At 37.9% G+C, this 60,948-nt stretch overlaps 1 pseudogene; it reads left to right on the forward strand.

Moving 5' to 3' along the window:
• The first annotated feature begins 36,482 nt into the window (after nt 1-36,482).
• LOC123629846 lies at nt 36,483-37,250 on the forward strand (annotated as a pseudogene).
• Nucleotides 37,251-60,948: the final 23,698 nt, after the last annotated feature.

Below are 60,948 nucleotides of genomic sequence, written 5' to 3' on the forward strand. Positions count from 1 at the left end.
TGTGAACATTAGGTTCTCAACTCTCTTGAGCACACACCTAGGAGTGGAACTGCTGGGTCATGCGGTCACTCAGTGTTTAACCATTTGAGGAGCTGACAGGCTATTTTCCAAAATGGCCAAACCATTTTGCAACACATGAGGGTCTGATTTGTCTACACTCGGGCTGTCTCTTGGTGTTTTCCATTAAAATAAACTATTATTCTAGCCATCCTTGTGGATATGAGGAGGTGTCTCGTGGTTTTGATTTGCATTTCCCTAATGGCTAGTGAAGATGAGTGTCCTTCCCCTGTTGACTGGCCACTTGCACGTCTGTCTGGGAGAGATGTCTATTCGGATCCTTTGCCTGTTTAAATTGGGTTACTTGTCTTTTTATTATTGCGCTGTAAGAGTTCTTTATATATTCTGGATCAAAGCCCCTAAACAAATTGATACGGTTTGGATGTCTGTCCCCACCAAATCTCATGTTGAAATTTGATCCCCAGTGTTGAAGGTGGGGCCTGGTGGGAGGTGTTTGGGTCACAGGGGTGGAGCCCCAGAAGTGGCTTAGTGCCCTCCCCTCAGTGAGTGAGTTCTTGCTCTACTGGTTCACACAAGAGCTGGTTGTTTGAAGGAGCCTGGCACCCCCTCCTCCCTATGTCGCTCCCTCTCACGCCCCCTCCACTTCTGCCTGGACTGGGAGCGCCCTGTCACCCTCACCAGCAGCAGATGCTGGTGAGACGCTTCGTGTGCAGCCTGCAGAACTGTGGGCCAAATAAACCTCTTCTCTTTATAAATTATCCAGTTTCAGGCATGTTCCTTACAGCAACACAAATGGACTAAGACACAAACATATGAATTGCAACATTTTCTCCCATTCTGCTGGTAGCCTTTGAAGCACAAAAGCTTAATTTTGATGGAGTACAGTTTATCTAGTTTTTCTTTTGTTGCTTGCACTTTTGATGTCATATCTAAGAAGGCTTTGCCCAACCCAAAGTCACAAAGATTTAATCCTACGATTTTTTCTGAGAGATTTATAAATTTAGCTCATACATTTAGGGCTAAGAGCCATTCTGAGTTAATATCTGTGCATGGTGTAAGGCTGGGCAACTTCCTGGAGTCTCAGGTAACTGGAACTTCATTTATTTGCATGTGGAACTCCTGTGGTCCCAGCACTGCTTGGTGAAAAGACAGCTCTTTCCACTTTGAATGGTCTCGGCGCTCCCCATTACTGTGTTTTGTCCCTCCACTGTCCTGCTCCGTGTCCCTCTGCAACGATTCTGGTCCTTTCACTTCCTGGAGATGCCAGGCCTGGGCCTCCACTTTGTCCAGCCGTCCGTCCTCAGCGGGCTTCTCTCCCTCCCTGGGCAGCTCATCCTCCCTTCTTCAAGCAGTTCTTGCAAATCTGTCCTCTCTTCCTCCTCCTCCTCCAGCTCTCCCTTCTCTCTCCCTCTGCCCATCCTGATCATCTGCAAACACCTGGGGAACCTGCACAGCAACTTCGTCTTCTCTCACCCCAGGGACTGGACCTTGCAAGAGTCTCGCTGGCATCGCTTGACCTTGACGGCCACCGGTCTCGCAGGCAGCCCTGTGCATCCCTGGTGTGGCCCCTCCTGCTCCGCAGTGGCCTCCTAGAATCTTCTCCCGACTGCTTGCTTGCTCGGCTGGGGACCCGGCCTCATGCTTTACTTATTTCTGGAGCCTTTGGCGCCTCTCGGCCAGCCCTGCGCGTCTCCCCGCTCCCTCCCGGTGCCTCCCCAGGGGCTCCTGCCAAAGGGACCCTGTTACTGCTCCAGCCTGCTCTGCAGGCCCCTCGGGCCCAACCCCGCTGGGCGCTGTGGGCGGGCCCTGCCGGCTGCGTGGTCGCCCTGGCACAGAGGTGGCCCCGGTCTCCCCTGCCCTGCACGGGTGAGGCTCCCGGCCCCTCTCACCGCGTCTCCCTCCGAGGTGCCCCTCCTGCCGCCTGTCCTGAGCTCTTTATTGTGAGGCCCAATAATTACAGTTACAGAAAAGTTGTGAAAGTGCCAAAGAATGCCACCTTCCTCGCAGGGCCCAAATGTGCACCTTCTATCACATCTGCTGTGTCCTTCTCTGTCTCCCTCTGTCTCCGTCTCTCTCCCCTCCTTCTCCCTGCGTCTCCCTGTGTCTCTTGTCTCTCTTCCCGCTTGCCTCTCTGTCTGTCTCTCTCTCTGTCTCTTTGTGTCCCTGTCTCTCTCTCTCTCTCTCTCTCTGTCTCTTTGTGTCCCTGTCTCTCTCTCTCTCTCTGTCTCTTTGTGTCCCTGTCTCTCTCTCTGTCTCTCTGTCTCTTTGTGTCCCTGTCTCTCTCTCTCTGTCTCTTTGTGTCCCTGTCTCTCTCTCTCTCTGTCTCTCTCTGTCTCTTTGTGTCCCTGTCTCTCTCTCTCTCTCTGTCTCTGTCTCTTTGTGTCCCTGTCTCTCTCTCTCTCTCTCTCTCTGTCTCTTTGTGTCCCTGTCTCTCTCTCTCTCTCTCTCTCTCTCTCTCTCTCTCTCTCTCTCTCTCTCTCTCTCTCACGCACACACACACGCAGAGACACGTATACTTTTTCCCGAGCTGTTTCAGGGTGAGTTGCAGACATCGTGCCCTCCATTCTTGAACCCTGTCATGTGTGTCCCCCTCCTGGGAACGGGCTGACAGGGCCACGCTAAGAGGGAGAGGGGCTCGAATCACTTCCGGTAACTCTTCGTGTCCCGGTGGGCCCAGGAGCGGGCAGTGAGGGGGGCTGGAGCGGGCACCCAGCCGAGGATGTGGGCCTGGCAAGGGTTTGGATTTGATGCCACATGTGGCATGGCCCCGAGCGCTGGGGCATCAGCCACCTTGTGGGTGGGTGGGTGAGGGTGGAGGGGGTGGGTGGCAGCGGGGGCTGAGAGATGGCGGTGGCATCCACCAGGGCTACGTCCCCAGCCGGCATTTCTCTCTTTTTATTCAGTAATCTTTACTGCCCAGTTGTATTAAACATGAAAATAAGAGAGTGCTCCATAAATGTTAGCCATTGTTATTACTATTTCAATTATGAGTAAGACACAGACTCTTTTCTCAAGGATTTTAAAGGGAACAGTACTTATATCTGTGAACTAAAATAAAACCCCAAGCCCCCAGCAATTGAACAGGCCCCCCTTAGCCAAGAGGATCACCAGAAAAACCTTAAAATGGAGTTCTGGGCCATGAAAGGAAGGGAGGTTGGACATGCCTCAGACAATAAGACACTAAATTATTAATAGGACACAAGCCCATACAAGGCAAAGTTTAAATCACCTGCAGGCCATCAATTTGCTTAAGAGATCAAATGAGTTGGCTTATGCCTGGTGACTTATCTCTGATTAACAGATTTCCTTATCCTACCTTAAAACATGACAAAGCCAGGCCAGAAGCAGTGGCTCATGCCTGTAATCCTAGCACTCTGGGAGGCTGAGGGGGGAGGATCATTTGAGCTCAGGAGTTCAAGACCAGCCTGAGCAAGATCGAGACCCCATCTCTACTAAAAAAATAGAAAGAAAGTATCTGGACAACTAAAAATATATATAGAAAAAATTAGCTGGGCATGGTGGCACAAGCCTGTAGTCCCAGCTACTTGGGAGGCTGAGGCAGGAATATCGCTTGAGCCCAGGAGTCTGAGGTTGCTGTGAGCTAGGCTGATGCCAAGGCACTCTAGCCCAAGCAACAGAGCAAGACTGTGTCTCAAAAGAAAAAAAAAAACAACATGACAAAGGCTTATTTCTTTAATCAATTACAAATCAAAGAATCTTTGAACCCACCTATAGCCTGTCAATCCCCCACTTCAAGATGTCCCACCTTCTCAGGACAAACCAATGTACACCTTCCATGTAATGATTTATGATTTTACATATAATTCCTGTCTCCATGAATGTGTAAAACCTAACTGTAACCTGGTGGCCTTTGGCACATTTTCTGAGGACCCCTTGAGGCCATGTGCTCCAGGTCAGCAGTCACACACAGAATAAACCTCTTTAAATTATGTTACACTGTTTGGGTTTTTTTTCATTAACATACTCCATTATAACATTATTCAGAAAGTAGTACATGTATATAAAGAGATACAGATGTGCTTTTCTTGTTTGTTAATAGAGAACAGAAAATTTATTTCCAGCTTGAGCTACCAAGGAAGCCTGAACAGGGGAAGGAGTTTGGGCTGGAGTTTGAAAGATATGTAGGATTTGGATATACATATAGAAGTACAGAGGGAATCATGTGAGTGAAAGAAATCAAAATATTTCATCCTAAAATATACATCTTTGACATCTTTTGAGATGGCTGTTCAGAGGGCCTGCAAACAGCAGTAGCCCTGCAGAGCTGTCCTTTGTGGGAGAGATTTGCATCTATAAAGAATCTGCATTGATGCAGCCAGGCTTTCTCCAGGCCTTGGCTTGTCCAGTCTAGGAAAGATTAACTGACTGTCTGACACATTTAAAGGTCTGAAATAAACATTTACCATCTATTCTCTCTGAGGGCTACTACCTGCGAGGGTTCATCTACATAACAAGATGACCTTTACTAGCCAGGCCTTTTCCTCTCATAACCTGCTTTGCAACTATTACCTGATTTACCACCGTAGCCTTTGGGTAACTTCAAGATTGTATATGAGTTTCTATACTACACTCCATTGAGGGGTTGAAGTAATCACTCTGCAATTTTCCCCCATACACACTAATAAGTTTGTATACCTTTTCTCTTATTAATCTGCCTTTTGTGAGTTGATTTTCCAGCAAAACTTCCAAGGATAAAGGAGAAGTTTTCCCTTCTCCCCTACATGAGCAAAGACATAAATGTGAAAGTGTGAACACGCTGGGTGGCAATGGCAAACGGTGAGTGGGTACATTTGAATATCTGGTGGGTGTTGAGAAATAATAGGAGTCAAATTTGGAAAGACAGGCTGATTCAGCTAATAGAGAGTCATCAATGACTGACTATAGGGTTTGGGCTTTTAGAAGGAAAACATTGTGCTGCTATCCAGAGACGGGCTTGGAGAACATAATAATAACATCAGTTGGAACTATGAGGTGGAATGGAAAAAAGAAAAGCAAAAATGAAAGGCAAGTTAGATAGCTTTTGCTAAGTTGGTGTCAGGGAAAAGGATAAGTAAGTAGTTGAATTTGTAAATTCTGTGCATCTGCCTGAAGTCTTATTCATCTGTGATGGGAAGAAAACTCTACTAGGACTATAGACTAACCGCAGGATTAGACAAAGCTGGTGTCCACAGGTGAGTATACACTGTCCAGCTGATTCAATACCCCATGACATTCCATAGTCACATCCTTCAACCCCTACTTTTCCCCCAGTATAAATAATTTGGCAATTTTGTTGCCAACATTATTGCTATTTATGTTCTTTTGACTTAATTCAGGAATCACTTTACAGAGAATCATCCTACTCACAAATCAATCCCATTGTAGAATAAGGGTTATCATAAGCTATCTTCAAATCTGATGTAATTCCATAATACCTGATTTCTTCAGGATGTACAATTGTGATGGATTATTTCTGACTGTGACTCATAGCAGTTTTCACCAGTATCCCAGTATCTAAGAGCACCGGAAGCCTGAATCTTGCTTTGCATGCTTTAAATTGACCCTGTGGGATGTATGTATTAATAGACTGTAACAAAGAGACTCATAAAAGAATAAGGTTATTTTTCATAAGATGCAGAAAAGTATTCTTCCTTTTATCATTAAAATATCCACATGAACCTCATCTTTTCATATAGCTAAGATAGCCATGGTATCGTAGGAGAACCAAGGTAAATTGACTTGTGTTTCAGTGGAAGCATAAGTCAAATCCTCTGGCCCCATGAATTGCAATTATCACATATATCTAACATAGCGTTCAACATATGGACATTTAATTAATTTTCACTTGTCTGCCTCTTTTTATTAGATTGTGATCTTCTGAAAATTGGGAACGACATCATATCCTTAGTTTTGTTTTGTTCTCATATCCAATACCTAATTAATAGCTGTCACATAATGGGTATTAGAGAGTGTTTAATGAATAAATGAATGGAATATTAGATTTGATTTAAATCCTTTATATTTTCTTTACTTGTTTCCTTGACTTTTACTGTAGATTTTAATACTCTTATTTATTAAAATCTGACTCAAAATCTTTTAGGAAAAAGATGAGGTATGATTGTTATTATACATACACACGTTACACAAATTCTGATTCTCAAGGAAGTTCCACATATGGAAGGATTGAAAGTGAAGAAATCTTTCCAATAAAATGAAGCCAATTTTATAACCTGTCCATTATTGATAAGAATGACCAAGGGCTTTACCAAGGAGGAGAATTCAGTTCCTCTGGATCGGAGAAGTTGGTGCAGGTTTTTCTGCCAGACCCTGGTTTTACAGAGTTTGATTTTACCTACAAAACTGGCAAAGAAAACCGAGCTGAAAACCTGATAATTCCTCTAGGAGGCATCTGATAAAACCCCTGGGTATGGTATTTCCCAAAAGGTCTATTCACTAATACTAAATTATCAGGAAATAATATTCACAACATTTAATGTGATGCTAGAATGAGATATTACAGAAACAAAAGGAAACTCCCACCAAATAAATAAATAAAATCCAAAAGGTAAAAGAGACACAATAAAAATACAAGTAAAAATACATATGAAGCAAAATGCTGTTTACTTCTGGAAAAAAGCTGAATGCCTGAGGAAAAACATCAGGAGCCCGAGCTCATTTTATTGGTGAAATAATAAAATTGGATGCAAAGGAGAGCTACAATAAAGGGAGGGGAGAGTAGGGTAATTGTGAGATGGAGGGAACGTGGCTGATGGATACTCTACGGAGGAGGGTAATTATTATGACTAAGGTAGATTAGAAGGAAAATCAGTGCTAAGCCTGATGAAGGCACAGAACAGGAGGCATTAGAAAGAAATTTATTCATGTGATTAACAGGGAAAGGTTAAGAGCTATGACAGAAAAAAAAATGTGGGTAATAAATATACTATTCATGAATGTCGTTTTTTTTTTCACCAAATGACTGAGAAATTTTAGCCTTTGTTGGATTTGACAAAATGACAAATTTCTTTTTAATTTTTAAGCAAATCACAAACAAAACTCAAGATAAATTTAAAGTCTCATTTTAGAAATGATTAGACTAATTTTCTACGCATTCAAACATGAAGAGGTATGTCATGCTCTATCTTTCATTCAGACATTTGCAGCTTACATAAACATATTTTATTGTATAGCTAAGATTTAAAAACAAAAAAAAGCTAAATTGAAAATTCCTCAAGTAGAGTGATTACTTCTGTGTGTTTGTTTTTATATTTCCCCTATATTCTGGACAGCTGTGAAAGTAGTGACCAGGTCATTCCCAAAACTCTTTTTAGCCACCCTTCCTAAACAGCCGGTGTGAGGAGGGGGGTATGCACTAGAACTACTTTTATACAAAGCATAACCTCACCAGCAGAGGGCTGAGACACCGGTGGAGACAACACACGATTGTTGCCTAGTATTATTTTGCGTAGAAAATTTTAAAAATTTGATGAAACACCCTTTAGATCCTTACTAGTCTTACATGTTAGAAATGTACAACCTCAGGTCTGCCCTAAACCTACTGCATCAAAATCTTCATTTTAAAAGATCCCCAGGTGATTACTATGCACATTAAAATCTGAGAAGCACTGTTTTATCTCTTTGAATTCTCAATCATGACTTAGAAAAGTTTACAAAATAATTAATTTTAGCAGGGCAAGGAGGAGAAGAAAGTCTTCCTTAATCTCTGTTCAAAAGTACCTACTTCAGGTCCTGATCCCACCAAGGGTTACTCAGGCTACTCACTGAAAAAAAAGAGTTGATTTTTAAAGCATTTTTGTTGTTTACAAAATATTCATCTATCCTGTCTCCCCCACCTTGGATTACACATAGGTATTCACAGAAATTCTTTATGATGCTGTCAGAGAACAGTAAAAACATCCATTTGTTTAAACTGTCTTATATCAAGTTTTCACTTGATGTAGTTATGTTTTAGGAGACATGATTTGAGTTGCAGTATATCTGATTTTGTAAAACACGATTTTAATGAGGTTTTATACTTTGTGGAAAGTATAGAGAAAGACATATATAAACAAGGGGCAAGAAAGTGTGGTTATATAAGTTACTATAAATCTGAGTTGAATAAAAATAGAACTTAAAAAATACTGTGAGTCATACCAGCATCTTCAGACATGCAAATCAAAGAAAGTTCATGTATATTGAACAAACCATGGTTGGAATTAACTTGTTCATCTATTAGTGTTTATAAATCAGCCTTTCTGATTAATAAATAACAGAAATGGTTTTTTTCTCTGATGTATTAAAATTTGACCACTTGGATTTTTTTCCAGGTAAAAAGTTAATGAATGATCTTATTTTATAGCATATTGTTATGAAAAACTACTAAATCTTCCTTAAAAGTGAGAGAGCTACAGTTAACCATTGAATGAAATAATTTATCCCATATTCTGGCTTTTTCAAAAGCAGGCAGTATTAGTATCTCTGTCATCATTTCTAATTATGACACTGTCAATCTAATTGATGATATACATAAAATACTAGAAAGAAATAATTCACTGCAAATAATTATGCAAAAGTCAGCAGCACTAAATATGTGAGTGTTAGAAAATTAGGGGTTTTGAATATAAATTAATTAGAAAGGTGAATGCAACCTAATAGATTGATTGCTAACCCATAGCATTGACTCACTGAGCATGCCCATAGAATTGAAACATAAAATGTTAGTTATTTCATGAGCAGATCTATGCTAACGTTTCTTTATAAATTTCGGTATGGGCCACATTTAAGAAGAAAGGCCTGTCATATTTCAGTAGTTAGGAAAATCTTTACCTCAAGAAAGGACTGCAAGTCCTAGAATCCCTGATTTCCACCCCCTTAAGCTCTTTTCCTGAAAAATCTATGTTAATACCATTTTACTCTGAGGTTCTCAGAGGTAAGTGATGATCTCAGTGAATACTTAAGAAGCCAGATAATTCTTTAGAGAATTACTTTGTCCTCCAGAGAATTCCCACAGTGTACACATATCATTTGGGTGTTCAATATACATTTGCTAAAAGTTACCATTATTGACTAGCTCTTAATAAGACTGAACATGACTAAATACAACTTAGAGTCTTAACAAGGACAACTCCATTTTCTTAGGCAGTTGAAATGTAATTGATTTTTTATGTTTTCCTTGAAAAGATACATTACTAAAAATATTCTTTGTATGTAAGGAATGTTAAATTGAAGATGTTATAATAGAAACACTCCCAGAAATTTATAAACAGGCATTTATACAGGGTTTTTATGCTATATTTGATTAAAGGTTAATTCATATTTATATTGAACCCTTAAAACGCAGTGATTAGACAAGTGATTGAAAAAAATGACAATTCAGATGCCTTAGAAATTTCCATACACATAACATTTTTAAAGATTGTTATAAGATAAGGAAAATGAATTGGCTGTTCTAGTATGGCAGTTTAAAAGTCATCACAAGAGGATAAAATTCAACATTTAAAATATCACTGTCATTAAAGCAATGAGGTTGACAGAATAAACATAAGATGAGTAGAATAGACTACAAAGATAAGGTACAGGGCCAATAGTATATGAGAATTTAATATATCCTAAAGGTGACTTTACTAAGTAATGGGAAAGAGATAGATTACCCAGTAAGTGATGCTGTCTATCACTTTATATAAGGAAATGTACATTATAAAATATATTACTGGAATAGTAAAGATACAATGTATAAAATGAAACTAAGTATAATTATAATTAATTAAATATTAAGTCATTTAAAAAGTAAGCCTGAGGTGGGAACACTTTTCTAAGCCAGGCATGAAGCCCAAAGTCATTAAATTATTTTGACAAATTAGACTTTCTAAAATTTAAAACTAACTCCTGGTAAAAAATAAAACAAATAAAAAAACAATTTTAAAGCAATTCACTGAGGAAAATATTTTCAATACATTTAAAAAAATCAGTTATTACCTCAAATATACAAAAAGCTCCTAGTCACAAAGAAGAAAAGGAAAACAGTGCAATAGAAGAAAAAATGAGTCATGGATAAGAATAAATAATTCACAGAGTAAGACATAGTAATAATCAGGAGACTTTTAAACAGTTGTTCACCTTTAATCTAATTAAAGAAGTGAAAATGGAAGCATCATATAAATTTCATTTGAAATCTTTTCCACTAATAAAGCTTCAAAAGTTGCACTGTTACTGAAAATTTAAATTGGAGCACCCACTTTGGAAGATACTTAGCAATATCTATTAATATTTTTTAAATGTGATGCTCAGTAAATACACTTTTAAGATCTAGCCTAAAAAACAGAAAGAGCAATACACAGGATGTGTGTACAAGGATATTCCATGCATTATTATTTACAATATGAAATGATTGAAAAAAACAGAAATATATAGTGATAGGAGAATAGTGAAGTAAATTGGGTACATTCATTCAATTAAAATATCATGCAATCATCATAGATAATGTACTGATTCATAAAGAAATTCATGATAGAATTGATCATTGAAAAAAAGGGGTTCATACATAAAAATGCTTTTTTCAAATGAATGAATATTTAACAGTTTAACTATTGTCTTATAGTGTCTTATATATGTCTTATATAAGACATATATAACTATTGCCTTATATATGTGTGTGTATCTATATAAGTGTCAATATTCTGAAAACATTTATTATTTGATTCCTCTGAAACAGGATTAGAAGAAAAGGATGGGAAGGAAGATTCACTTTATATTATCTTGAAGTAGTAAGCTTTTGAGGAGATTTTCACTTTTTTTTTTTTACTAATTTTTACATTCTGGAGACAAATATATGAGTCTCTAGCAACGTAAGCTCATTTTCTTTGGAAAAAAATCTTACATCAAATTTATGCCCTCTCAGTATGAACAAAACTATCTATTTTTCAAGAAAGTTTACTGATTTGGATTGAAAAGAAACATTAACTGCCAAGATTTTTGTAATTTTTGTTTTAATTCTAGAAAAAAACAGAAAAGCTGATAAGCTTCGTTAATTCTTTTTCTGCCAGCTTTTGGGAGCTAACCTCTTAGAAGTTCACGCCAGCATGTGCCACCTAGTGGCATATTAAGGACTATATTGCAGTAATTGAAAGACAAAAACAAAGCATAAAAATCACTTTTCTTGAACTACTATAAAAATCATGAGTCACTTATCCAATTTATCAGTAAGAATTTAAATCCTTATACCTCTAATAATAATAATAAATAAATAATATGACAAATAATAACAATACTGAAAAGCTAACATAAACAGGCTTATGATTTATATTTTCAATAATTAATTATGTTTCTTTTGCCCTATTTGGGTCATCTGCATGTTATGGTATGAGTTGCTTGACATATTTCTCGACTGCGGTTGAAGAGTATTTGGCATCCTTTCTCAGCTGTTTCTAGTTTGCCTTATTAGCGTGGTTTCAAACCTCAGCATGCATCAGAATCACCTGGAGGTCTTGTTAAAACGCAGGCTGGTGGACCACATCCCCAGAGTTTTTGATTCAATAGGTGTGGGTTGGGCCAAAAATTTACATTTCTCACAGGTTCGGAGGGGATGCTGATACTACTGCACCGATGATCACACTTTGAGCATCACTGCTTTGTCATACTGCAGAGACTAGAAAGCAAAAACTACATTTTCCAGATTCCCTTGTAGCTAGGGATCTAGATGTGAGTTAGGTTTCATCGATTACATGTCCTCTCCTGTAATTTGGAGGATGAATGAAAGGCGAGAGCTAATTCCATGCTCCTTTTGGCTATTTTCCGTGGCAAACAAGGGCACAGAGAACAGAGGGTTTTCCACAGTAGCACTCCTGTGTCCAGTTTCCAGCAAAGGTGGTGGCTGGACTTGGCATTGTCTTTTCAAATGCAAGCTCCAGGGAGACTGAGAGGCCTCTGTGGTGGCAGTGGCAGCAGCAGTAGCAGTAGAGGTGGCCTGACTTCAGTTTCCTGTTCCCTGGGGCACAGCTTCAGCAACCAGATTCTCACAGTGGCCTCCAGAGTCCTCTTTTGACTGTGGCAGGGGTGCTGTCATCTCTGGTTGGTCAGTTCTGTGGTGTTTGGGGATTCTTACTTGGAAGCCCAGCATAATCTCTGCTGCTTCCAGCCTTTCAGATAATCTCATAAGCACCTAATTATCCTGCATAAAACATCCAGCTTGGTTTCTGTTTCCTGTAATAAATCCTGACCCAACAGAACACACAAATATGTTAAGGAAATGTTCAAAGTCAGAAATTTCATCTGTGATTCATTCCTTTGTAACCATGAGCACATTGTGCACTTTGTTTCTGTAAATAGACGTGTCTTAGACTAAAAATAGTTTGCCATACTATCTAACAAAAATGTCAAGATATTTAAAATAATAAGGGAAATTTTCTTCAAATCTAACTGCACTCTACTTTGGAAGCTCACTACTTATTATGAAACGTGCTATTCCTCAAATGATAAAATCGTGGGGCGAAAAGGAATCTCACAGGTTATATGATCTAATTGCTCTTCCTGCACCCTTTGTCCTTGTATAACAGAAAAAGTAAGTGAAATTCAGAAAACTTAAATGACAGCCTACTCTCAAGTCCAGGTTTTCAAATAGAATTAATATCAGCTAATTAAAGGATAAATTAGTTACCTGATTTACTGCCAGAAATAGTTTCTACCTTATATACCATCACATTTACATGCTTTCTTTATGTTAACATGTTTCCCATACCTTAGAGTATTCTGCTATGATAGTATAAGGCTGAGTGTGTTATATTAAGTGATAAGAATAGATTACAAGGATAATAGCAATTATATGCACTTTGTAGTTTATGTTATTTTTAAAAATCTTATAAACTCAAGTGATTTTTTTCCTCCAGTCCTATGGACAGTAGGCACAGTTTAGGAGTAGCAGAATGAAATTCAATTTACATACGGTCTCTATTCATGTAACTGAGGCCCTAGTGAATTTGACTCACACCAAAAAGACTGTTGAGCTTCTTGAAAGAAAGATACCCTACAAAATAGTCATAGAAATCCAAATTTATTTTTATGCTGTGTTGTGTGTATTTCTGGGGGAAAAAAAAAGCTATCCTAAATCTTTGGAATCCACACAGGAAAAAAATCAGGAAATGTGAAATTGTCTAAGTCCATTGAATAAGTGTAGTTAGTGTCTATAAGATACCCGTAGGCTCAGGAATTATGCGCTCAAGAGAGAAAGCATACTTCTAGAAATCAGAGCTTTGTTCTCCAGGAAACAGTAAAGCTAGTAATCAAAATGAAATAAAGGCACCCAGTGAAGATTCCCATAGGTAAAACTGCTTCCTAAGTGGAGGATTGATTGCTCTCAGCTTCTCCTTTTATGTTCATCTTTCTACCACAAAAGCCCATTCTCTGTGGCATTTCATAAGGTTGCTAATGATTTACTGTTGGCAGATGCAGGAGCCTCGAGGGGAGATACACAGAAATAGAGCAATTGTTTTTTAATGTAGGACATAAATAGATTTTAAAATTTTTGTCCCATTACTTTTCCTAGGAAAAAAGAATGCATTTTCTCTGGTTATCTTAAATCTATATGTTTATCTTAATACTTGAATATTATATGTGTTACTGCAGGAAAATTGTGAAAAAGACAATTTACTTTGATACTTTCTTATTTCACTTTCCTTTTTCCATTGCCTTAACAACCTGCAGGGTCACTGTCAGGGTTGCTATTGCCATTGATCCTTACTCAAAATTACACCTCCCTCTGTGGCTCTATTAACATTCTGTTATTCATTGGGGATGATTTTACATTATGTTAGAAGAAAGGGTGTCTAATAAACAATTCATACTAAAGTATAAATGTTAGGCAGGGACCAAATCTGCAGGTGGCAGATACAGGCCAGGAGGGCGGTTTCCTAGGGGCAGAGAAGTGGAGGGAGGGAAATGCAGGAAAACACAGCCAACAATAGCAAAGAGGGAACTTGAGGTTTTGAGGTAAACACACCTGTGGAGCTGCAACTTTGTTAAAAGAACACCTGTCAATCTTGTATATCAATTATCTGGTAACATTCCACACCTCCCCTAAGCCCTCCCCAGACCAGGTCGATAAAAGGAAACTACCTGGCCATCCTCAACGTCTTTCCCCACTCCTGGAGACTGCGGGTTCCTCTCTGAAACATACTTTCGCTTTGTATAGCTCCCTCCTTTTCTGCAATAAAAGCTGTTTGTGTAGAATTGCTTCCTGTCTGTGGTCACTCTGTCATACCCATCCTGCTTGTAAATTTTCCAAGCAAGCAGCCAAAGAACCAGGATGGCAGTCTGCCGAGAAGCCAGACCAAACAATAAATGACTAATGGCCCCCATACATTTCCACCTTAAAAGAAGTCACTTAACCAAATAAGTTGCTAAATTGTGAAATTAATCTGGGCGGGAGAGACTAAAATGCAATTTTCTTTGGGAAAAATTACTCAGCCATAATCAGTGTAACAACTTGTGCAAGACTTATTTTTTGTTCAAAATATATAAACAAGAAAATATATCAATTAACAGTATTGACAGTGTTTTGGGTTGATTGTCAGCCACATGGGCCAAGGACTAAACATCATTTTAACCATCATTAACTTCTAATCATGACCCTGAATCATTTCTTACATTTTATCTCTTAATAAGTACTAAATTTTAGGCTACTTATACTAGTCCATAAATGGAAAATCAAAATTGAACCCAAATTCCATCCATTCAGTCTGGGAGGCTATGAACGATAACTCAACCTACCTCCCAGATTTCTGTCAAGTTGGCTGTGTGATGATGTTAGAGAAATACGAGCCTTTAATCTTGTAACAGAAGTAAGGGCCTGGAAAAGGGCAAAATGTGTTACAAGTTTTCTCTTTCAACCACCACCCACCCCCTTTTTGGGAATTAAAACATGCATTCCTGCCTGAGGCCAGCAATCAGAGGGGCTAAGGAGTGTTCTTTGTTTTCTGTACCAGAGGAGATGGCTCAACGGAATTGTCCAGACAGAGGTCATGCATGAGATTGTCTTCACTGGAGATTCTGTAAACAGGAATAGCCCAAAGCTGAAGATTCCCTTTAAAAGCTCTGTATTTCTACTTAAAGGGAGGACAACGGTACTTTAAGAAAAGAGTCTGCCATCCTCCTCTCTTGCCTGCAAATTAATAAACTTCTCTTTTCCTTTTCTTCAAACCACATGTCCTCATTCTTCATTCAGCCGTACCAAACTTTTGGTAACAATCTGACATTATAATAGTATATGAGGGAGCTGGCTTGAGGTTTTACTATGTGGGGCACGTTTTTTCCCCTCAAAATCAGACTTCCTTTCATTTTGGGTATCAGAGTATTCACTAATAAATCCTTAGATAATATTCTTTGATAATATGGTAATGCTACTAGTGATCCAAATCTAGCAGGTCATGTATACAAAGTATTAAATGCATTATGTATATAACACACATATAGCTGAGGCACTGGGAACTTTAACATTCAAATTTAATATAAGAGAGAATCTATTCCACTGGTTTCTGAAACCTGCTAGCTTCGAGTTCCTGCTTTGCCCAGGTGTATCAGTCTGTGGATTCTCTCTTTAACCAAGATAAGCTACTGCTACTTGTAGGGACCAAAGACCCCATAAAGGTTTGCTGAAAAATTACCAACAGATTGCAGATTGATTAATAGGAGGAAAAGGATACAAATTTATTTAACCTGTATACAGGGGAACCCTCAGAATAGAGATTCAACTCCCGAACAGGGTTTAGAAGCTTTTATGCCTTTCTGATAAAATGGGTTATGGGAGGGGGGAGAAGAGAAATTCTGTTGAAGGGCAATAAAGGATTGCTAGGGAGGATGAATGGAGGGGGAACAGAGATAAACTGGAAAACAGTTCTCTTTGGAATTTAAATGAGTCTGAGAGAAGAGAGATTATCTTAGTGTCTGTTCAGATGTGGTCACATTGCTGGTCTTCCAAGGAGGGAAGAAAACAATAATTGTTCTCCTAGGTGGGTCTGGACCTTGGGCAGATAAAGAAACTTAAACATTTTTGGAGAGTGCGTATGGTGGTGCCGGAGTGACCGTGAGGCTTCTTCAGTCAGTCCTGCATAGCAAAATGCCATATTTTAGGGTAAAATAATATATATTTTTTTGAGGCATGGTCTCACTCTGTTGCCCAGGCTAGAGTTAAGGAGAGTCATCATAGCTCACTGAAGTGTCAAACTCCTGGGATCACTTGAGCTTAATCCTCCTGCCTCAGCCTCCCAAAGTGCTAGGATTGTGGATGTAAAATATTTCTAATGTCCTTCATACTCTTCTTTGGGCCTTCTGAGTTCTGAAAAGCACCCTTACATATCCATTCCCCAAGTAGATTTGTCTTCACTCAGACAGTCATTGAAGTTTAAGGAGTTACAAAGGTGTGGCAGCATAGATCTGCAGGACCAACTAAGGATTTATTATGGGAAATCAGACACTCTGTTTATAAACTGTCCTTCAGTCATTCTCATTTGCCATCACACAGTCCAGCATTCTGGCTTTCCTCGGGTTATTGGCCTCCTTTCTCTTCCTCAGTGACTCTCTCCTTCCATTTCTCCCTCTTGTGGTCAGGAAATTCAAAAAGTCTTATTTTATTATGAGGAGCAACCTGACATTTGTTTGTCTCTCTCTCCTCAGCCCTTCTATGTGTAAACCACATTTTCCACATGCAAATGTCTCGTGAAAGTATTAGGTAGATGGTGAGGGATTCCAGGTCTTGTAGGGACAAAAGTGGGTGCTTCAGTGATTCACACCCCTGCACATGGGCTTTCAGAGAGGCTCATGGGAGTTCTGCATGCACAGTAAAACTCAGGTCATGCAACTCCCGGCTGTCCAATCAAAGTAGTTCCATGGTGACGTCTGAGCCACAGGGAGGTCCCAATCTGGGCACTATAAAACAAGATGCAGACCATAACCAAGCCCCCTTTTTTTGGCCCCTTCCTTTGGCTCTCCCTATGCTGTGACAGTGGGTCCGGTTGTCATCTGTGTCGTATGCACCATGCTCTGTAAACGTGTATCTTGCTCTTGTTCTATAAGCCCATCTTTCTCTCCTCAATAAACTTCATTTTTGTGCTTGCCTAACTTTGGTACATCTAGTTATTCTTTGGCCACAAGGGTGCCAAGAAGTGATCAGACCAAAACCTGACAAAAGCATTTTGCTAAAGAAAAAAACGTCAACCTGAAAAAACCATTCCATTTCTCTAAGTTATAGAAGCAGATACATTGTTAGAGTTTTACAAAATGCAACCATATTTTCTCTTCAATATGTCTGACCAAGTATCTATTTCTAAATACAAATATAAAGACAGATATGTATATTTAAACCATAATAATTAATTTTGGATTAGGTTTAATTTGAAAAGTTACTGTACATGAGCCAAATAATAATTAAACTTATTCATATTTTACATACCCATCGATTTGGCTGGCTCATTGCTATGGTAGATTCCTCTTGTGTGAGTAGCAAAATTATTAAGAATCTGTGTTCTTGTATTGCTAGTCTTTCCAGATGAAGAAAAAACAGAACAAAACAAAACAAAAAGAATCTGTGCTTTGATGTGTATCTATAAATGATATTTTTCTATTAATAGATAATAATTTTTACTGTGCCCTAAGATAGATTCTATAGGTCAACTTGGAAGAAAACTCAATGAATAATTTTGAGCTATTAGTTTATGATTAAATGTCATGGTTAACCAGCAGAGCTGTATTTCAGGTACTAGTCAAGGACAAATTCTGGAAATACACTTTCAATATATGTTTTCCCCAAATATTTGATAGATAGTCATAGCAACACTCATTGTTTTTGCCTCTGTAATAAACAGAAAGAAAAATACAGAAAATTACACAAGGAAAATCTGAAAGTACCTATTATACCAGAAAAAATTTTATACCATGGAATTTAAGGCCCCAAATTACATAGGAGATACTCAGAAACTTAATTATTCCTTCCCTCATTGATGATTACTTATCAATGCAAATAGCAAAGAAAAATTATTTTAATTAATGTGCATATTAAAGTGAGGAAGAAACTATGCCTTTATGACTGATGTTCTCTATAAGAATAATTGCCTCATTAACCTTACAGTATCAACTCTGCCTCATTATGAAGGTCAAATAAATGGATTTATGTATTTGAGTAGGAGAAAATTTTATATAAAGTGTTGAAAGTGCTACTAAATCATTTGTTAGACACACAATTTTAAAAGACAGTCCTAAAAGTTAAATGAAATAGGCATAGAGACATAAACCATAACATGTGCAATTACTATCTTTTACATTATTTTTTCAAAGAAAGAACGATGACTCAGGATGGCATAAACTATATGTATTCTTGGAACAAGACATGATCAAAGTAGGAAGTGTTTCCTCTATATAAGACTTTAAAAATACAATGGCATGATTTCTACAGAGAGAGCTTAAAATATAAAATAAGATATGACAATGTCTCTGATTATACAAAAAATTAGTGTGCTATTTTTAGAACACCACTTCAAGAAGTGTCAAGATTCCTGGCCTATGTTAAATGACCATACCCATATTGTTTCCCCCAAATTTTGAAAGTAATTATCCTTCCTACAGATATTAAATCTCTCTGAAACAAATTGAACATAAACAAGAAATATTTCACTATAAATGGACTCTCACTTTAATAGAAATTGCCAAAAAATAAGGAACCATTGAATTAGTTTTAAAAGGCTGAGATGTTAATTAAACCTCTTGGATTTTCAAAGGTCTGTAAAAATAACCAACTCCAATACTAACATTTTCATAACCTATAATTCTATGACAGCTTTGGTCATTATAGTAAAACATGACAAATGTTCATCTTTGCTTTCATCAAAGTATTCTTGTGTCTAAATGAAAAAGAAACTTTCCATGATTTTTTTCATATCTAACTGAATTTTTAATTTTAGAATTGTTTTCTAAGGAAAAGTTTTGAGGATAGTAGAGGGTTCTCATATGCCCTGTGCTGAGTTTCTCCTATTATGAACATATTAGTAGGGTGCATTTGTCACAACTAATAATCCAATATTGATACATTGTCATTAACTAAAATCTACAATTTATTCAGACTTTAATACTTTCTTTCTCATGATGATTTTCTGTTACAGTATCCCATTTGGGGCAGTGCGTTATATTTAGTTGTCATGTCTCCTCAGTCTTCTTTGGCCTGTGACAGTTTCTCAGACTTTTCTTATTTTTGATGACTTTGACAGTTTTGGTGAATGCTAGTTTCAAAATTTTAGGTAATTTCTAAAATATCCCTCAATCTGTGTTTGTGTGATGTTTTTCCCATGGTAAGAGCAAGGCTATGAGTTTGGGAGGGGATGACCAAACAGATAGAATGCCATTCTTAACATATCATATGCGAGAATACATGCAATCGCTACGACTGATCACTACTGATGTTGACTTTGATTACCTGGCTGTGGTAGTGTTTGTCATCTTTCTCCACTATAAAACTTACAGTTGAATATTCAGTAAATGTTAGTATGTATTGCAAGAGTTATCTTCTTTTCTTAAAAAACAGAACACACACCCAGCTGTCTAGTGAGGATTAGGACTCTTTCTGCCTGGAAAAAAGGAGTTTAAGAGAGGCCTCAAATTCTCTTTCAGCTCTACAGTCCCAAACTCCCATTCTCTTCTGCTAACAGAAGCTGAGTAAGTGGAATCTCCATATTATAAAGAAATTGATGGATGATCCTAAACACAACTGTGAAGGCCAAGAACTAATTGGAACCCCACACTGTGAATGTTTGGACCAGCCTGAATTATCTTTACTTTTAAACTTGATTTTAGGAATAATTTCTGGATTTCTACAGCATTTTTAGGTTGAAAGGCTTAGGACACAGATGGAGCATCTAACTTAAAATAATAGATGCCCATAAACCCCAACCACATCAATAAGAGAAAATAAAGTGGTGGACAAGGAGGAAATTTACAGGACAGAACTGTGGCAGAATTGGGAGTGGGGAGATCATGTATGGGGGAGAAAGAGTTGTCAGAAATTTATTTGAACTAAATTCAAAGTCATAGTCCCACAAACATTAAAGTTCCCTAGACTTTAGCAAGTGAATTATATATAAGATTGCATTTAACTTGTATTATTGCACTAGTTTAAAAGCCCCTTGTCTTCAGAGGCTTAGAGTCTAATGAGAGAGACAAGGAAAGACTAAATAAATGTAATGATCATGGAAAGAGCTACTACACTCATCTAATAAGAGAAAAAAGGTCCCCACACAGATGCACACACACAGACACATTCATATACATTTATAATCTGTATTCTTTATTAATATACCCCACTGTGGTTTGTTGGTAGGGATTGCGTATTAATATACCCCACTGTGGTTTGTTGGTAGGGAGTGCGCGTGCGTGCATGTGTATGTGTGTGGTGCATGGGTACTTCATTTGGAAAACACGTGCCAGCATGTTAGCAGTAATTGAGGGCTAATGAAACAGATACACGTGGGAAAGAACATCCTGGTTTTTCCAACAGTGCAAAGCTAAAGTGAGTCAGAGGTAACCTTAACTGAGATGACCTTGTAGCCATCTGCCATTTCCCAGGCACGTCAATAGGACATGAGATAACAGGATACAAAAATATAAAAACTCTGTCTCCCTGGCCAGTTACTGGTGTGGCAGCGTAATTAGGAAAAAAAACAGAGAAGGCAAATAAAAGCTAGAATGAAAACCAGCAGGTCATGTGGTAGCACATGATGGTCAGTATAAATTAGAGGTTAAGATCATGAACTCCAAAAACAGAGTTTTGGAGCTCAGATTCCAGCTCTGCCACGTACCAAGTATATGACCTATCTGTACCTCCATTGTATAATCTGTAAAATTAGTATAATAATAGAAACTATATCATATTATAAGATAGTTTTAAGGATTAAATGAGTTAATATCTGTGATGTTAAGATTAACTCTTATGTGTAGCAACCATGTAAGTGTTAATTGTTATTACTTCTTATAGCAACTAAGGGTAGTTTCTCACAGCTGCTCTATGTAAGCAGTTTGGAATCCAATAAACATGTTTTAGCTCTTACCGAGTATGTACAACCCTGGGTAAGTCATTTATCTTCTCTGAGTTTGTTTTCTCAACTTTAAAATGGGTCTTTTGAGGAATAAATAAAACTATGCATATAAAACCCATAAGACAGCAGCTTACGCATAATAAAGAATGAGTAACAATGTTTATCACAATTATTAACATGTCAATAGAACTGGCCGAATAAAAAGTAGAAGTTAACCAAGTGAAGAGAGGTCTCTTAATGAAAAGTGCTAGATCCTAGCACTGCTATCAATGAACTTGTAGGGTCCCAAACACTTATAAGGAGGGGGCAGTATGCTGCTACTTTCAAGGCCACAGAAAATGTTGTCTAATGTTGTTACCAAAATATATTCTATGATTTGATTTTTGACTGAGAGAGCAGCATTATATTGTCCAGCAGGTTGTGTTTCCTATATTTGGTGGGTGTGACTTGCATGCAAAAGAAATATAAACCAGGAAGGCACTGTGGTCACACCTGTAATCCTAGCACTCTGGGAGGCTGGGGTGTGAAGATCGCTTGAAGTCAGGAGTTTAAGACCAGCCTGAGCAAGAGCAAGACCCCATCTCTACTAACAGAAAAAAATTAGCCAAGCATAGTGGTGCATGCCTGTAATCCCAGATACTTGGGAGGCTGAGGAAAGAGAATTGCTTGAACTCAGGAGTTTGAGGTCACTGTGAGCTAGGATGACACCACAGCACACTTACCTGGTGACAGAGCGAGACTCTGTCTCAAAAAAAAAAAAAGAAAGAAAGAAAGAAAGAAAGAAAGAAAGAAAGAAAGAAAGAAAGAAAGAAAGAAAGAAAGAAAGAAAAACCTACACAAAATTATTTGTACACTTCATGATCTAGACATATTTTTGTGAAATAGTTATAATCACTAGATTTTTCTTAATGCCAAGGTTGCCCGCTTTTGTCCTTCCACCTTCTGGATGGGATAATGTGGCCTGAAAGCCCTCAGCAGATGCTAGCACCATGATCTTGGACATTCCAGCCTCTAGAACTGTGAGCCAAATGTCCTTCTCTTTTCTGAAAACAAATGGAAATGGAAAGCGTAACATACCAAAACTTATGGAACACAGCAAAACAAAAGTAAGAGGAAAGTTTATAGTAATAAACACCTACATCAAAAAGTAGAAATATTTCAAAGAGAAAAAAAGGTAATAACACATCTCAAGGAGCTAGAAAAGCAAGAACAAAACAATCCAAATTAGTAGAAGAAAAAAATACTAAAGATCAGAGCAGAACTAAACGAAATAGAGATTTAAAAAGCAAAGCAAAAGATCAAGAGAACAGAAAGTTGGTTATTTTAAAGATAAACAAAATTAACAAATCATTAGGTAGACTAGTAAAAAAGAGAGAATCATACATGAAAAAGGAACCAATACAACTGAGATCACAGCAATACAAAGGATCATTAGAGACTATTATGAACAACTATATTCCAAAACATTGGGAAACTTAGAGAAAGTGTATAAATTCCTGGACATATATAACATACCAAGATTGAACCAGGAAAAATAGAAAATCTGAACAGACCAAAAATAAGTAGCAAGATTGAATCAGTAATAAAAATTCTCCCAACAGAGAAAAGCCCAGGACTTAATAGCTTTACTGCTGAATTCTATAAAACTTTTAAACAAAAACTAATACCAATTCTTCTCAAACTATTCTTAAAAATTGAAGAGAAGGGAATTCTGCTTGACACATTCTATGAAGCCAGCTTTACCTTGATACCAAAATCAGGGGAAAAAACACACACACACAACAGAAAAGAAACCTACAGGCAATATCCCTGATGAGCAGATGAAAAAAATCCTCATCAAAATACTAGCAAATTGAATCCAACAGCACATAAAAAACAAACAATACACCAAGATGAAGTAGTATTTATCCCAGGAATGCGAGGATTCAAATTAATAAATGATACATCATATTAACAGAATCAAGGACAAAATACATATGGTCATATCAATAGATGCAGAAAAAGCATGTGATAAAATTCAACATCTCTTCATGATTAAAACTCTCAACAAATTAGGTATAGAAAGAACATATCTAAACACAGTAAAGGTCATATATGGCAAACCCACAGCCAGCATCATACTAAATGGGGAAAAGCTGAAAGCCTTTCCTTTCACAACTAGAGCAAAACAAGGTAGCCCACTTTTACCACTCCTATTCAAGGTAGAACTCAGTGTCTCAGCCAGGGCAATTAGGCAAGAGATAGAAAATAAAGGGCACCCAAATTGAAAAAGAGGAAGTCAAATTGTCCCTCTTTGTAGAAGACATAATTTTACATATAAAATCCTAAAAATGGCTGGGTATGGTGGCTCATGCCTGTAATCCTAGCACTTTAGGAGGCCGAGGCAGGAGGATCGCTCGAGGTCAGGAGCTTGAGACCAGCCTGAGCAAGAGCGAGATCTCTTCTCTACTAAAAATAGAAAGAAATGATCTGGACAGCTAAAAATATATATAGAAAAAAATTAGCCGGGCATGGTGGCACATGCCTATAGTCCCAGCTACTCGGGAGACTGAGGCAGAAGAAGGATTGCTTGAACCCAGGAGTTTGAGGTTGCTGTGAACTAGGCTGATGCCACAGCACTCTAGCCCAGGCAACAGAGCAATACTCTGTCTCAAAAAAATAAAAAATAAAATGAAATGAAAATAAACCTAAAAACTCCATGAAAAAACTTAGAACTAATAAAAAATTCAGTAAAGTCACATAATACAAAATCAACAACAAAAATCAATGCTAATAGTGAACTAGCTGAAAAAGAAATCAAGAAATCAATTTCATTTACAAAAAAAAAAAATCCAGAAATAAATTTAACCAAAGGGATGAAGTATCTCTAGAATAAAAACTAAAAAATTCTGTGAAAGAAATTGATGTGGTCACAAAAAAAAAAATATGGAAATGTATCCCATGCTAATGAGATTAGAGGATTTAATATTGGTAAAATGACCATATCACCCAAGCAATCAATAGATTAAATGCCATCTCTATCAAAATACCAATGACACGCTTCACAGAAATAGAAAAAACAATCCTAAAATTTGTATGAAACCATAAAAGACCCCAAATAGCCAAAGCAATATTGAGCAAAAAGAGCAAAGCTGGAGGCATCACACTAGATGACTTCAAAGTATACTAAAAATCTATAGTAAACAAAATAGCATGTTATTGGTATAAAAACAGACACATAGACCAAAGGAACATCACAGAGAACTCAGAAATAAACCCACATATTTACAGCCAACTGATTTTCAACAAAGTTGCCATGAATGCACATTAGAGAAAGAATATGCTCTTTAATAAATGATGCCAAGAAAACTGTATATTCATATGCAGAAGAATGAAACTTGACCCCTGTACTCCACCATATATAAAAATAAAATCAAAATAGATTAAAGACTTACACATAAGATCTGAAACAAAACCTGATTTTAAAATGGGCAAAGGATCTGAATAGACAGTTGTCAAAAGAAGACATACAAATGTCCAGCAAGTATTTAATAAAATTCTCAATATCACTAATCATTAGGTCAATGTCACTAATCATCAGAGTGATGCAAATCAAAACCACAATGAGCTACGATCTCACCCCATAGAATGAGTTTTATCAAAAGGACAATAAGTAACAGTTCTGGCAAGGATGTTTGGGAACTCTTACACACAGTTGGTGTTAATATAAATTAGTACACGTGTTATGGAAAACAGTGTGGTGGTTCTCCACAAAACTAAAATAGAACTACCATATGATCCAGCAATCCTTTTTAGACTTTTCAAAAACTTGAAGAGAAAGGAACAGCATTACACCTCATAGAGAAAGACACTACAAGAAAACTACAAACTAATATCCCTTATGAACATTAATGCAAAAATCCTCAAGAAAATACTAGCAATTAATTTCAGCAGCAAGTAAAAAAATTATATGGCATGACCAAGTAATATAACTATCCTGAGTACAAGAAAAAATGCACCAGTCCCTTCCTCAGAAGAGAAGGTGAAGTCCTTGAGTGATTTTTCACTCTTCTTTTGATATACTATATCTTAACTACTAAGATGTAAAATAACAATACTGAAATACTGACATAAACTCTATATACCTTAAGTTACATAATAAAAGAATAAAAGAAGGAAAGAAAAAGATATTTGCATAACATATGTATATGTGCACACAAACTCATTCTTAGCAAAATAGAAATATTCATGACAATTGGAATCCTCATTTCTGTAACTGGTCATGTGGTCCTCACTGCTATTTATAACTACCTTCTTCTGTTACTTACTTTGTATTCTCTTTGCCTTCAACAAGTACCTCAGCTGGTTGTGGTTCATTACTTGGTAGAGTGACCCAAACCTTCATTCCCGAAAGGTATGGGCAACTGGTAGTCCCGCCTGGATTGGACTGTAGTAGTTTCCCATTGATCTTAGTCATAGGGCACGGTAATACTGATAGGCCCTATAAAGACCTCCTGTATTTCCATTATGGAGTAGTAGTCCAATTTCCAATTTCCTTTTGGTAGTTGGATCAATCACCCCAGCTAGCATCATAACTCCCTTTTTAGCTCATTGGCTTAGACACATGAGGAATTTTAACTTTCAGTTCAGTGGAATCATTGTGTCACCTGGTAGAAGCATTGTTCCTTCTGGAATGTATGCCTCTAGGCCAGCAGAGCATAAAGTCATGGGAACAGTAAACAAAATTTCTTTTAGTGAGTCACTAGAGGTAATGGTGACTGCCACTCTTATTTCTACCCTTTGGTTCCAAGCCCCATGAATCCTGAGTATGGAAGAAATGGTAATATATATTGTATGTTGATTCAGACTATATACAGCCTCTGGAGAAACTTGCCCCAGCCCTGCAAAGTATTGTCATCTAGCTGATGTGACTGTGTCTTCAAAGGGCCATTACAATGTTCTATCAAACCAACTGCTTCAAGATGATGAGGAACGTGGCAGAATATTCCATGAAGATGAGCCCCTTGCCATACTTCTTTGGCTGTGAAATGAGTTCCTTATTCAGAAGCAGTGCTGTGCGGAATATCATGACGTTAAATAAGGCCTTGTGTAAACCCATAGATGGTATGGAAGTTTTGGCAGAAGCTCACTGTGTAGAGAAGCCAAATCCATATCCAGAGTGTCTATCCCAGCAAGGATAAAACACTGCCCCTTTCATGATGGGAGAGGTCCAATGTAATCAACCTCTCACCAAGTCGCTGACAGATCACCCTAGGGGATGGTGCCACATCAGGGGCTCATTGTTGGCCTCTGCTGCTGGCACATTGAGCACTCAGCAGTGGCTATCCCAGTTCAGCCTTGGTCAGTGGAAGTCTGTGTTGCTGAGCCCGTGCCTAAACTCCATCCCTTTTCCCATGGCCACTTTGTTCATGAGCTGATTGGGTGACGACAGGAGTGCCTGGGGAGAGAGGCTGACTGGTATCCACAAAACGGGTCATCCTAGCCACTTGAATATTAAAGTCCTCCTCTGCTGAAGCCATCCTTCAGTGGACATTCATATGGGACAGAAATATCTTCACGTCCTTTGACCATTCCGAGATGTCTATCCACATATCTCCTTACCAAATTTCTTTGCCATTAATTTTCCAATCACGTTCCAAGTCCTTGATCATCCAAACCATTGACTACAGCCCATGAGTCAGTATATAATTGCACATCTGATCATTTCTCCTTCCAAGCAAAGTGCACAGCCAAGTACGCTGCCCAAAGTTCTGCCCACTGAGAAGATTTCTCTTCCTCACTGTCCTTCAGGAATGTTCCATAAAGGTGCTATAGTTTTTAGGTGGTGTCTATATATCATGCAGAACCATCTGTAAATCAGGCCCTATGCTTTCCTCTCTGTCAACTGATCATAGGGTGTCTTTGGGGGTGAAGTTCTGAAATATGCCTTTGATTAAGCGTATCAGATGATTTTAATATGCCCTAAATTTTTATCTATAGATATAGGTAGACAGATAGCTATCCTTGGAGGAATATGGCTTGACCCATAGTATAACTGATTATACTAAGATGCCTTATCAGTGAGTTTTATCATTTTATCAGGCAGACCTCTAGATTTGACTGAACATTTTCAAAAAAATAGTGAATTGTATATATAGAGAAGAGCACTATAAAGATCACAATAATGACATTCATGCTCAAAGTACAGAAATGATTGTCACAAGTACCTGAATTATATTCCAATTTCATTTTGTGGCTTCAGGCAATCAAGATGTCCTCTTTGTTTCTGCTTTCTCAAGTACTAGAATGGAGGAAAATGTTATAAATGGCATTAAATAAAATATTGATGACTGGCCATCTATAACTTAAGTAATTAAGTTCTCAATAAATCCTGCCAATTCTCAAGTTTTTAGGAGCTGATGACTGAGCTTGCATTTCTGGTCTCCTTCTTACTGCCTGCCCCCCCTGCAACCCAGTGCTCATTAGCACTCACTCCCAAGAGTGGGCAGCAAATGGAGGAGAAGGTGGAATTCATGTCAATCAATCATGAATCACTTCTTAATAGCTCTGCTCATTTCTTGCAGTGAGAGAAACAGTACAAAGGATGGGGACAGAACATCATTGTGATTATACAGAAATAGAAACATAGTTTGCCAGTATGTGCAGAGTGAATATGGCTACTCCACACATGCTTGATGACTAGATGACTTTGACACATGCCAATAAAGTAAGTGAGTAGTCCTGGAAAGCAGTGGAATTTCATTTGCTTGCATTTGTTCGTTTTTCTCCTAAAAATATAGTTTAAATGATGATTCTGCTTCAAGAGGAGATGGAGTATCACAATGTGGTTTCTAAAGTGATGTACAGGGTTTTAAACACATCATTCCACTATCACATTCCCATGTCCTAAGAATAGGTTGATACACTATATTATATTTATATAGTTAAAAGTACAGGTTTGGGCTCCAGAATGCCTGGGTTCCAAATTCTAACTGTGCCTTTAGCCAGTTAAATTTGAACAATGAGCTTTACTTCTCTGTAGCTCAGTTTTCACATCTATCATTCCAAAAAAACTCTGTGGTTTTTGAGATTAAATGAGGTAATACATGAAAAGCACTTGGACATAATTATTATTAAACACACATTAGCCATTATTGTCTTATGGTATATTTTAAAAGAATTTTTCCATATTATTTTGTATGATGATTTCAAATTTAAAGAAGCATGATCTTTTTCACTAAAGTTCTCCTCTAATTAACAAAATATTTAATATTCATTCTGTCTACCTAGAAAATATAATAAAGAATAACATATAAAGAAATAAATATAAAGGAATACAATATGAAGAAAATAAAACCACCCAAAACCATTAGCCACTCTTAATGGTTTTGTGTATTTTTTTTTAACTTTCTGTGTATATTTTTACCTCATTGAGATGAGATGGCAATACTCAAATTTTAGACCTACAAAAATGGCAATTTCATCTCATATATAATGTTGTGCATTGAATTTCTGTTTATTTTATATTTTATGTCTATATATAAATGTTAATAATAAACTAGACAATGGAGATTATTATTCCCATTTTATATTTTTAGAAACTAAAGCTCAGTATAGTTAAGTAATTTATCCTGAGACATGATTTGCAAGTGTTGGAGGTAATAATAAGGTCTAGGTCATTGATTTAGAGGAAAATGTGCTTTCTCTTAAAGCAAATCATCTTTTAAAATTATTAGTTGAAAATATAGATCATAAAATGGAATGTGATGAATAAGAATACCATTCTTATTTCCAAAAAGCATCATATCTGGTCTTCTATCTCATCTTCAAATACTCATCTTCTATTTCATTTTTCCATTTCATGCACTCTCCAAAAAATGCTTGAAGCCTCCTCATTGTCAATTCACCAAAGGTCACATGTTAAATGCCTAAAAATGGGTGCTTAGCATTTCATAATCACCATAGTACAAACACTATAATGCTCTCCTCACCAAAACTATCAAGATTATTGCTCTGTTTCATCTATCCTTTTTTCTTAGCTGAAGCATTTTAAAGCAAATTCCAGATGTCATGTTATTTTACCATTTATTTTAGTAAACATGTCCAAACAATAGAAACATTTTCTCCTACAATGCTAAGGCCATTGTCACACACAATAAAATTAACAAAATACCTAAGTAAAAGTTAATACTCGTTATACTCAAATATTTTTGACTGACTAAAAAGGTATGTTTCATGAGGAGGCTGAGGTAGGAAGACTGCTTGAGCCCAGGGGTTGGAGGCTGCAGTGAACTGATTGAGCCACTGCACTCCAGCCTGGGTGCCACGATACCCCATTTCAAAAAAAAAAAAAAAAAAAAGTTTTTCAGTTGGTTTTGTGACTCACAGTTCATAGCAGTTCTCCCTTACATTGCAATTTGGATGAGTCTTCCAGGAAGCATTAAGACGGCATTAAGAGTGTAAAAGATTTATTGGGAGTTAAAAAAAAGAAAAAAAGAAAAGAAAACAAGATTGGGTAGGAGGACCGACAGCCCTATGGTGTAGTTGTAGCAAAATTTGTGGCAGAACAACGGAAAACTCTGGAGCCCATTACAGATGTCCCATCTTGGAAAGAAATGGTGTACACATGTACCACACTGTTGCTCACTCATTAGCTAGAGCGGAGAAAAAAGGCTGAGAAGAACCTACAGGAACTCACATCTGGAGCCTGTCAGAGGGGTGGGGAGCCTGCAGACCCAAGGCCACATGCGGCCCTACAGCAGCGCACCAGCATGCCTGGCTAGTTTTTTAATGTTTTGTAGAGATAAGGTCTCACTATGTTGCTCAGGCTGGTCTCGAACCCCTGGCCTCAAGTGACACTCCCACCTTAGCCTCTCAAAGAGCTAGGATTATAGGCATGAACCACCGCACCCAGCTTCCACTAAAATTTTGATGAAAATAATGAAGACTTCTGCTCCCCAAAACTACTAAATGCACAAATAAATAGAATTATATATTTACTCATGGACCTCCCCCACACATTGAAATTAAGAACTACTCCTCTAAATAATGCTTATTACTTTGTAAATTGAGTACATTCTCTTGTCCATTTTAATAATTAGGTCAAACTATAACAGTACCCATTCTTCCAGGTAAGAACCCCTCCTGTGCTTTGTGTTTTTAGTTTGTGACTTTTCATTTTGAAATTAATTCCAGTTTATAAAATATTGCAAAATATAGTACAAAGGATTTCTCAATACCCTTCACCCAGCTTCCCTGGAACAAAGACTTGGTGACTATTTTGGACCATGTAGCAACCTTGAGAAGTGATGTCACTAAGGATAGTGGAGTAAAGGATCAAAGGAATGTGGGTTCTGAATAATTATGGAGCTGCAACACCAGCTGAGGACTGCCTGCTCTGGACCTCTTATTGGTGGGAGAGAAATAAACCTCTTTTTGTGTAGCCACTATTGTGGGCTTTCCATTATATGCAGCTTAATTTCTTCTTAACTGATATCTAAAGGCTTCTCACACCCCATCCCCATTACTGTCATTCTAAGAATGTCCTGTAATGTTATATATTATTTTACTGCATATTGATCCTTTCCATGTTGTATTACTCCATAATACTGTTGGGAAGGAATTATATTCTGAAATACGGCTTCTGGATATTCATAATAAGCAGACATTATAACTTTTACACACAGTTATACAGGTTTATATACTTTCTAAACCCAATAGATCAGTAATGATAAGTATACCTTTATTATATGTAATCCCTATCCCAAATCATCTTTGAACTAGAAAACCTATCTTATGCTTTGAAATCAGATGTGCTTGGACTATTCAGCAGCTGTCTATGTAGTCAAAATGTGTCACAAATTCCCTATTCTAATAGTATCATTTGATTATTACCACATGGCTATAAGGTAGACAGGATGGAAATTATTGCTATTTAATGACTAAACTGTGATAAGATATAGCAAAATAACTTTCTCATGGTCTCATGCTGTTGAGTTATAGAATCAGGGATAGAAAATACTGTTTCTGTCCCTTGCTCTGTGTCTACTCTTTAATACATAGCAGAAAAAGCATCTATGTATAATAAAAACCCATGTGGAATATTTTTTAAAATATTGAATTTTAAAACATGATAATTTCCAAATCCTTTAAATTGTATTATTTTTAGTGCCTCATATATTATTTTTTTACTTTCAAAAGAAGTCATTTCAAAATAAGTAGTAAGGGCTTAAATATATATTATCAGGTATCATCTCTGTAACAGCAAACAAATCACATACTTCAATTTAATCTATATCCTGAATGGTTAGTAAAAATGAAGCTGTATTATTTTTTATGTTTGTAGCCAAGTCGATTGTGATTTCCCCATTGCTGTAAGTTAATTGAAACCGATATTATAATATTACTTATTCCATAGTATATTTTTTGCACCATGAATACAATGTAATTTTAACAACAAGAATTACTGTGGCTAATGTTTACTTTTTGCTTCTTATTACAATTCATAAGTCATATACATATTTTAAATAAATTTTACTTGGTTAATTTCCAAAAGCTGTTTAGCTAAGTGTCCAAGGTAAGCTGTAATAATTACATGAGTGTTTTCACTAACAAAAAGATACGTAGGTTGTTTTTATTATAACAAGACACACACACATGTAATCAGAATATTCTGTAACTAAAGCAGAATTTATATGTTTACTGGGAGATGAGATAATTATTCTAGAATTGCCATGGAAACAAGGACATTTTAAGGCAGTCATCATTGAATCTTTATGACAGTTTATACTACTATCTCCCTATGTTTCAATTTTGCTTATACAGAAGTGTTGCTAGACTGATAAAATAATTCACAAATTATTACATAGTTATTACCTTGCATTTGGTTCCCAGAAATGGAAAATTCATGCCTGCAAAGAATATGTCTGAGCATTCTTTTCTCATTTACCACGTGGTTGGTAATGTAGTAAAAACATTGCTAGCATATATAATAGTACCTAATGTAGAATACACATGATTTTCCTCATTTGTTGGTTTTTTCTTTTTTTTTTTTTGTCACATTGAGCTACACGTACCAAGATGGCTTGACTGAGAAATTACCTTTGCTTTTTTTCTCCCACTATTGTGAACTCAGCATTAAAAATTTTATAAAAAGAGAGATTTTCCCATCCTCATTCCCTCAAAATGAGGGAGCAGCGCTTTGGGTCTTAGAAATCTGGGTTTCCCTGGCTCCACAATAGAGGACTTTGATGTTAAAATATAGGATTCAGAAAATACTGTTTTTGAATTAGAGGAGAGTAAGAATATTTAGTGTCAAATGAGTAGAAATAAATTGTCCTAGAAAGAGTTGGGGTTCTTGAGACCATTAGCATTTTACTCTTCACGCAGCACTCCAGAAGTAGCAGAGCCTCTGAACAGTATGACTGTGTGTATGTGTGGCATAAAGCATGATGTTCTGGGACCAAGGAGAAAGCCCTGCAACAAAATTAGACAAGGAGAGTGTGGATGTTGTCACCAGAGAAACTTACTCTCAAATGGATCATGCAAACTGAGCAAGGAGAAAAAGCAGACTGAGTCCACTTAGAGCTGTGCTGTCTAACATGGTAGCCATACCCACACACGGATATTTAAATTTGAATTTAAATGGGTTATAATGAGATAAAATTAAAAATCTAATTCCTAATTCACATTAGCCACATTTCAAATTCTCAATGGCCACCTGTGGCTAATGGCTACTATATTAAACCTCACAGATAGATCATTTCCATCATCACAGAAAGTTCTATTGGACATATTTTCCCTAGACCCTATGCCATACTAAGGAGGACAAAAATTAAAATGACTGAAATTTCATTTCACATTAATATATGATTTAGAAAATTAAGAAACATGGCATTTCTTGGATGCCCAGTTTTGAGGAAAAAATTTTTATTATCCCCATTAGATATTCTTTCTCTCTCTTTTTCTCTCTTTCTTTTCTTTTCTTTTCTTTTCTTTCTTTCTTTCTTTTTCTCTTTCTTTTCTTGTTTCTTTCTCTCTTTCTTTTCTTCTCTCTTTCTCTCCTTCTTCTTTTTTCCCTCAAAATGCATTCCTATAATTCTCAAAATGTTATGTGAAAAGTGCCCACAACAAAAAAGAAAAGTAAAAAAGTTCATGTGGCATCTGATATTGTAATGAACTACAACTGAAAGCAGATATTTCCTTAAAAGTTAGTATTTTCTCTTAAATTTGATATGAACATTTCTTTTCTAGTACCTGCAGATTCAAAGAAGAGGGGGAAAAATCACTCCCTCTGAAAACAACTAGAAAAACCACAAAAAAAAAAGTATAAAAGAAACATTTATTTGAAGGATTTGGACATCTTTGTAGGCAGTAAGAAAAGGAGATTTGACCACAGAAGTGAGTCAAGCATTCAGGCCCTCTTTACCCTAGAAATCTTTACTAATGCTGACAGTAGGTGTTTACTAATGCTGATAGTATTACTAATGTATGAGAAGCTGAACTGAGCTTCGATCAGAGTCATAGGTATGGAAGAAGTAGAATTGGAATTTACAGAACACCAAAGAGGAGTTTCCCTGGCAAACACCACAAAGCTCCAATGGGAACTTCCATAAAGGGCTACACACTATGAATAAGGGTAAACCAGAAATGGATCAGCCCTCACAGGGATGAATGAAAGCTCAGCTTTAAATTCTATCAATACTTCAGTGAATTGAAGCAATCTGGAATTATTAATACACCTAACCTAGTAGTCTGCCAAAAACAAACTAAATTTACTCTGGAAGAATATATAATAATATTTTTCAGGGCTTCAAATTATCTCTATAATGTCTCACATATAAAAACTAGAACTTACTGAAAATAAGTGAGATTATAAGGATATAAGTTTATATGACCCAAACTCTACAGATATAATAGATTATTTCTCACAAGAAATTCAAATAATGAAGATACCAAAAACAAATTTTACAACAATTATTACTCTGTTCAAGTAATTAAATTGAGAATTTTGAAGGAAAACTGAAATTTTTTTAAAAACTGAAAATTCTATAACTGAAAAATACAACAGAAAAAATTAAGAATTCAACGAATGAGTTACAGTTGAAGAGAGACTAGTAAACTGGAAGACAAATTAGAAAAAATATTCTAACTAAAGCACAGATATTGTAAAGAATGAGAAATGTATAAAAAGGTATATGGAAAATATAAGCCATGATACATAGGCATAATATATATTTATTTGAAGCCATGTACAGAGGGAAAATAAAGGAAATGATGCAGAAACAATATTTAAACAGAAAATGGCTGAGAACACTCTAAAATTGGCAAATGACATTAAGCAATAGATTCAATAAGCTCTGTGAAATCTAATCAGGATAAACAAAAACAATAACAGCAATAATAACATCAAAAAATTACGTAGAAACATCATAGTAAAACTTATGAAAACCAAAATAAAGGCAAAGAGCTAATATCATTCCACTCTCCCTAGCTGTGTGGTAGCCTTGGAGATCATAAGCTTTGCAACTAGAGTATCTTAAAAAGCAGTAGCCTTGGTGCCACTGAAAGAGAAAAACTTCATTTGGAGCTCCTGAAAAGACCCATCCCAGACAACTGTCACCATTTAACCCTTTTGGCAGTTCATAGAAAAGCTCTCTTCTCAGAGCTTGTATTTTTGTGACCTGACTCAGAGCTGTGAGATCAATGTTATTTCCAGTGCATTTGTAAAAAAATAATAATAATAATAATAAAATCAACAATGGTTTAATAACATAGCTGCTTGAGTCAGCATTATGAGTTGGGGCTAACAAGTGGCTGGTTGAAAATATAAAGAAATACTTGAAAATGACATGTCCATATGGGACTTTGATAAACCCCAACGTATACCTGGGAATCTAGAAGGTCGTGCACATACACAGAGCTGTATATGTCCAGGGTTAGGGGCTGGCCCAGGAAATATCTAAAAAAAAGCCCTAACCTAATACTTGTGATTTACCTTTAAGTTCTGCGTGAGCAGGAACTAAAGGTTAAAGAAAAGTCTTAAACTGCCTGTTGGAGCGTGGAAAGCATACCCCAACGCACACACAGACACACACACCTTCAGCAGAGGCTGGGAGATATACACATTCATGACACTTTAGAAAATCTCTGTCTAATCGTTAGAGTAGCACTTAGCTAACTGAGCAGAGACTCCAGTGGCCACGCTCAACAAAGATTACAGGCTTTAGAGAATTAGTTCAGGAAAGCCACTAAACAAACAAACAGCAACAACAACAGCAAAGAACAAGAACAAATGTTGCGGACTGGATTTCCAGAGTTGACACATTGTATTATTTAAGAAGTCCAGTTTTTACACACAAAGCAGCAGAAAAGTATGGCCTATTCACAAGAAAAATAAATGAAAACAATAGAAATTGTCCCTGAGGAAGTCCAAATGTTTGTATTACTAGACAACTAGCACAGCTTAGCACAGTTAGACAACTCAGAGGGGCATAACTTAGTTGTTATAAATATCTTCAAAAAACTAAAAGAAACTATATATAAAAAATTAAAAGACAGTATGAGAACAATGCCTCACCAAATAATATGAATAGAGACATAAAAATTATTTTAATGAAGAACAAATTGAATTTTTAGAGTGGAAAGATACAATAACAGAAATTAAAAATTCACTAAAGAGTCTCAACAGTAGCTTTGAGTAGGCAGAACAAACCAGCAAATCTAAAAACAGATCAAATTAAATTATCCCATCAGAGGAATGGAAAAAAAAGAAGAAAAATAAACATAGGCTCAGAAACCAGTGAGACACCATCAAGTGTACCAACATACGCATAATGTAAGGTTCAGAAGGAAAGGAGAGAGAATGAAAGGGGGAGAAAGAATAATTGAAGAAATTATGGGCAAAAATTTCCCAAATTTTGTGAAAAGAATTTATCTGCACATCCAAGAAGCTCAACAAATTACAAGCAGCATAAACTAAAAGAGATTCACACATTGATTATCTCATATTCAAGCTGTCAAGGGCCAAAGGCAGAGAGAAACTTAAAATCAGCAAGAAAAATGTAGCTCATCATTACCAGGGATCCTTGAAAAAGACAATGTTGACTTCTCATGGGAATCAATGGAGTTGAGAAGGCAATGGGATAACATATTCAAAGTGCTTGAAATAATAGCCAAGAATTTTATATCCAGCAAAAATAACCTTCAAAAATTAAGGAGAAAGGTGGTTCCACACACAAACATGGGTCATATTATCACAGAAGTGGATAGCTGGGCAGTAGTAGTGTTTTTTCTTTGGCAGAGTAAAGTACTCTGTGTAGATCTTGACTCTTCAGTGTCTTCCCTCTGGAATTATACAAAGTTCAAAAAAGATGTCCTTCATCCTTTGAAAAGAGCTTATTGTAAAAACAAAAAAAATAGATGTCTTAAGGATATGACTCCAAGACCACTGTATTTTCTCCAGAAGGTCACTTGCACCAAGTTGAATGTACCATGGAAGCATCAAACATGCAGGCACCTGTTCAGGAATTTTCTCAAGCAATGATGTTTTGCTTGCAGCAGAAAGACACAACATCCACAAGCCTCTTGATGAAATCATTTTCTCCAAAAATATTTATGGACTCAGTGAGGACATGGCTTGCAGTGTGGCAGGAAATGCTAATGTTCTGACTAATAAACCAAGGCTCATTGCTCAAAAAAGTATTTATAATGGTTTCAGAAGCCAATTCCTATGAGCAGTTGGTTACAGCACTGTGTAATATCAAACAAGCTTATACACAGTCCGGAGGAAAACGTCCCTTTGGTATTGCATTACTGTACATTGGCTAGAATAACGACCATGGCTTTCATCTGTATCAGAGCGGCTCTAATGGAAATTATGGGTAATGGAAAACCTTATGCATTGGAAATAATAGTGCTGCATCTGTGTCAGTGTTAAAACAAGAATGAAAGGAAGAAGAAATGACTTTGAAGTCAGAACTTGGTTTAGCTATCAAAGTGTTAAATAAGGACATGAATGTTAGCAAACTGCTGAAAAAGTGGAAATTGCCATATTAACAAGAAAGAATGAAAAAACATAATCAGAGTTCTCAAAACAAAGTGGAATAGTTGATCAAAAACCATGAGAAATAAGAAACTAAAGCTAAGCATGAGAAGAAAGAAAGAGAACATAAATAAAAAGATAAATAAAAGACAAAATATTGGGATTTTAGAACTCATTCAGGGTGCAATTTCTGTGTAAAAGATTTCCTAATCTTCCAACCTGAGAAAGCTTTGAATTTTTTTTTAACTTGTGCAAAACATCACATTCTGAATTGTATGCTGGTCATTTCTGAATACTTTATTGTAATGATGATTATTTTCATGGACATTTTAATCTTATTTTTGTTGGAATAAAACTTGGAAAGAAGGGTAAATTTTTAAAAATGAAGGTGAAATTGAGACAGTCACAGATAAACAAAAACTGACTTTGTCACTGCTATTGAAATTATATTGGTGTTAATTCAAATCTAGTTGTCTTAAATTATGATGCTAAATGTAATCTGAGAAAAAACACTAAGAAAACATCTCAGGAAATATAGTAAATAAGACAAAAGAATTAAAATGATATAGTAGAAAATGTCTATTTAACACAAAAGAACAGTGACAGAGGTATTAAAGAAACAAATAAGTCATAAGACATACAGAAAACAATGGCAAAAGACAGGTGTAAATTCTTCCATATTAAGTAGTAACTACATCAACTGTAAATGTACAAAAAACCCCAATGAAAAGGCAAAATTTTGTAGAGTAGATTAAAAATAATGAACCAACTACATGCTTTCTATAAAAGACATTGATAGGTTGAAAATACAAGGATGGAAAAAATATATACCATGCAGAAAGTACCCAAAAGAGAGCTAGAGTGGCTATATTAATATCAGACATAATAAACTTTAAGAAAAAATAACTATAGAAAAAAGACATTTTATAGTGATAAAAATAAAAATTTATGAAGACAAATTAACATTTATTAACATACATACCTAACATCTGAACTACAAAATCCATAAATCAAAAATTGACAGACTCAAAAGAAGAAATAGACAATTCAACAATAACAGCTGAATACATCAATATCCACATTCAGTAGTGGCTAGAACAACTATTTAGAAGATAATCAAGGAAATTGAGTTCTTAGACAACACTATAAACCAAGATATAATACACATCTGTAAATCACTGAACCCCAAAACATCAGAATATATATCATATCCAATGTACACAAATCATTTTCTACAATAGATCATATATTAGGCCATAAAACAAGCCTCAGTAAAATTAAAAGGGATAAAAATATACAAATTGAGTTCTACAACCACATTGGGATGAAATTAGGAGTTGATAACAGAAGGATTTTGTGCAATTCACAAATACATGAAAATTAAAGAATACTCTCCTAATTAATGGGTCAAAGGAAAAATTACAAGGGAAATTATATAATATTTTGAGAAGGATGAAAGTGAGATTACAACATAATACATACAAGATGCAGGAAAAGCAATGCTCATAGAGAAGTTTATAGCTGGAAATGCCTATATTAAAAAAGAAGAAAGATCTCTAATCAATGTTATCCTTCCACCTTGTAAACTAGAAAAAAACAGATAAAATAAACCTAAAGGAAGCAGAGGAAAGAAGTAATAGATTAGATCAGAAATTAATGAAATAGATTACAAAAAATCAATAGAGAGAAAAGCTATGAAGCTAAAAGTTGGTTCTTTAAAATGATCCACAAAAGTGACAAGTCTTTACCTATAATGACCAAATGAAAAAAAAAAAGGACTCAAAATACTAAAATCAGGAATGAAAGAGTAGACATTACTACGAATCTTTGTATATGAGAATGCTATGAACTATTCTATGCCAACAAATTAAACTATATAGACAAAATGGAGAGATTCCTAAAAACACAAAAAATGCAAAACCTGACTCAAAAAAAGGAAAAACTCTGAATAGACCTATATAGTGCACAGAGATTGGGTTAGTAATCAAAAACACTTTCCACAAAGAAAATAGTTAACAGGTATATTAAAAATGCTCAACATCACTAATCGTCAAGGAAATGCAAATTAAAATCACAATGAGATATCATCTCACCTCAGTTGGAATACCAATTTTCAAAAAGTCAAAAAATAACAAATGTTGGTGAGGATGTGGAGAAAGGGGAATGTTCATACACTGTTGGTAGGAATGCAAAGTAATATACCCACTATGGAAAACAGTATGGAGGTTCTGCAAACAATTAAAAATAAAACTACCATATGATCCAGCAATCCCACCACTGGGTATATATCTGAAAGAAAGGAAATCAGTATATGGAAAAGACATCTGCCCTCCTGTGTTTATTGCACCGCTATTCACAATAACCGAGACATGGACTCAGCCTAGGTGTCTATCAGTGGATAAATGGCTAAAGAAAATATGGTGTATATATACACAATGGAATATTATTCAGCCACAAAAAAGAACAAAATCCTGTCATTTGCATCAACATGTATGGAACTGGAGATCATTCTGTTAAGTGAAATAAGCCAGGCACAGAAAAATAAATATGCATGTTCTCATTCATATGTAAGTGCTAAAAAAGTAGATCTCACGGAGGTAGAAAGCCGAATGCTGGTTACCAGACTCTTGGAAAAGAAGAGGGGAGGGGAGATATGAAGAGAAATTTGGTTAATAGGTACAAAAATACAGTTAGATAGAAATAATAAGTTCTAGTATTCAACCATGCAGTAGGAAAATTATAGTTAATGATAATATATTGTATGTTTCAAAATAGGTTAAAGAAGAATTATAATGTTTCCAGCACACAAAAAAGACATTTTTGGAGAGATGAATATTCTAATTATCCTGATTTGGTCATTACATATTGTATACATGTATCAAAATATCACATGTATCCCAAAAATATGAAAAACTAAGATAAATACAAAAAAAAGACCATAGATCTAAATGTAAGAGATACTCTTAGAAGACAACATGGGTAAATCTATGTGACCTTGAATTAGGTAATACTTTCTTAAATATGACACCAAAAGTATGAGTGACAAAAGAATAAAATATATTGGATTTTACGGACAATGAAAACTTTTCACTTCAAAGTACACTAACAAGAAAGTGCAAAGACAACCCATTGAATTGGAGGAAATATTTACAAATTATATATCTGATAAAAGACTTCTATCTAGAATATAGAAAGAATTTTCACAACTAAAAAAATAAATAGACAAATAATCTGATATAAAAATGGGCAAAGGATCCAAATAGATATTTCTCCAAAGAAGATATACAAATGGCCAATGAGCACAGAAAAAAAATCTCAATGTCATTTATAATTCAGGAAATGCAAATCAAAACCATAATGAAATCAAAGCCATACCTGTGTTTACTCTTATGACCCTGTATCCAAGGTGAAATTCCACTGCAAGTCCAGGTGAGCCTTCAGTGAAGAGAAAGGTGATTACAATGCAAACAAAAGTAGAAATAATTAAGCATTGGAAGAAAGGCCGGAAGCCGTCATTCATTGGGAAAGCATTAGGCTTCAGTCGCTCGACTATCAGAACAATTATAAAGGATAAAATGAGAATAATGGAACATGTGAAAGGCAGTGCTCCAATGAAAGCATCAGTTATAACTAAGCAGCAGAGTGGATTAAGTATTGAAATGGAAATATTATTATTGATTTGGTTAGAAGATCAAAATAAGTGTTAACATTCCTATTAGCCTAAGAATTCAAAGAAAGAACACAATAGTTTCTGTAACTTATTATTACAGTACAGGGGTATTGTTATTATTACTGTATTACACTGTATTACTATTACCACATATAAGCCATTATAGTATTATATCAATTAAGACACTGTGATATTGGCACAAGGTAGACAAATAGGTCTGCCATTGTTGTAAGAGGACCCAGTCAACCACAGAGCCCTGTATTGCTTCCAGAGAATAGCTGGAAACTAACTGGAGGGGACAATTGCAACTAGGGGATGCCAAACCCTGGAAAAGGACCTTGGATTCTGCCACAGGACATTTGACTCCCTACCAGCTAGCTTGCACAGGCTCCCAGAGATTTCATTATCCTCACATGGCACCATATTTTATAATTTTCAAACTTTTGAACTGCACTTGTCCCGTTATGGCAGATTGTTACAGGAATTCCTCAGAGTCACCTAGGAAGGATATAATTTTGGAGAGCTGACTGTTTATCTAGTGGCTGGGAATGCAGCATGTATTAGCATAGTTTCATTTAGTGTAAGCATCTCCCCAAAGGCCTAGCCTTCTAACCTAATTTAATCAGGAATGAGCTGCATCTCTGGGGGATGCATCATTTCCTTCGGCTACACATTCCCACACTGTTGGCCTACCCTTGCTCTTCCAATACACAGAAGAGAATACTATATATTTGGTCCAGGATCAGCCATTATATTTAATGTCTCCTACCTGACTAGATATTTATATATTGTGGACCCCTTTGTCTTATCTTACTGCTTTCATTCAACCAATTGCCTGCCTCAATAGTTGATATTTGTCTAATGTTTTAAGTCCTATAAATCTATCTGGTACTTGACACAAAACCCTCGATAACACTACTTAATTCATTTCCTTTATTTGAAAATAGGTATAAAAATACATCATACTAAATAGTAACAGTCAAGTGAATACATAAATATGTTCTGTGAAATGTTTTCAATTATAAGGTAATATTTCCACATTAGTTAAGGTCGGATAACTGTTATAATAAACTCATAAACTTTAAATCATGTAAATTTATTTCTCATTTATATAACAGATTAGACTGCATTTAGTTAGGAGTGGGGAGGAGAAACTTCTGCTGCTCCCCCCAGTTATTCAATGGCTAAAGTTGCTTCAGTTTCTGCTATCAAAAAGTGGCTTCTTGAGTCTCCTTAGGTATTGGCATTGCACTGACAAATAGGAAATGAACACCGAGGATCATGTGAGAGGTGTTTTGTTTTTTTTTTTGAGACAGAGTCTCACTCTGTTGCCCGGGCTAGAGTGAGTGCCGTGGCGTCAGCCTAGCTCACAGCAGCCTCAAACTCCTGGGCTCAAGCGATCCTCCTGCCTCAGCCTCCCGAGTAGCTGGGACTACAGGCAAGCACCACCATGCCTGGCTAATTTTTTCTATATATATTTTTAGTTGTCCAGCTAATTTCTTTCTATTTTTAGTAAAGATGGGGTCTGGCTCTTGCTCAGGCTGGTCTCGAACTCCTGAGCTCAAACAATCTGGCCGCCTCGGCCTCCCAAGTGCTAGGATTACAGGCGTGAGACACCGCCCCGGCCTGAGAGGTTTTTATAGCCTAGGCGTGAAAGGCCTGACATTGTTTCCACTGATTTCCATTGACTAGTACTCAGTCACATGGCCTTACCTAACTGAAAAAGAAGCTGGGAAATGTAGTTTTCTTTCATGCTCAGGAAAAAGAACTGATTTGATAATGTTAGCATCACAATATTAAAGCTCTCTATTTACCTGATCATTTTGGTTATTCCCTTTTATACAGTATAGTAATGCAATCATTAAATTTACATTCAAGAATGGGACAAAATGAATATGAATAAATTCTTTGGAAATTGAGCAGTTAACTGCCTGACATATAGTTTGGCTCAGAGAGTAAAAACAAAATACTAAGACAAAGATTGGAAAGAGTTATCTGCCCAGTTATGGTAGACAGGTTGGTGGTAGGGTAGGGGGAGAGAAGAAGAGTATATAGCAAACCTGTAGGCCAGTCTGTGGGATAGAAGAGAGCTATTGCAACAAGTTTTTGAAATGTAGACATACAGAAATAGATTAATGGAAACTGTGAATAAGTGAAGGAAAAAGCAGTGGACTTCAAAACAAACAAAAATCTGAGAATCAGTCAAAGCTATAAGCCACACTAAAAAAATAACAGAAACAAAAACCCAAACAGTGTCTTTCCTTGCCAAGGGTCAATATTTTTCCACCACTCTTGGGGGGGGGAGTGCTACCTTAAGTTCAAAAGATAGTAAAAGTGTTTTCAAAAAATTATCTATTTCCTTCATGATTAAAACCATGTGGTTAGCTAATCACACTTTTACAAGATTAAATTTATGTTAACGGTATCCTCCTTATTGTTCCTTCTTTGGAAGGATGTAGGTAGAAATTTCAGACCATTACAAATAATATGTCAGCATTTATTCTAAGCTTGATTGAAGACAGGGCAATAAGAACACAATTTTATGCCCTAAGGCCAAGTTTATGGTGGTATACCAACAAAAGGAATGAAGTATTTTTGGAGTCAGGTGACATGGGGTCCAGACCCAGTTATGAGGTTAAATAATTTTATGAAATTGAATAATACTTCCCCTAAAGTCTTCTCCCATTTTTAAAATAAAGGAAAAGGAAACATTTTAAGTGCCCACAAAGTATCAAGCACCTTAATTACACACTCACATTAAATATTTCAAATAACTTTATACACTTTTGATGCCACACATCCCTTTGACCTACCTATCTCTGATTTCTGCTGCAGCTCTGGTGGACAGTTTTATGTGCACTAAGTGATTTTCACATATCTCCACTGTTCTGCCTCTACAGCTTCAAGAGCCAGCTGGGATCCTTTGCAAAGGCAACCTGAAATTTTGAAGGAATTAATGACCCTGGGGACAACTCTCAATCAGTAGGGAACGAATGCCCCAGCCTCTTGTCCTTCGGAGCAGCATTTCTAGGAGGCATTCTGAACCACTCTCGGAAGTCCTGGTGGAATTAAGACCTTGTTACTTAAGTAGAAAACTCGATAATGAACCATTATCCTGTTGGCTTTTCCCTTCTCAGTCTCATTTTCCCTGCTTTTCTACTCTTGCATCCTGGGATCGCGTTTCAAATAAGTTACCTGCACCTACCTTCTTTACTCAGACTCTACTTTTGGGGGAGCTCACTGTAAGACACTAGATTTGAAGAATTTCATTTTATAACTAAGGAAACTGAGACACTATCCAAAGTCATGTGGCCAATAAGTGATAGAGCTTTCATTACAAACTTAGCACACCATGATACAAACCCCATGCTTTTATGCATATCACCCACGATGATCGCTTGAGTTTCTTTTCACTTCTAATCATCCTGAAACTATACATCTGCATTATTTTTTCTCCTTTGCATTATGTTTCTAATATCATTCACTGAGTGACTAGTACCATGACAGATAAAAATAGTAAAAAAAAAATTAAAGATACCATTTATATATCATTTACAAGAAAAGACAGAAATACATATTATTATATTTATATACTCAGTAGCAATTTCAATAGCATATTTTAAAAATATTTGTTTCATTATTCTCCTGGGACAGTGCCATCATTCTCAGTGTTCTCAGCATAAACCGAAAACCAAAGGGTAACAGATCCCTGTAGGCTGAAAGTAGATATCTTAACCTTTTCCCCAGAGGTCAATGGCAAAAAAATGACATTAGAGATGAAATACCCTGAGATTTATACCCTGATTTAAACACTGACCTTGCCCCAACTATTACGTGTGCTGTGCTTTTCTATATTTGCTCCATACTGAAAGATGAAAAGACACAAGAGAAGTATCACTGATAGCAATTTATTTCAGAAAATAATGGTATTGGTAAAATATCATTTGAAATACTCAAATCTCAATCAAGTCTAATTAATCACTGACATAATCAGCCTGATGGTGTTGCTGGAAAGCTCATGTATCAATTTTCTGAGATAGTGAAATAGAATTATCAGCAGCAGCAGCATTTCTGATACATTTTAAAATACATTACCAGTCAGAAAATAGATAAGATTGATTTCATTGTTGTTATTTCTCTACAATGTAAAATATTATATTGGGTGTGTTTTATGTATGTGTATACTTATGCCTTTGAGTAGTTTTCAACTGACTTTGCAGAGAAGAGAAAATAATAAGTCTAATGACCATGGTATTTATTATCATAAGTCAAAAAAATGGTGTTCTTACATTTATCAGTCTCAACACACTTGAGCAATATAGCTAAATTGGCCACTTATTGCATTCCTAAGTCTATTTTCAATTATTTTAATTTCCGGGTCACTCATTTTGCATTACCTTTCTGTCTTATTCTAGTCATCTCTTTCAAACAATTAGCTCTTGATCTTCATCTAGTTGTCACTATTCTTGGTAATTTCGTGTATTTCAAAGTATTGTCCTTTTCTCACTGTTGGCCACTACAATATTGTTTTCCTGGATAAAGTTCCAGTGTCCCTCTCTTGATGGTCCCCTTTTGCAGTGGTCCCCAACCTTTTGACACCAGGGACTGGTTTTTGAGGAAGATAGTTTTTCTGCTCATGGGGGCGTGTTGAGGGGGCATCACTACCTCGGCTCCACCTCGGATCATCAGACCTTGGATTCTCATGGGGAGCGCCCAACCTGGATCCCTCTCATGAGCAGTTTGCAGTGGGGTTCACACTCCTATGAGGGTCTGATGCCCCCGCTGATCCGATGGGGGCGCTGGGCTCCTGCGGTGCTGCAGGCCAGATAGGGTATTGGGGTGGGCACAGGTGGGGCTTCGCTCACCCGCAGCTCACCCCTTGCTGTGCCGCCTGGTTCCTGGCAGGCTGCAGACTGGTGCCGGTACACAGGCCTGGGTGTTGGGGACCACAGCTTTGTCTCCTAAAGTATTCTCTGATTTCCTTGAAACAGCAATGGCAAGAGGAATGTGACTGCAGACAAGCAAGCTATTCATTACAGAGCCAAATAATACCTCTGCCAGGTTATTCTGTTGGAAGATTTTTATTTATTGGATCATTCATTGAGAAAGTAACATTCTCTTATAAAAAAGCAAATTCTTTATCTTTTTCTTTTTTTACATGTCTGTATAATATGGAATTGAAGTGATAACTGGAACCAGAGCAAATAAAAGACAACACTATTATGATGATATTCCTATGTTTTACTTACTTATATCCCCACCAACTTCATAAAGGATTTCATGAAACTTACAATAAAAGCAGAATTTGCACATGGAATTTAAAATAAGAATGAAAGACCAATACTACATAGATATCGGAATATTTTCACATACAAACTAAAAACTGGTGTGCCATAGCCTTAACCGTTACCATCTAAGAAACATGAACACTCCAACTAAATAGGTTCTGAAAGTACGAATCTTAACTAAAACTAGGTTACCATGCATAGTTGTCAACCACAGCTGATTGGTTAGCAGAACACATTTCAGTGGGACTAACCTACCGCAAAGAAACCCTGCACTGTTAAACAGCTGGGGAGAATTAGTCTTGGAAACAACCTCCAAGGAAGCCTTCCCACCCAAAAAAAGTATTTTTCCTTTTGCCTCACATGCACACAGTTTGACATTTTTCTTTTAACATTGTTACAGTAGCTGGAGTTCCACAGTTAAAGTTAATTAAGATTAATATGTATCACCTTCAAAATGCAAATAATTAAGGCATAGTAAATAATTATCAGTCACACTGTAGTCTGATTAGTTTGCTTATGTTCAAAATTGAAAAATTTGATATGTCATCCGATAATGATGAGGAACTGAAGAATGGGAGTAGCAGCAGTAGGGTAGGTAGACTGAAGTTAAGTAATTTTGGAACTTGTCTCAGTCTCCCCTTACCTGACCCAATCTAGCATATTACATCAGAACAGTCCAGAATGACCACGGCCCTTTCATTAGTCCTCATTTAAATGAAATTCAAATGAATAAATACATATATACATAAAAGATGTCATTAATTTTTGGTATGAATTCATACCCTCTGTAATCTTGCCCTATATACTAATATTTGTGGATATTTGTTTACCATCAACCTGCATTAAACACACTATACCTGATTCTCAAAGTGTAGTTAGACCAGCAACCTCGGCACTACCTGGGAAAGTACTGGAAGTTCAAATTCTTGGGCTTCCCCGCAGATGTACTAAATCAGAAACTCTGGGGCTGAAGCCCAGTGTTTAAAAAAGTCCTAAGTGTAACTTATCGAGATAAAGTTTGAGACCCACTGCCCTACACCATTCACTATTGTCCCAATACAACTTAGTTTTCTTTGGTTTTGTTTTTGCTAATGCTCTTTCCTCTGCCCTGAATTAATTTTCTCTTCCCAACTTTTACCTGTTGAAACACTAGTTACCTTCGAAGGTCCCACAAAATTCCAACTCCTCCACGAAGTGCTCACCTATAAATGGGGTTTGATGATTATTGCAATATACTAAATGTGCTTAATCAGTGCTGAGCAGGTAGTAACCATTCAGTTGACAATAGCATCCTCTTCCCAGTAGGAGAAAATCCCAAAGTTGTGGGTTCATATATTATTTACAGAGACAATGTCAAAATCCATTTTAAAAATCTGTTTATCTGTCTTAGAGTCTAACATCTCCTGGTTATTTACACTTTTTACTTTAGAGTTGTTGTAGGAACACTCACACTCAGGTGTTACTCGGCATCATTCTGAAAGCTGTAGAACAGTGGTTTACACATGTTAGTCTTTCTCAGAATCACCTGGAAGGCTTATATTTCCACAGATTGCTGGGCCCCACTCCAGAATTTCTGTTGCATTAGGTCTGATAAGGACCTTGAAACTTTGCATTTTTAACAAGTTTTCTGAAGATGTTGTGCTCCTGGACCAGAAATCACATGTTGAAAACCACTGCTATGGAATAAAACCAATTTTACCAGCATTTTCAAACTGACTTAATCATATAATTCACCTGGGGCACATTTTAAACATATTAATTACCCTCTTTTAGAAAGTCTGATTCAATAAGTTTGCGTTGGGATCAGAAATCTGTGTGCTTAGTAAGAATCCCAGGTGATTGTAGTGATAAGGCGTGTTTTGGAAAGAGTGCAAAGGACATGAACAGACATGTCTCAAAAGACATACAAATGGCTGATAGATATAAGAAAAAATGCTCAATATCACTAATCATCAGGGAAATGCAAATCAAAACTATAATGAAATATCATCTCAGCCCAATTAGATGGCTATTATTAAAAAGACAAAAAATAACAGATGCTGGCAAAGATGAAAAGAAAAGGGAACTCTTTTACACTGTTGCTGAGAATGTAAATTAGTACAACTGCTATGGAAAACAGTATGGAGATTTCTCAAAAAACTAAAAATGGAACTACATATGATCTAGCGATTTCACGATTGTGTATTTATCCAAAAGAAAAGAAATCAGTACATCAAAAGGATATCGGCACTTGCATATTTATTACAAGCACTATTCACAATAACAAAAATAAGGAATCAACCTAAGCACCCGTCACCAGACAAATGGATAAAGAAAATACGATGTGTGTGGAATACTATTCAGCCATAAAAAGAATGAAATCCTATCATTTGCAGCAACATGAATGGAACTAGAGATCACTATGTTAAGTGAAATAAACCAAGCACAGAAAGACAAATATGCATGTTCTCACTCATGTGTGAACTAGAAAACTTGATTTCATGGGCATATAGAATAGAATGATAGATACCAGAGACTAGGAAGGGTGGATGAAGGGAAGGGAGGGATGAATAGATGTTGGTTATGGGTACAAACATACAGTTAGATAGAAGAAATCAGTTCTAATATTTGATAGCAGACTTAGGATGACTATTCTTAGCAACAATATTTTAAAGTAACTAGAAGAGAGAACTCAAAATGATATCAACACATAAAAGCCATAAACACTCAAGGTGATGGGTACCTCAAATACCCAGATTTTATTATAACACATTCTATGCATGTAACCTCACATGTACTCATAAATATGGAAATTATTATATATCAATAAAAGAAAAAAAACATACATATCTTTCTAATTGCTTCAGAGTATTGAATTAAATGCATGTTCTACAGTTTAAATTGTTTCTGGGTTTTTTTGTTCTTTTTTTGTTTGTTTTGTTACAAATTAAACTATGTGAATTTATATTGAGGATTATATCCTAAAAGTAGGATTGAGTAAAAGACTGAACATTTTAAAAATTTGAATAATACTGCTAATTGCCAAAAACAATGTTGTATCAGTTTATATGTTCACCAACAGTTTATGAAAATTATTGTTTTTAACTTCCTCAAGATTAGATATTACTAAACTTTTTGAATGTTTGCTAATCTGGTAGGTAAAAAAATATACTGATGTTCTGATTTGCATTTATTTAATTATAAATTACATTGAATCTCTTTTAATAAGATTTTAAATTTTCTGTGAACTAACACAATGGTATTTGTGTATCTAAATGTTTCTAAACATAGAAAAGGCAATGCATTCTGGCAAGATATTATAACTACCACATCACTATGTGATAGAAATTTTTCAACTCCATTATAATCTATGGGACCACCATCCATCATTGACTGAAATGTTGTTATGTGCCCCATATCTGTATATATTAATTCTTGGAACATCATATAAATTAGTCCTTTGCTTTTTGTACAGTCATGCCAATATTATGGTAAGAACCTGCAGGGAGATACTCAGGGTTTTGGGCCAACACAGAAGAGCATATAAGATTTCAAGAGGGTGTCTAGGAGTCCAGGGTCTGCTAACAGATATGAATATTTAGGACATAGAAATGGATGCAAAAAGCAAGGGGAGGCGAAATTGACAAAGGCAGAATTTCCAAGTTATACATAGGAGTAACTCACCAGGCAAAATTTATGGTTCGATAAACTTCATCTTGGGAAAGAAACCCAGACAATATAGTGTTGCTTGTCCTTAAATGTTCTAGCTCATCTACTATTTGAATACATTTAGCTGTTTGTTTATGTAAGCTAGTTTAAGAGGAAGCAGAATAAGCCTGTAAATATGGTACCACTGGTGGAGGCAAAATGCTACATTTCTTCAGGGAAATTCCCCTGAAGGAGCAGAACTCACTGACTTGAAACATTTGGTTTGACAAAACATTTTAAAGAGTAGGCCCATTCCATAACTAATGGCTCTGTCCATGTGTGTTAGTTAATTCCTTTCCTCAAACTGTTTTTTTCTTTCAGTTAAATAGATCAGGACTACAGCTAATAAATTTCACAATAAGCTTTATTTAATTCATTATACAGCCTTTTTAAATATGGTTTGTAAAAGGCAGAACAATCATTATAATTAGGGATGTATAAGTCTGACAAGCAATGACACACCAGTTGCCTATGCAAATTCATGTAAACTACTATAGAATGAGCTGATTAAATGTGCACACATGCAAGACTAAGTGAAGAAAAATCATGTCCAGCTATTCAAAAGCCTTACCTAGTGTTTTTAGTTTATAAAATCAAGATAAATAGTTTTCTAGGACGAAAAGTAATCTGATGGAATCCATTTATCATATGTGCTTTGTGTATATTCTGACATATAGTGCCAGCTATATTAGTTTATATCAGAACACTTTTTTAAAAATTTGAATTCTGTTATAACAAAGATGATTCATTGTTTGTACCACTTGAACCTTAAATTATGAAAAACTTCTAACAATGTAAAATGATTGATTAAACCTTATCATTTGCTCAGATATGAGTAATAAATTAGTAATACAAATATGAAATAACTTACTAAGATTAGCACTGTAAAAACTCTAAGAAGAAAACTACGTTCTTTAAAAACTTTTTTATTATTAATTACTATGGGTATATAATACTTATATATTTATAGGATACGTGTGACGTTTTGATACAGGCATATCATATGCATTAATCAAACAGGGGAATTGGGATATTTATCACCTAAGGAATTTATCATTTCTTTGTGTTAAGAACATTCCAATTCCACTCTTTTAAAAAGTTATTTTAAAGTATATCCTAATTTATCATTCATAGTCACTTTGTTGTGTTGCCAAATATTGTCCATTCTATCTATCTAACTATATTTTTGCACACATTAACCATCCCTACTTTGTACCCTCCTCCCTACTACTCTTCTCATCCTCTGGTAACCATAATTCTACTCTCTGTCTCCATAAAATCAATTGTTTTAATATTTAGCTCCTACAAATGAATGAGAATATGTGAGATTTATCTTTCTGTGCTTGGCTTATTTCATTTAACATAATGTTCTCCAGTTCCATCCACATTGTTACAAATGGCAGGATTTCATTCTTTTTTAAGGGTATATAATATTCCATTGTGTATATGTACCACAATTTCTTTATCTATTAGTCTGTTGATGGACACTTAGATGGATTCCAAATCCTGACTATTGTGAATAGTGTGGTGATAAACATGGGAATGCAGATATCTTTTCAATATACTGATTTTCTTTCCATTGGATATGTACCTAGCAGTGGGATTCCTGGGAAGGAAACCATGTTCTTGATTAACTAGCTCAACTAGCACATCCTATTCCCTTTTTTGAAACACTCTTTCCACTTCTTCATAAATTAACTTGCCCCATCCTTCAGATACAAACGGAGACATTACCTCCTCCCAAAAGTCCTCCCTGACTCCCTCAACTGAATTAGATGTTCATTCCATGTGCTCTTTTACCTCTTTCATGGCACGTAATGCACAGTATTTACTTCTTTGTCTCTTTCACTAGCCTCCAATTTCCTTGAGGGCAAAGACTGCTAATCACATAGTAAGTCCTTACTAAATATTTATTGAAAGAACAAATAAATATCACGAAGATAAAAATTGACTAGACTCATGCTGGTGACTACAAAGATGTAAAACAACTTTTTTTTTTTGAAGAGAAAGAAAGAGTTTATTAATTTGCCAGCAAAAAAAAAAAAAAAACCTTTTTGATATACTGCAACAGAAAAAAAAATCTTTCAATAGGAAATCTTTTAAAGTAACTATCAAGGAAGATAAATTTAGGAGCAATTACAGGAAGAGTATTCAGACATACATATTTTAAGCGAGGGATCCAGCAGATGGATTATGTTCTCATCCCAACTTCAGAATGGAAAACCTTTGGATCTAGGTACTTAAGGATCTTTCTGTCAAATCATTTATATATCAGAATATTTCTACCATCCTGAAATTTTTAGTGACATAACAGAAGGAGAAACAGATTTCTTGGCTCCATCACAGTAAAAAGATCCAGGGTTGATGGAAAGACCAATTTAAAATGTTTTAGTCCCCCCCCGCCATTTAATTTCTTTAAGTTGCAATTAAATGAGAGGTCTCTCACACGGAGATGATGAGGAAAGACAGAGCAAAAGGACAAAAACTTGAGGTAATCAGGTTGATAATGATTGACTACTATTCATAACATTAAATTAACCTGTTGTTCTCCTGCTCTAGAAAGTGAACTGAACACTCCTTCAAATAGTTTGGGTATTCATAGCAATTCAAACATCACATATGAAGCTCCGTTTGGTTGGATTATAATCTCAAATAGAAATAGAAGGTTCTGGCTAATCCAGCTAATGCAATATATTTATGGAAAATCAGACTGTTTTACTACATCAGAAAACTTTGAAATAATAGCATGGAAAACATAGTCAATACATTTGTGATAGTATATATTTTTGTTTCACCTGGTCTTACATAAAAAAATTATTTAAAATAATTATATCACTGCCCTTAGTGGTCTTCTTTCTGTTCTTTCCTTAATGTGCACACATGACTCTCTTTTCTGTCCAGAGGAATTTTCTATCCATGGGTGTTATGCCATAAACAATGATGGGAGAAAAAACAAACATTATCCCATGTAATCAGCAGATTATGAATGATTTTCAGCTCCTAACCAACCAAATATTATTCAACTAAAATCATTCTGAAAGCTCAGAAGTTCTTAGTTTTGAAAATAAGGAATGCCTGAAGTCTGGGTTTCGCAGCTCCTCTGTGGTGGTCTCAGTTTGAAATGATACTTTACTACTGCTAAGAAAGTTACAATCATCTTTGCAGCAAAAAAAAAAAAAAAAAAAGAAAAAGAAAAGAAAAAGAAAAGAAAAGAAAAGAAAAAAACTTCTGAAGTAGTTGGAAATATCTACATATCTTTTGTTTTTCACATTGTGTATCTGTAGAAATTTCAGAGAAAAGGTTCCACTGGAATACCTATATATTTCCATACAGTGTATAAATCTGTAAATGAATGAAGAAAAATAAAATGGCATTTTCTCTTTTAATTTAATTGTTTTGACCTAAAAACAGTTTAGAATGTGGCTAGTAAACTCAGATCATTTGCAATCCTGAACGTAGATAACTGATAAATGTTTCCAATTTCTGTGATTCTTTTAAGAATTCTCAAAAGCCTAATTCCACTCACTCAAGCAGAATCACTCTTTACAGGTCACGATGTGTACTCAATTCGCCCCATAAGATCAATGTATAAAAAGCTCAATTTCAAGAATGAAATATTTGCAAAGACAGGTAAATAGTAGAAATAATGTCCTAGAATTAGTCGACATCTTTTTCCTGTAACGTGATGGCCTTTTACAAACTGGTAAAAGGAAGGATTAAAAGGAAGGAAAGAGAACAAATACTCAAAATTTAGCACTGATTATTTCTACATGCTACATTAAGCACTTCACATAGGTTATTTCATTTACTTCTGACAACATCTCTTTGATTTAAACATTAATATTTCATTTTTAAGCTATTATAACTGATACTCGGAGTTGAATTAACAGGTCCAAGCTCCTACAGTTGAGCTCAAACTCACATGTGACTGGCTCTGAAGCCCATGAATGCTCGCTACTGTTCCTGCTGTCTCCCTAAATGTCTGCTAAGCAATATCTACTGTTATGTTGGTCTTTTCACACAATCCTTCAAGATGAAGAGAGACAAGAACAGGTATTACCTCATAAATTTAAAATGTGAAATATGTCACCTGTTCCAATTCAAATGCACATTTATTGGGAACTGTTATGAGAACCCTTTTTCTTTCTTGTCTGTAATGCTAGTAAGTCTTCAAGATCCAGACCAAATCCTGAAGGACAGTAGCAGCTCCCTTCTCTGTGTTACTAGAACACAGAACTGCTAATATATTTCTGTTGGGTTTTTAACATTCATCATCATTAACTTTGTCCTGAATGCATGTACTAGGTTTTTATAATCAGAGACAGATTTCTATTTGTTTGCAACCAATAGTGCTGTTGCAATTCTTATCCCTGGGGCAATGCAATGAAAGCCAGATGAAATATCCTCTGTGTACAGCCTTTATCATAGGCAAGAATGGTTAAAAATAAATTTCAGCTGCTTATATGGATAAACTCTCCTAGTGAGAGAATCTGAAAAGTATAATAGGAGGAGGGATCCTGGATTCTAACTCTAACCTGTACTATGTAAATAAATCTCTCCACCAGCCAGATAGGTCCACTGTTTCTAGCTTTACAACACAGAGATGTCTCTAAAGTCCCAGACCTGATCCCCTTTTGAAATATAATATAAACACAAACCTCTGGAGTTAGGTAAATCTCTCTGGAACTCTCATTTCCTGCTTATACAGTTCTAAATTTCTTTCCATAGTTTGGTCTGTTAGTACAGATCTCAAATTTCAGCAAAAATTTGTTCAGAATGACCAAAATCCACAGGGACACGAAAACGCTTTCTCTACAACAAATTTCACATCTGTTAACCCGTTTTTTCCTCTATGTGATGAGCTCCTTTAAAAGAAAAAGTTGCCTTAGCTTTTGTATCCAGAACCTAGGACAACAGTTGACACATAGCATATGCTGTGTAAAGAAGGTGATCTTAGTTCCTAGTTTGCCTGACACATCCCCAGCCTACTCCTGTTTTCACAATGTAAGCTTTTTCCAGTTTCTTTTACTTTTGAAAAAGTTTAAATCTTCAGAAAAGCTGCATGAGTAGTATATTGAATACCCATGTATTTTCACCAACTTCTCCAATTCAGTCACCTTTATTTTTTCTCCTCTCTCAAATTTTTATCTTCTGACCCATTTAGGGTAAGTTATAGACAACATTACAATTCAACTTTGACTACTTGGGCATGAAATCCCAAGAATAACAACATTTCCTTCTATGTCCTCAATAAAATTATCATATGGAAGTGTATATTGCTTTGTCTCAGTGTTTGCAAGCATGTGTATTATGTGTGCATGTGCAAGCATACGGGTGCCTGCATGTGCAGTGTGTGCATGTGTGGTGTGTGTGTGTCCACATGTGTAGGCATATCATGTGGGGGGTATGCATGTGCATGCCTGTGTGGTGTATGTGCACATGCACACATGGTGTTGGTATGCATGCATGTGTGTGTTCATTGTGTGGGTACGTGTGTGTGTATTGCACACATCTCTGTGTTGTGTGTGTGTCCATGTGGTACATGTGTATTGCTTTGGGTGTGTGCATGCCGGCACATGTGTATGCGTGTGTGAGTATGTGTGTGCATGCCTGTGTGGTTTGTGCATGCATGCGTGTGTGTGTGTGTGTGTGTGTGTGTGTGCATGTGCTGCTCTGTCTGGGAGTGTAGTAGCACCTCCATGTCCATCACTGTCTCAACTGGGCAAACAGTCCTGGTCCCCGAGGCCCATTTCCAGGGCCTGGGTGAGAGTTTGTCCCAGACTTGCTGGCCTGGTTTGTTCTAGAGGGAAAGGGGACGGGGAGGTGGGTTGCCTTTAGCTGGGCCCGGGGGGGGGGGGGGAGCGTGGCCTGGGATGCTGAGAGCTGGGAGCTAATTTACAGTTCCGGGAAGGCCCGGCTGCCGATGAGCCAGGGGCAAGAAAACTTGCTTTTCCGTTTATCACCCCAGCTCAGAGGAGCAGAGCATGGAAGGGCCTCAGAGAGCATCCACCTCTACTGTGCAGACGGCGAAGTGGGGGCCCAGAGAGGGCGTGAAACTTGCCCCATCACAGAGAGAGCAAGTGACACTGTAGGCCAGGGCTCAGGTTACCCCGCTCTGCCCTGGGACCATCCCCTGGAGCCTTCGGTCATCACCCCAGGGGTCCCTCCCTTTGGGCTGGACACTGGAACACAGGAACACCTGAAACATGAGCTCTGCCCTTGGGGAGACGGGATCCAGGGACATTTGTTGAGCACCACTGCATATTTCCAGGACAGATGAAGGGACACATTTTCCAGCGTAGCTCAGCCAACATCTGCTGCATACAGTGCCTGGACACAAGCCCAAGTCACAGCCCTGCCACTCACCAGCCATGAGCCTGGACCAGAAGGTCCAACTGTCTGAGCTGCTGTCCCTTCAGCTGTAAAGGGAGATACGGCACCACCTCACCTGGGCCCACACAGTGCTGCCCAGACAGTGCTCAGTAAACGGTCTCAGCCTCCCATCTGCAGCTCCCCTAGGTCCTGCATCACCCACCCCTGTCCCTGTAGTCCTGGCCACCTGCCCCCAGCCCTGTCCCTGCACAGTTGGGAAATGCCTGAGCCATGATGTCACCCAGCTCGCTGACACGGCTGCTCTCTGGGCAGTGTCCAGCCCTGTGCGATGGGCGGGTTGGTGGGGAGAGGGACGTAGCGGAGAGGGAATAGGGAGGGGTGTCCTGACACCTGGGGGGGACCTGGCTCCCTCCCTCATCCGGCAGCACAGGGAAGTCTTTGTGGTGGTGGGTCCAGGAATCCAGATGTCCCCCTGTCATTGTCAACTGTCTCCCCCTTTCTATTTCTTGTCCTCTCTCAAATTGGGAAAAATTACTAGTACTTTTTTGTAACTTGTTTATTATTAGTAGCATTATTACCCATTGCTTCTCATAATAAAAACTATCCTTTCTCATTATGGATAATTTAGAAAGTAGCAAAGGGTATGCAGAAATCTTTTTAAAAGCCACCCCCTGTAGTAAGTTGAATGGTGGCCCCAGAGACATATGTCCACATCCAAGCCCCCAGCCACGCGATGTGCCCTTATTTGGAAAAAGGGTCTTTGCAGATGTACGGAAGTTGAAATCATTCTGGGTTATCCACAGGGACCCTAAATCTAATGACAGGTGTGTCCTTGTGAGACACACGGAGAGGAGAAGCAGGGGAAGGAGGAGAAGGCTGAGAAGATGGAGGCAGAGGCTGGGGTAACGCGGCCACGAGTCAGGGGAATCCTGGAGCCACGGGGACTGGAAGGGGCAGGAAGGAGCTGCCCGCCAAGAGCCTTTGGAGGGAGCGCAGCCCTGCCCGCGCCCTGATTCTGAACTGGCCTCTGGATGAACCGCGAGAGATACATTTGCGTTGTTGTTAACCCACCCAGTCTGCGAGTGTGTGTTACGGCAGCCACGGGAAACTAACGCTGACACCCGGGCCCTCGTCTCAATGGCCACGGTGAGTCCTTGTCACTCACGCCAGGTTACTCTCCTCTGGTCTTCAGTCTCGGGTGTATGTATGAAAGTGCGGGTGTTTGTGTGTGTGAGTGTGTACGTGCGGGAGTGTGTGCGAGTGTGTGTTATAGCTAAGATCATACCAACAGCCTGGCGGTATCTTCATCTTTAGAAACATGATTTCATGAGAGTTTTCTCATTCCATCAAATAATTTTTACAGAATTTAATATCTTTCTGATTGCAAAATATGTGTTTATTTCATAACATTTGGAAGATACAGACATATACACACAAGGAATAAAACTTGTATTTCATTATGCCAACCAAAAATAATGATCATTTTTGTGGTTTTCTTCTAGATTTGTGCATTGCTCAAAATCCTCTCAGGAAATGTAAAATTGTACAGCCACTACGGAAAATGGTTTGGTGGTTTCTTAGAAAAACTGAATCTACACATGCACCCAGCTATTGACTCCTGGGCAATCTTCCCAGAGAAAGGAAGACTTATGTCGGCACATACCTGTACATAATTGTCCATAGCAGCTTTATGTGTAAAAGCCAAAGACTGGCAGCGACCAAGCGCACCAGGTGAGCAGTTAGTCGGATCAAGGTGTGCCCAGACCACGCCACCCACCCTGCGGCGACGGCGCAGCAGGGCTGAGGAGCAAACTACCTACGCCAGGACCTGGGTGGATTGCAGGGCCATCGCGCTGAAAGGCAAAGCCAGTCCCCAGGCACCACACACTGTGTGACTGCATGTGTATAACCTCAAAATGGCAAACCCACGGAGACGCAGCCCAGACTTGTGGTCCCCAGGGTTGGGGAGGGGCTGGGTGTGACTGCAAAGGGGCAGCACAGGGAAGTCTTAGTGGTGATGGGTACAGGGATCCAGACGTGTGATGGCATGACACAGAACAATAGACACGTGTTGCACCCACAGCAGTGTCCTGGCCTTAATATTGTACCATAGTTGCATGAGATACAGCCACTGGGGGAAACTGAGTGAAGGGTACACGGGACCTCACTGTGCTATCTTTGCAACTTCTTAGAAATCAATAAGTATTTCAAAATAAAAAGTAAAAAAAAAAATGCTTTCAAAACAGAAGCTACTCTAGGTGTTTAAAACAGAGGTGATTAATTCAGGGGATTTGCCACGTAGTGATGGAAGGACAGAAAAGCCACTCGAGGACGTGGGGGCACAGGGCCAGCTCTTCCCATTCCTGGGGCTGGGGGCAGAGGGAGGAGGTGGGATCACTGCAGTGCTAGGGCCGGGGTGGCCAGAGCTGTGCTTATTTTTGCCAACGGTGCTCACGTTATAGTTGTGTAGTCTATGTGTTTGACTTATATTAAATATTTTTTAAAACACACTTACATAGCTACCTAGAATCTAGTGGGTTTGTGACGCTGAGGGCGTCACATATAGTCCATCAGTCCCGCAGCACTGAATGCCGTGCCGACGGTCTCCACCCTGGGGTGAGCATCCTTGGCATGAGCGTTTGCGGCGTCTGCGGTTCCTTCCTCGGGACGTAGATAAGAATAGGACGAGCAAAAGAGTAGTTGCAGGTCAGTGAATATAAACTCTTGCGAGACTCTTGACGTAGAGAGCCAACTTCTTTCTAGAAGCTGGTTTGTTCTTCTACCGGCTTGTTCTTCTACCCTTGATGCAGCTCTGCCGCCAGGGACTATGACCTTCAAACGGCATTAAATGCTTCAAAGGTCTAAAAGCTGACTCTGTGCAACTGGCTCCTGGTGCTTGATGAGTCTCCTGGGAGTGACACAAACAGAGGCCATTGGGCGGTGTCTGGGACAGAAAGTCGGGGAAAGCCAGAGGGCTCGTGTCCGTGGGTCCCCTGTCCTCCCTTGCGTGATGCCTGGGGTCTGGCAGCAGCTGCTCATACTGAGACGCTCCCATCTGGCGCCCTACTTGATCGACCCCCCAAGCAGCCCAGGCTCCAGTCACACCCTACAGCGTGTTGTGCCAGCAGCGTCACGCTTGAGCCGGCCCTGCCTGGAATTCCCTCCCCCTGCCCTCCCGCCTTCACCGGTTTGCTCATTCATTCCTGGCTCCCGATGGGACACATGCCCCCAAGTGCTCTAGTCCCGGGGGTGCACGGGCGGCACTCAGGGGTTCAGTGCAATCGGGGAGGCAGGAACATTGAGGCTCTGCACACATTTTAAGGCCCCACTGAGCCGCGGCTTCCTCTGTGAAGCCATGCGCAGTCCCCCAGGGAGGACTTCCCCCTCCCCCTGCCCCGTTCCCTGTGTCTATCAGCTAGTGGTGACAGTGTCCCTGTCCACTCCCCATTGCATGATGAATCGTTTATCGCTGCCACTCGGAGCCTACCCAGACCCAGCACCCAGTGGGGCTTAATTAGCTGGGGTTCTGCGAACTGCGCTGGTGTGGCGCACGGTGGTCTCTCTGGGATGCCGTTGGGAGCCCACCCATCCTGTGCACTCTGGAACACGCTCCCCCCGTGCTTGTAGCATCATTTTATAGATGAGAATCCTGAGGGTCAGAGAGGAAAGCGACTTGCCCCCAGTCACACAGCGAGCAGTGACTCTGTCAAGCTAGAGTGGGACGGAGCATCCTCCCTGGGCCCTGCCTGCTCAGGAGCTTGTGATTCTGTGCAGGGAGCCCCTGGGCCGATGTCTCCTCGAAATTCATGAGTCCAGATGATCTGACCTTGGGAATGTGATCAGGAAGACAGAATTCATGTACCAAAATGTCCATTGCAGAGCTGTTTATAACAGTGAACTGTCAGGCAACCTTTTGCTTGGAGAATCGTGGCCACTTGCTCCAGGTACACTGGCCCTGGCAGCTCCACCTGGGGAGTGCCACCCAGCGCCCCGTCCTTGATGTAGGGCAGCCCCCCAGGAGGGCGCTCCTGGCCTCACCACTCCCTTTGTACCCACCCTGTCCCCAGGCCCTGGGTCCCTGGCCATCAGGACACGGCACCCTTGTCTGTCTGTCTGTCTCCTTGAGGCCAGGGGCTGGGGGGATACTCCTCCTCCAGGCGCTGAGCCCGGCGGGGGCTGGGAGGGAGCACACTCCAGAGAGGGAACGCAGGGGAGGGAAGGGATGGGTGAGTGGCTCAGCGCAGGGCTGAGCAGAAAGGCCACGGGCCTCCTTGTCTCATCCCAAACCCCAGGACTGTCTGGGGAGGGGCAGCGATTTAAACGTCCTCGCCTCCCCCTCCAAGGTCAAGACGAGGACAGAGGTGGGGGGAGAAGTGTAAAGTTACAGAGGTTGAACTGCCCTTGATGGGTGGTCAGCAGGACAGGGCCCCCAGAGATGTCCACGCCCTAAGCCTGGGTCCTGGGCCCGTCCCCTATGCTGCAGACAGAGCGACTTGCAGGCGTGACTGAGTCAAGGGTCCTGAGATGGCAGACTGCCCTGGGTCATCTGGGCGGGCCCTAAATGTCATCACAAGTGTCTTACAGGAGGGAGGCAGAGGGAGAGTGGCACACGGGCCACGCTGATGAGAAGATGGAACAGAGTCAGGTGTGAAGGTGCTGGCTTTGAACCCTGGGGCCATGTGGCCACGAGCCACAGAATGTGGCAGCCAACACAGCTGCAGAGGAGAAGGAGCGGGTCTCCCCTAGGACCCTGGGGGGAGTGCGGCCCTGCTGACGCCTGACTTTGGCCCAGAGATACTAATTGTGAACGTCTGGTCTCCAGGACTGTGAGGGAATAAATTTCTTTTAAGTCCCCCAGTGTGTGGT

Source organism: Lemur catta, unplaced genomic scaffold, assembly GCF_020740605.2.
Source record: "Lemur catta isolate mLemCat1 unplaced genomic scaffold, mLemCat1.pri scaffold_53_ctg1, whole genome shotgun sequence".
NCBI lineage: Eukaryota > Metazoa > Chordata > Mammalia > Primates > Lemuridae > Lemur > Lemur catta.